Genomic DNA, 70,774 nt, shown 5'->3' on the forward strand with positions numbered 1-70,774 from the left:
TGCAGGCAGATCTGTAGGGCGTTTTCTTAGGTAGTGATCAGTGCGGGAGGGTCCAGATAATTGTGGGTGGTGCCATCCCTGGGCCGGTGGTCCTGGGTTCTCTAAGAAAGCAGGCTGAGCAAGCCATGTGGAACAAGCCAGTAAGCAGCACCCCTTCATGACCTCTACGTCAGCTCCTGCCAGGTTCCTGTCCTGTCGGAGTTCCTGCCCTCAAGGCTTTTGATGATGAGCTGTTTGTTACATGAACTTTGAATGAAACAAACCCTCCTCCCCAACTTGCTTTTGGTCCTGGTGTTTCATCACAGCCATAGTGACCTTATCTAAGACACGTAGGAAGCATGATCAAGTTCAACCCTATACTGTACCTTGTCTGATCTGAGACAGATCACTCCGATATGCTTCCGAAGTACCCAAGGCAGAAAATATACACTCCTGGTGGGGGTTGGGAGCAGCATGGATTACTATGAGGGATATTTATGTGACAGTAAAAAATGTTACCTGGGTCTAAAGTTACCGAGGTTTCAACTTTTACGACTTACAAAACAAAACAAACAAAACCAAGGCAACTGTAACTGATAAAAAGAACGGAAGTGGGGTTGGGGATTTAGCTCAGTGGTAGAGCGCTTGCCTAGCAACCGCAAGGCCCTGGGTTCGGTCCCCAACTCCGGAAAAAAAAAAAAGAACGGAAGTAGCACAGTTCTCAGCTCAGAGAGCAGAGCGCTTGCTTAGCGTGAGCAGGGATGGGGGGGGATGGGGTGTGGGGAGGTGGAGGGATGGGGGAGGGGGTGTCACACCCCTTCGTCGTGGTGATACAACAAACACCCCAAAGTTAAACTGTCTGCTTTCCTGGTCCTTACGCACGATTAGTCTCAAATGTAACCTTGGTAATTAAAACTAAGGCAAAGCTTATACTTAGGACGCGATGAACTGCCCGGTAAAACCGGTAAAACTTAGAGACGTCATCAGTTGGTTCTCAAGATGTAATGAGGTCCTTGAATTACAGAAATTGCCACATCAGATACTGTTATATGGAACGACTTTCAGTATGAGTAACAGCTAAATAATGTTGCAGTAATGATGGGTAACTAAGTTATGCGTTCTGTCGGCTCCCGTTACTGTTTGAGAAATCTAAGCTTACACTGCCATCTAGAGGCCAAGGAAAGAATATGAATGACCGCACTTTTTAAATGCTTTGACAGTTTAATTACCTTTTATTATTATTATTTTATTTAATCTTTTCTTACACTCCTCTTTTCAACACACTGTACTTGCATTACCTGAAGACAGCCTCACCTTGGTCCTTCAGTAGTATCTGTGTTAATGTCCCCTCCATGACTGCTGAACAGGAAGCACAGGATCTTGAATAAACAGTAGAGCCAGGGCTGGTCCCAAGTGGCCATGAGGGGTTGTTTTTATTTTTTTAATATTATTACAGATTTTTTTTTAATTTTTAAAAGATGCTTAAAGAGCTACAAATATAGCTCGGAGGCCGCATTTGCTTAACGCGTGCAATGCCTTGGAACTGAGCTTTCTTAGTGTTAAAATGTGCTTCTCACTGACCCATGGCATCTGTAAACTGTGTCCCTTGCTCCTGTAAAACATCTTCTAATGCTACTAAATGTCCACCGACAACTTTAGTATCCACCACAGATGTGCTAACGATCTGATTTACAGGGTGGACTTTGAACTGACTTCTGATTCGCTCTCTAACAGACAAAGCAGCGGTCCTCAGCCTTCCTAACACTGTGACCCTTCAATACAGTTCCTCGCTCTGTGGTGACCCCAACCATAAAGTCATTCCATTGCTACTTTATAACTGTGATTTTGCTATTGTTATGAATCACAATGTAAATATCTGAAATGCTGGATATCTGATATTTGACCCCCCAAATCATGACCCACAGGTTGAGTTCCACTCATACAGAAGAACATGTGACAAAAAGAAAAAAAAAATCACATTTTGCATTCCATAGAAAACCTTTGCTTCTTTTGGATTTTATTTCCTGGTTCTAATACTCCCTAAATGGGTAGAATTTAGCATAGACGTACAGAAACCTGTTGTTGCTGGTCTGCAATATTCCATGCAGATTCTTTTTTAATTTCCTCACGATATGTTACTGACAATGAAATGATAAATAGAGTTCTTCCCAATAAATAAGTCACCTCTCTCTACCCGAACTTAAATGGTATAACGCTGTTAAAGATGACTTATGGTGCAGGACAATTAAAGCAAACCAACATTATTAAGATTTCCAAATGGACAGGTTTTCTTCTCACAGCACAAAACATAGAGACAATTCCGTGATAACTCAGGTCATCAAGAATGTCTTTATTTTAAAAAAGAATCAATACCATGTCTAGTGTCATTGAAACAGAATGTGGGTACAGACAGGAGTCTAAAATCTGAGTTTCAGATGACAGAAAATATAACAAAGAGTTAGGGGAACAGGTATAAAAAAAACTAGTATAAAATTTTTTAATTAAGATCTTCAGTCTTCCTCAAAAAATGATCTCATAAACAGATTATGAGAGCAGATATCGCCCTTGCATGGTGTTACACCAGCCACTTCGCGTGCAGTGATGGAGAAAAGCCTCTCTGGTCCGGTCACCAGGGTTTCACTGTCACCTGGCTTTACCTTTAAGCAGTGTGGACTGTGTCCTCTCTCTGCCTCTCTCTTAAGTGTGATGTGCAGCAGCCCCGGGGCTCGGAGCAGTGCTCCAAAGATCTGGAGCTTTTGTGACTGGAGCAAAATTCCCTAAAGCATGACCTTAAAGACCACGGCCCTGGAGCTTTAAATGTAGACACCGATGCTTACGTTAATACGCCACGCCCACCCTCTCAGGACACGGTGAAAACTGAGGAGCAGCAACCACGAAGCTCAAGGTCAAGCGAGCCCTAGGAACCACGGCTACCTAATGGCAGCTACCTCAGGGTGTGGGTTTAAATGTCGTCCTTCATCATTTCCCTCAGACAAACGGTGGCGTAGCACGAAGCGTCGAGGTCGAAGGATAAGGCCAGCGATGAGGCAGTGTCGTCGGCGTGGGGGCCTTCCGCACGAAGCTCGGCGGCGTCGGGATGGACCAGTCGGTGTGACACGTTGTGGGGGTGTTTCACGATGTGCCTGTAGCAGCCGGGTACATTCAGCTTCAGGGCGGGCACCCTGAACCTACAGGCCTGCAGTCCGTCCCTGCCGAGGACCCCTTGGTACCACCGCCCTACTTTGTTCTCCGGGTACTGAACGTTGTATCCAAGCACGGGCAGAACGACCTGGGAGGAAGAGCAGGGAGAAAGCACGCCCTGTGGATTATTTGCCTTCGGAAAGATAGGCGACCATATCTCGCCTGGAGGACTGGGGCCCGACTCTGTAAAAACAGTGTGCGGCTATAAACAGGACAGTTGGCCTGAGACATGTTTTGGATAGTACCTAGGCTAGCTATATTATCTGGTAAAGAAGCTAGCTAAGACCAGAGACTCGGGAGAGCCATGGTAATCAGCGTCAAGTGTTCAATGTGGAATGGCTGTTCCTAGTTGTCACCTTGCTGGAGGCCTACATAAGGACACTGGGAGAAGGAAGAGTCACTCTTCTCTGGCTGCACGTCCGTTGGAACCTCTAGACCAGCTGAAACGACTAGCCTCGTGGGACTGAGCAACTACTAGATCAAGTCCACAGCCGCTCATTGTTGTGTTAGTTGGACTGCAGACTGTACGTCATCACAGTAAATTCCCTCAGTATACAGAGACACTCCATAAGCTCTGTGACTCTAGAGAACACGGACTAATACATGGGCCAAACCAGAATTCAAAAATAAAGGTTCGTTTACATATCCAGTGAAGACCAACTCTGAAAGCACTCGACCCTACGAGTGGAGTCTTCGGTGACACGCAGGACAGTCTCTACTGCTAACCCTGCCAGCCTGCGTGACAATCTTAGACTCCTTTTACTGAAAAGCAATCAGGTGACAGCAGTGTTTTTATTTTTGTCAGCTGCATGCCCGTGAGTCAGGCCCAATAAGGTCCGTAAGGGTTGCTCCTTTGTTGACTGCTGGAGAGTATGCTTGAATGATAAAAGATGTTTAGAAAATCGGGTAAAAAGCATCAAATGTATAAAGGAATCTCAAAGAAGCTGGGTGCTGTAGGGTTTAGGTCAGCATGCAGAAGGCTGAAGCGGGGTATGTAGGAGTTGGAATCTTAGCCTGGGCTACCGCCAGGCTTCTGAAACATGATTCACTTGTAACCCTTATTATCCAAGAAATGTATACATTACCCTAGGCATGTAATGCTATAAAACTGGTTTAAAAACCAGAAATTTGTCGATAATCATAAAAGATTTATTTCAGGATGATTCTTTGTTATGCATATAATTCTGTCATTTATTAAAGACACTTTTTATTAAATTATTAAAGCAAGTTCGTGTGCTAATGAGATTATGTGCTGTCTATTTTCATCTGAAGCATTAAATCTTGGCTGAATATTTGGAACTGTAGGACAGAAAGCATCTTCAGTGTTTCCCGGAGTTGACGGACACTTGGATTCTATAATCCCCACTAAGAGTGGTGCGTCACATAGACACATGGCACAGAATGGCAGAAGCATACTTACGGCCATGTCAGAAACTGCTGAAAATGCTGTCCTCATCCCAGGTCAAAACTCATCTAACGGTTGTTCTTAAAAGTCAACAGCCAAAACGGCAATTTTTAAAATCAAGTATTCTAATACAATATGGCACAAGCATACATTAATTTGATATGTACATGCTGATGGATGATGACAGAAAAAATATTAAGTCTGTTTTCCAGAAGTAAGCCATTTGTTTTTTTTTAAAAAAACAGAAAATTTTATATGTGCACTAAAACCTACAACTGCTAATGTGTAATAGTCTGGAATCTGAGCTGAGGTGTTCAGGTGACGTCATCATCACCACCATCACCCTCATCACCCTCATCACCATCACCCTCATCACCCTCACCACCCTCATCACCATCATCATCATCACCACCATCAGCATCAACATCACCATCATCACCCTCATCACCCTCATCACCATCACCACCCTCATCACCATCACCACCCTCATCACCACCATCAGCATCACCATCACCCTCATCACCCTCATCACCATCACCCTCATCACCATCATCATCATCACCACCACCACCACCATCACCATCATCATCACCCTCACCATCTGCACGGCTGAGCATGCAGTGCTCACGGTGCAAAGTTACATGTGTTGCCATGCAGAGCCTGGCCTGCAGTGAGGCCACATGATGCAACACCGGCAAACGCTTCTACAGATAACTTGGGTGTGTTACACACTTGGGTTTCAGCTAGCTTTCTGTCAGTGTGCGCTCAGAAACCTTGTGCTGCTACAGATGTTTACCCCGCTCCCACATTCCGCCGTAGGGTCACAGCCTACAGACTTAGAAACTGGGCTATAGATTCAATGAAGGCCACACAGATACCGTGCGACACTATTCATGTGATATTCTCTCCCCCCGCCCCCAGGGGTAGAGCGCAGTAAAATGAAATAAAAAGAGTAAATCAGTGACTCTCGTGAGGCAGGATTAATGCAACCCTGGAGGTAGGTAATGGTCAGACAGTGGGAAACCCTGGAGGGAGACATGAACACATAGTCAGTGTACGCATGACTATATGTTTATCAGAAGCAAGCTGGAGCTGGAGAGATGGCTCAGCAGTTAAGAGCACTGACTGTTCTTCCAGAGGTCCTGAGTTCAAATCCCAGCAATCACATGGTGGGTGGCTCACAACCATCTGTAATGGGATCCGATGCCCTCTCCTGGTGTGTCTGAAGATAGCTACAGTGTACTCACATACATTAAAAAAAAATAAATAAATAAATCTTTTTTTAAAAAAGAAGCAAGCATAAGTTAAATTATTAGGACGTAAATGGTAGCATAACCAATCTCTTATAAGTATAAATTCATTAAAGAAGCATAAATTATTAGGATATAAAGCATTACTTAATCTAAAAGTTACCTAAGAAGGGAGGGTCAGATTTGTCTCTAGCGGACAATGCTTATTTAAAATCTAAGTGACAGAGACTTCTGATCACGTTTACCTGGTGCAGTGCATATGTGTCAGCTGACTCCTCTTCCTCGGTCACCAGGTGAACCTAGTTTTATAAAAAAGAAAAAAAAAAGATACGACGGAAATGAGTGGTTCCCAAATGCTCAGATTACCTCACTGATCCCTGACTCTGGCCCACACACTGAATATACACACGCTCAAACACCGTCTCCTTATAATCGCTTGTGTCTAGAGAAGCCCACGACACAAAAACAGGCCAATCTGCATCGACCTCACAGTGCAGAAGCGAGCGAGCGAGCTGCAACCGTGGCTGCCTCCCGACAGCACTTTCCTCTGTCACCCACGAATTATGCCGAACTGAACATCTGCTTCTACAAAGCCAGCCCTGCCTTCAACCACCCCGTCCCCAGGAAACACGGCCATGGTTTACCCAGCCGTTTGCCAGTATCTGTTCCAGAGAACGGTTGTAGGCTTCAGAGACGGGAAGGGAAGGAAGGTGGTGTGCCATGTATTATGTTTGAAACGCTCTGCTCAGAGCGTCGCAGAACACACAGTCCTTGGCTGGAGAGATGCTCAGCTGTGAGCAGCCCTGGCCACTCTTGCAGAGACACGGACGGTGCCTGAGTAAATCATGGGTTTCAGACATAGGGCCGATAAATTCATGCTGGGTTCTCTTTTAATTAGCCCGAGGTAGATCTCTATTACCTGAAATTATTCGTATATAGGGAGCCCAGCATTAATCTAGGTGAGGCTTTCTTTAGGCAAAGCTCAGAGTCGACCTTCCCTCAGGTTTTGAAGTGCTGGGCTGTGATGTATCTTTATTAACTGACTCCTAGATCTACATTCTGGTTCCTCCAGAGGAAACCCACCTAGACACACTACCTTGGTGGTCTGAATTTTTCCTACCTGGGCATCAGCTCTCATTCCTATAGAATGAGAGTCAAAGGACCAGATATATGAAATCCTTGTCCCCTAATACCTAACAATTTTACAATGTGTCATATCCTCATAGCATCATCACAGAACTTTCTTTCGGGGAAAGCAGAGAGACACATGCTGGCCGAGGAGGCGAGGGAGAGAGCGCCCTAGTTGGGGTGTGTGGGCGAGCCAGCTCTGGACCGTTCATTCTTGTTTTTAAGAGGGCAGCTCTGTGCATACACGTACGTGGTGTGTGTGTGTGTGTGTGTGTGTGTGTGTGTCTGTGTGTGTGTGTGTGTGTGTGTGTGTGTGTGTGTGTGTGTGTTTGGAAGTGTGCTCTTTAGTGAAAGCCTTGCCACCTTTCACTCTGTGCCACTGTTTCTACACTTAGCAACCCTCAAGCGGGAAACGAGCAAACGGAATTACTGTCTCTGGTGCGGCGAAGTCACCTCCTTGGCGGGTACTCACTTTACTGCTTGGAAGATGCTCGTCCGCATCTTCATCCAAGCAGACCAGGTCCCCCTTCACCACCTTGGGTCCGTAGGCTGCCAGTCTGTACGACGCTGCCTCGTTCCAAACCCTGCTACTGTATGCGTGGATGTAGAATATACGCATGGAATGGGGGAAGGAGAACCAGGCCTGGACGCAGCCTTCCTCCGTCACGCCAAAGCGATGCAAGGACTCCAGCAGCGCCCGCTCTCGAACCCGGAACTCGGGCATCAGTGAAAGCGTGCCTTTAGCGTCCTCTGAAACGAAGAACAAATCAGCTCGTAGCCACTTCCACAGCAGAGCTACCCGCAGGATGCCTTTTCAAGCAGCCTAAATGAAAGGCACTCCTTTGTGGAGACATGGAGTAGTACTGGTTAAACCCGATGATACTTGAAAAGGCTTGCTTTTCTCTTTCTTTTTTTTTTTTTTTTAGATTTTATTTTCCTTGAAAAATAAGAAAGAGCAAACGAACCTCTGGTCAACAGGAGCAGCTGACCGGACCCCTTCCTTTAGGACAGTGTTAATCTAATTCAGAAGACTGGTAAATAAAAACTACCAATCACCAAAGATCAATAAGCCAGCAGGCTGCAGGGGTCTGGGAGTTTCGAAAGGAGAGTATGGACATCCAACAGAACATCAGCGGCATCCGCAGCTGTACAGAAACCTACATACCAGTTTGGAGGAAGTATTTCTTTGCTTTATTGACAGGATCATCCGCGTCTTCTGGCGTAAGAAATAATTTTATGGCCTTTACCTGGAAAAATTAACCAAGTAAAGATGGTTTTTTAAAAAAATGACCAATTACTTTTTTTTTAAAAAAGGAGGCAAATTCTTGGGCATCCTTAAAGGACTGAAAATGTTGCTGCAATTTCCTCCTTCAGCTTCCAACACTGAGTCTGTTCGCATGTAGAGATGATCTTCGATACAAACTAGCATACAAAGTAACAACCAAAATACCCTGGCCAAGCACTTCAACAATTACATTCCTGTCATTCTTTTCTCTTTTACTGTTTTATGTATCTGAGTACAGCGTCCATTCCCATCACTCTTTACTCAGTTGAAGTAAGAATATAAAGGCATAACATAAACACTCGGACTTGGCCCACGTGGGACAAAAACAGGGAAGTGAGAAGGCCAGAGCCTCTGGTTTGGCTTATATCCTCAAAGTCCTTGAAATGTTGGGTCTTACAAAACAAGTTATGGCTGGCAAGGCAACTCAGTATATAAAGGTGCCTGCCACCAAGCATGATGACCAGAGTTCAGTCCCCAGGACACACATGGCGGAAGGGGAGAACTGACTTTGGCAAGCTGTCCTTCACACTGCCAAAATACGATAGAAAGTGTTAATTAGCTGTTTTGTTTAGGCTGGAGAGATGGCTCAGTCGTTAAGAGCACTGGCTGCCCTTTTAGAGGTCCTGAGCTCAATTCCCAGCAACCGCATGGTGGTTCACAACCATCTGTAATGAGATCCGATGCCCTCTTCTGGTGGGTCTGAAGACAGCTACAGGGTAGTCATATACACAAAATAAATCTTAAAAAAAATATATATTTTATTTTGTCTTTCTTTTTTTTTTTTTTCAGAGTTAAGGACCAAACCCAGGGCCTTGCACTTGCTATACAAGCACTCCACCACTGAGCTAAATCCCCGACCCCTATTTAACATTTTAATAGTTTATTTTAAACCACACATATATGTGACGTTTCTTTCTCTCTTTCTTTCATTTAGAAAATGTATCTACTTGGTTCCTGTTACTGTATCGCCGTATTTACACCAGGACTTCTACCTAAGACATAGCTCATGGTATAAAAGAACTTAGAGAGGTTCAACCATTCCACTTCCCATCCCATCCTCTTCTACAGCGCTGATCCGAGCAAATACTCATTAAAAAGCTAAGGCATCTGGTGCCTGCTGACTTTCTGACGACTTGACACATGCCTAGATCGTCTGGGAAGAGGGTGCCTCCATTGAGGAAATGTCCTCATCAGAATGGCCTGTGGCCAAGTGTGTAGAGCATCTCCTTGATTTAATGAGTGATGTGGGAGGGGTCTGTCTCGCTGTAAGCGGTGCCACTCTTGGGCAGGTGGGCCTGGGTTATATAAAGAGCAACAACAGAGCAAGCCATGGGAGCAAGCCATGGGAGCAAGCCAGTAAGCAGCATTCCTCCATGGCCCCTGCTTCAGCTCCTTCTTCCGGAATCCTGCCTTAGTTTCTCCTGGTGATGGATGATGTTTGAAAGCCAAACAAACCCTCTCCTCCCCAAGTTGCTTTTGGTCAGGGTATACGGTTACAACTGTAAGAAGCAAACTAAGGTAACATCCAAGCAAACACTAAGCCTCTGTCACGTGCTGAGGACTGTGTGGGGTGTGATGGGTAGAAAAGACTGAGCAATCTCAACGAGGGAATCAAAACAAAACACAGCAAGATGAGAAGTCCCAGGTCACAAACGCAGTGGCCATTCAAGTTGACTCACAGAATGTAAAGATTGGGGAGGTAGTGCTGTAAGCCAAGAAAGAATACATGCGGTGCCAGCTACAGGACCAGGCCTCCAAGCTGGCTCTCATGATGCCCTGGGTACCTATGCCAGGCACAGCATTGCCCACATGTATCGGGTCTGGTGTATATGAGCAGAACTCGGCAAAGGCCAAGGTTTGTCACTTTGCCCGACCTTCGGAGCTGTGAGCGATTCCACCATGAATCTTTTATTCAGTTATAGATTCAAGCAATCGCTGGTCAAGTCTATCTTCTCGGATAAGAAGCTAAACATGAGGCCACTGTGTGTACTCTGCTTTCCTGTAATGTGAACCCAAGAGCTGCCTCGGATTCTCCCAGGAGACACGGCATGAGGCATAAAGTGTGTGTGAGCACATGTGCGTGCGCGTGCGTGCAGTTGTATGCCACGGTTAGGTATGTAGTGAGCGTGTGTAAGAAATACAAGGAACTAGAGTTAAGATGATATTTTCTTTAAAAAATTCTTACCATTTCATTCTTCAGGAGAGCCAATCCAATTCGGTCTGTTTGGATTTTCTTTCCTTTCCCAAATCTCTGTGGCCCGTAGTAATTCACAAAACCTTTATTCTATGAATACAATAGGATATAATAAATTAGAGCTTCATAAATATAGTATAATCAAGTTCTCTCTCTTCATATTTAATTGAGAAATGCGGCAATCACCAATAATACAGATGGAGACGGGCGGAGTGGTCCGAGAAGTGTTAAACAGTTTCACACCAGAAGGAGAAGGGAGCACATTTAAATTGGCCATAAACCTTCAGGGGCTGAGTGCAAAGGGGGGAGGGGGTGGGGCTGCTGAATGTCGAGGCCTGCCTGGGCTATGTGAGACCCTGTCTTGGATAAAGCTCTAAAATGGCTTCCTATTTACCTTACTGAGGAGGTCCTGGCTTACACCACCTGGCGTGCTAAGCCAAGAGAGAGGAGGTACACTGGGATAAACTTCACACTTAACCAAGCCGGATCTCATCCCCTCTCAAGCTCTTTCTTGCTCTGAGATTCTTCTGCTGTTGGGAGAGAGCCGGAATAAGGTACAGATTTCTTTTCCCGCCCGGCGGGCTGGGTTCCTTTACATTGTTCGCTAATGCGTTTCCTTCCGCCTCAGTTTCTTTCTCTGATATTTCCTGGAGAGGGATGAAGATGTCACCTCTGGACGCCATGCTTCAAAAATGTCATGTTACTCAGAAGAAATAGGAAGAAGTTGGTCTCTTTGAAACATAAGGGGGCGGGGAGAGGGGAGAAAGATGGAAAGAAAGAAAGAGGAAGAGACAGAGACAGAGAGACAGACAGACAGAGAGAGATGATGATGATGATGGTGATGATGGTGATGGTGGTGATGATGGTGATGGTGATGGTGATGGTAGTGATGGTGGTGGTGATGGTGATGATGGTGGTGATAGTGGTGATGATGATGAATGAGCACCATCAAGTTTTTTGAAAATGAAGAGTTCGCCATACACTTTATGAGAGAAGTAAAACAGTCGCTCAATGGATAATCGTGACTGAGTACCAATTCAAGGCTTGTTAATAAAGGACGTTACGATAATTTTTTTTTTATCAGTACAGCACGAAGGAACTGATTTCGCTTGTAAAAATCAACTGCAGATAAGGTAAGTGTTCCCTCTTAGAGGCAAAAGGGGGAGGGGGTGTTCGTGGAGGGGAGACCGGGAAAGGGGATTAGCATTTGAAATGTAAACAAATAAAACGATTAATTAAAAAAAGTAAGAAAAATTGTACACTGGCTGAACAGGTTGGACACATACATTCTACTCAGTCTGTATAAACATATGTAACAACCGTTAAAGAAATAGAGGCCACGAATTTGAGAGAGAGCAAGTTGGGGCTGGTAAAAACAGAAGGGCTGGACAGAGGAAAGGGAAGGAGGAAACCAATGTAATTATTGTAATTTCAAACAATAGAAAAAGTGAGTGAAAAATTGGGTTCGGTCCCCAGCTCCGAAAAAAAGAACCAAAAAAATAAATAAATAAAAAATGAAACGCACATGGTTTATCATTCATACACTGTCTGAAACCATCATGCCAAGCAAGTGGGCTTCCATTTTGCATGGCAGTGATGGGCGCACTCTGAGATGTAAGGCCCTCGGAGATTTCGTCCCAGGATTGCTTCTCGCTGCTGATATATGCTTTTCCTGCCACTGTTACACAGCCTAATGATTCTGCATCTGCCCACCTATTGGGCAGATTTCCTGCAGACCCAATGTGAAGACGTAGTTTCATGTAGTAATGCTGTGTAGACAAACTGATGATTTCGTAATCTCCTGATAATGATTTTGTAGAACTCTTAACTTGATACAAGTAATCTCAAGCTCCCTATAGAACAAAAGCTGCAAAGAGAGTTCTGTAAACCTTCATGTGTCATGGGCCAATTGCACTAGGAAAAGAAAGCAGGCTTAGAACAAATTTACAATCTAAAAAACATCCCTTCTAAGTTAGGGATGAGGCCACTATCTAGCAACTGGGAATGGACAATTGATTGAAGGTGCAAGGACAGAAGATAAATTACTGACTAGTTTACCTATACCAGACTTCAAAAGAATAAGGCACAAGGCAGGCGATTTGTCTCTTGACAAAACTGTGCTAACATAAAAAAATATTGCTTTAAACTTATAATGAACTTATGAAGTTAGTAACAATGAATGTTTAGTTAGGTCTTAATGGAGGCATGTAAGCAATTCTGTGATAACTCCTTAGGTCTTATCTGCTTTTGACATGAACTTACTGTGCCTTAAACTTACTGTGAACTTATAGAATGTAAAAACTCTTAGAAACCCATGTGATCAGTTATCCTGAGAAAGCTAAAAACTAATATGCCATGAGGCCTTCTTCAGCTTCATCCAGTATGTGTGTGGTCTATGTGTACCTCCCCACTTCTTTCTCTCTCTCTCTCTCTCTCTCTCTCTCCCCCTCTCTCTCTCTCTCTCTCTCTCTCTCGATCTCTCTTGATCTCTCTCGCTCTCTCTCCCCTCCCTCCCTCTCTCCTTCCCTCTTGCTCTCTCGCTCTCTCCCTCTCCCCTCCTTCCTTCCTTTTCTTTTCTCTCTGGCTCTTGAAGAGTTGAGAAACTCCCGGCCTCTTGCTTGGCCAGTGAGAGGCAAAAGAACCCAGGTAACTAACTCTCTTTTCCCTTGTTGCTCTCAGCAGGAATTAATTGCCAGAAGCCAGCAGCTTTTGGCCCAGATGTCCTATACCACCCTTACTGCCTGCCTCAGTTTACCCTGTCATGCCAAGCTGGCCCTTGATGATAGCCACTAAAGAAAACCCGACATCAGGTTAGAAAGAAAAAGGCTGTGTAAGATGTCTAAGACTTACCAAAGACTTCTGGGGAGAATAATGAAACAAAACAGCCACAGGGTGAACCTGCCTACACTACCACACATTACTGAGGGAAGACACCAGAGAAAACTTGTTTCAGGGACTGGTCCCCTTCTGCTGGGGCTGGGCACGCACTGTCTCATTTAATATAGAACACATCAAGAAAACAAAACATACCAGCACCTGATTATCATTTTTAAAAATCATTTATATATGCACACAGGTTGCAAAAAAGAAAAAAGAAAAGAAAAACAAAACAAAACCTCAATCTTTTGTCTCAGAGAGGATTATAGAGATTTTCCTTAATACAATTCCAAAATTGAGTTTTCTCACCTTAACATTTTCTATTGCCTCCAAAATTCTCTCTCTCAGGTTGGCAGAATCATTTGGTTGATTTCTTAGGTTTCTGATGATAATTTCAAAGTGGTTTCCTTTGAGCTGACCAAGTCTGAGAGAATCGTCTACAGACCGAACATTAAACACATTCATTCTCTTCTTCTTAATTTCTTCTTCGATTGTTTTCAATCTAGAATCGGTAAGTCGTACAATCACTTAAATCTTAATTTGCAAATCACGTATTTAATACAGGCTTTAAAATGAAACCTGCCAGGCAACTCCTATCAAAACGTTAAGTACCAAAGGGGGCTAGAGAGATGGCTCAGCGGTTAAGAGCACTGACTGCTCTTCCAGGGGTCCTGGGTTCAATTCCCAGCACCCACATGGTAGCTCACAGCCATCTGTAACTCCAGGCTCAGGGGAATTCAACACCCTCTTCTCCCCTCCACAGGCACTGAGCCCCAAGTGCCACAGACATGTGTGTGGGTAAAGCACTCATGCACAATAAATAAGTATGCAGAATGTTTGGGGGGAAAGCCTTCTGCCTTCTCCTTCATTCAAGCTGTAGAGCATCCCCAATGGTTCTGACCCTCCTGTCCCAACTTGTCTGTTTACTTCTCAGGGTCTGTCCAATCAATAAACCGAGCAGCAACAGAGATTCTGTTTTGAACACTTCCTTACTCAAACTTTTTAAAACAACATATTTTAGAATCATATTTAAAAAAAAGAAAAAATATCTAGATTCAATTTTTCTTTAGGATGGGGTTGTCATACCACAGCCAAAAACTCTGACCCAGAATTGTCCTCTCTAAAAGAACTTCAGGGACAAAAATGGAGAAGAGACTGGGGGAAAGGAGGTCCAGTGACAGGCCCAAATTGGGATCCAGCTCAAGGGGAGGCCCCAAGGCCAGATACCATTACGGATGCTATGGTGTGCTTACAGACAGGAGCCTAGCATAGCTGCAGCCCAACAAGCAGCTAAAAAGGGCCTGATGTAGATACTTTTTACACCCAACCAATGCACAGAAACCAGAGACCCCCGTGGTTGAATTAGGGAAAGGCTGGAAGAAGCTGAGGAGGAGGGCGACCCCATAGGAAGACCAGTCGTCTCAACTAACTTGGATCCCGGAGATCTCTCTGACACCCAGTCACCAACTGGGCAGCGTACACCAGCTGATATGAGGCCCCTGACACATGCACAGCAGGGGACTGTCTGCTCTGGCCTCAGTGAGAGAAGATGCACCTAAGCCTTGGGAGATTTGAGGCCCCAGGGAAGGGGAAGGTCTGGTGGGGTGGTTTGGAGGGGGACATCCTCTTGGAGATGCAGGGAGGAGGAATGGGATGAGGAACTGTCAGAGGGTGGACCGGGAGGGGAATAACAAATGGGCTGTAAAAGAAGATTAAAGAATTTTTAAAAACCCCACATATGTGATTTGGTAGAGTCCTTATTGTCCCTCTCAATATATTTCTTGATTTCTAAGTCTGCTGGATGCTATTACTTGAAGAGTCATTGAAATTCCACACCCATGAACCAAATAAAAATAATCTTGCTCTTTCAGTAATATTTACTGCCTTTGGGTGTTGAAACCTAGCCTTTATTTTAACAATATGATATCTAAATTCCTATTCAGACCCCAGACCAAAATTATATACCACTTCTATCCATATACAGGCCTTAAAAGCATCTCTGTGCAAATAGTGCGTGCTTAAATAGCTTATAGCCGAAGGGTAAAATACGGAGAGCAAATCCAATCAGGGTGGATTCCGGTGCAGGACTTGGTTTTGTGAAATTCAGAGGAAGTATCCAAAGCTTGCAGACTCAAGTGCAAGAATATTAATCACAGTATCGTTCACAGAGAAAAACTGGATAGAATCCCTGTGTTTAAAAAAACCGACACAGACCTGGTTAAGTCTTTTACAAAAATTACGCTGAAAGTCTCTCAACATAAATGCTTATATTACTTTACCATAAAAATATAAACCACAGAGGAAGTATGATTTTCACGTCTGATTTTCATGTCATGTGTACACTCTGAAAAGCATCTTGTTAAACAAGAGATTAAGTGGGGGCTGGGGATTTAGCTCAGTGGTAGAGCGCTTACCTAGGAAGCGCAAGGCCCTGGGTTCGGTCCCCAGCTCCGAAAAAAAGAACCAAAAAAAAAGAGATTAAGTGTTCACTGTAGTTACTTTTGAGCAGTGCGGGCGTTTGTGAGCTGTTCCCTCTCTGATCTAAATCTTGATGAAGAACACAAATTTCTTTTAAAATGGCAAGATTACTGATAAAACTTTATTGCACTGAGACGTGAAATGTGAGTCCAATGCATTCTGCTTAATAAGAATATATCTTAAACGTCAGGGTTTATGATTTTAAAAACCCCACTATAATAATGAAGAAAAAAAGATTTATAAACGTTTACGTCTTCAATTGCACGTTTCTGAATGCCCATGTATATTTGAACATAGTGTCAATATTTATAAACAATGTAGACACTTTACAAACAAATCTACCACTTGTCAGTTTCTATCCTAAAATTTCCTAATTTTTGTAAGATTTTTCTCTTTTATTTATGTGTGTCTGTGTGAATGCATGCAGCATGTGAGGGGCCAGGATAGGTCACCGGGTCCCTTGGAGCTGGCCTCATCTGGAAGAATAGGAAGTGTCTGTAACCCTGAGCCATGCATCTTGCCAGCCCCAAACTTCATATATGTGCACACTTATATACATGGAAGACAATTATTTTCTTAATGTAGAATGTGCTTTTTAGTGTATAAAGATAAGGTGGCCCCAATGCTATTTGGAGTGTTAACCCTATACTTTACCAGAAACAATGCCTCATTACCTCTCAGGAGTCACTTTTCTAACTACCATTGATTGATAGGTGATTGCTTTCTTGTCTTTAAGGCCCGCGTAACTAAAATCCGAAGGAATAACGCCAAGTTTGATGGCCAGAAAACCAATTGCTTCGAACATCTCCAGATTTTCCTTTTGTAGGGTGAAAGCTGAAACAAAATAAGTCTTAGGTTACAGGGAAGAAGGCATCGCTCATAATTACATCCCTCACAAACTAACAGGTCAGGATAATAAACCTAATTATTAATGGTAAACGTGAGCTTTAAAGAAAATACACAACTAGTTTCAGCTGCCATTTCAAGCATTTGTTGGCTCATTGAAGGTGTGAATTAAAAATACACATTCTTTGTTGGGCTTGCAGGTCCACCTTCTAGGCTCTACCTCTGGTGCACTGTGTAAAGCATCACCTGTCAATAAAGAGCTGAACAGCCTATAGCAAGGCCGGAGAGAATAGGCGGAACTTCCGGGAAGAGATAGGAATTCTGGGAAGGAGGCAGCTGTGGGAGATCCGCCACCGAAAAACAGAGGAAGTTGTTTGGCATTAATTCATAAGTAAATAATCCTCTGTCACTATTCGGGAACTGAGGTGGACATAGAAAAGCCCTAATGGTTACAGTCCATTTTCATTCATAGATTCTAAATTCCAACACACAAGACTCCTGATTTGTTGAGTTTCTATTCAATCTTCCGAATACTGTAATAGCAGTTCTGCCTCAGGTTCCAAGGTTGAATGCTGCATAGCAAGCTCTGTACTTAGTTTACAAATCATCACATGAGTGCTTATATTAATAGATTAACCATAAGTACAAAGCAAAATGGTGGTCACAGGGAACTGAAAGGAAGGCATGATTATTCGATTGACGCTGATGTCAGAAAAGGAAGGTGGTAAGATTCACGAGAGGAATGGCGGCAGTTGGTGGTCAGACAATGGAGGGATGGATCAGCCATTAAGGCTAGGCTCACAACCAAAACCCTCAGGAATGGATAAAATGACAAATTCTTTTCTTATTTTTGTTTTCTTTTCTTCTTTAAAATTTATTTTTTATTTTGTTTTGGTTTTTGTTTTTTTTAAACTGGATTTTTTATTTACATTTCAAATGCTCTCCCCTTTCCCCCACCCAACCACCCACCCTTTCCCGACTCCCCATGCTGACATTCCCCTAAACTGGGGGTCCAGCCTTGGCAGGGCCAAGGGCCCAACAAGACCATCCTCTGCTATATGCATCCGGAGCCATGGGTCTGTCCATATGCACTCTTTGGCTGGTGGTTTAGTCCCTGGGAGCTCTGGTTGGTTGGCATTGTTGTTCTTATGGGGTTGCAAACCCCTTCAGCTCTTTCAATCCTTTCTCTAACTCCTCTAATGGGGAACCCATTCTCAGTTCAATGGTTGGCTTCGAGCATTCGCCTCTGTATTTGTCAGAGTCTGGCAGAGCCTCTCAGGAGACAGCTATATCAGGCTCCAGCAAATTTTATATAATACACATTTTACCGGATTTTCATAAACATTTAAAGCAGTGCCTCTCAACCTTCCTAATGCTGTGAACCATGAACACGGTTCCTCGTGTTGTGGTGAGCCCTATACCATAAGATTATTTTCATTGCTACTTATAACTGCGATTTTGCTGTAGTTGTGAGTCTACAAATGCGTATAATGTAAATATTTTTGGAGACAGGAGTGGTCCTAAGCTACAGGTTGAGAATCGCTGAGTTAAAGGATGGTAAATTGGGGTTGGGGATTTAGCTCAGTGGTAGAGCGTTAAGGCCCTGAGTTCAGTCCCCAGCTCTGGGGAAAGGAAAAAATAAAAATAAAGGATGGTAAATTTATTACATAAATACATAGATATGTGCATGAACACATGAAGGAGGAGATTTTTTTTTGGTTCTTTTTTTCGAGCTGGGGATTTAACCCAGGGTTATGCGCTCCTAGGTAAGGCCTACCACTGAGCTAAATCCAGCCCCTGGAGATATTTTTTTATATGTGATATTTGCTTTTTTAAAGGTTGCCTAAGCAAAAATTTTTCTTTTTGCTTTTGGACACCAATATTATCATAGTGGCCTCTTGGTGAACTATTTTAACTTCATAAAACTAATACATTAGAAAGACTATCAGATCTGGCCTCATTATCCCAAATCACTGATACTATTTCAGGTAGTATAAAAGGCTAGAAGCTCTAAGAGAGGGACGTAAGGATCTCCCTGGGAAGGGGAAATAGAACAGACTGGGGGGGAGGGGAGCTGGGGACCTGTGGGGGTGGGAACAGGAGGGATCAGGTGTGTGTTGGGGAGGGGGGCATACTGGGACAAATGACTGGAATTAGGGAGGGACTTTGGGGGCAAGGTGGAAACACAGGACAATGGAAAGCCCGTGGAATCTATGAGGGTGACCCCAGCAAAGACTCCTAGTCATGGGAGACACAGAGCCTGAGCCTGCTATCTTCTGTAACTATTCAAGGCCTCAAATGGAAGGACTTGGACACCAACCCAGCCACGAAACCTTTGACCTACAGTTTGTCCTGCCTGCAGAGTGTGCTGCAAGCAGAATCATCATCCAAGTGACCATAGTGACTTCATCACAGTGATGGGAGCAGATGCAGAGTCCACAGCCAGACGCTAGGGGGGAGCTCGGGAGCCGTGTGGAGGAGGGGGAGGAAGGATTGGAGGAACCAGAGGGGTCAGGGACACTGACTGGGACTCATAGGGGCTCGCAGAGATCCGGGAGACTGTGGGGGTCTGACCTGGATCCGCTGCATATGTGCTATGAAAGAGTAGCTTGGTGTTCTTGTAGGAATCCTAACAGTGGGAGCGGGGCCTGTCCCTGACCCTTTTGCCTACCGGTGGACACTTTTCCCTCCTTCTTGTCCAGCCTTGATGCTCCTGGTCTTATTGTAGCTTATTAGGCCTGTTTGGTAGATGTCCCAGGGAGGCCTGCTCTTTTCTGAGGGAGGTGGGGGTGGACCTGGGAAAGAAAGGAGGTAAGGGGAAGAGACTAGGGGGAGAGGAAGGAGGGGAAACCAGTCATCTGTAATATGACAGATAAGTAAACAAACAAACAAGAAAACCTTAGAGCTACTTAAATCATGTAATTCCTTCCTATAAACCAGCAAATCACCTTAAATCAGTAATTCCCTTCCAACTTGTAAACCTATTTTTACTTTTCCTTCAAAACAGATTAACTCGTTTGTAGTATTGTTTTTCCCACGCCCGCATCTGCAAATGCTAAGATTTGAGACTTCCCAAGCCCAAAGCCCAATGCCTGCAGCCCCAGCACTTTAGGCACTGGGGTTTGAGAGCAGCCTCAGCTAAGTGAGGTCATGTCTCAAGAGAAGCAAAAGCTAGGGGTGCGGCCCAGCAGTAGAAGACTTGCCTTGCAGGCACAAGGTCTTTGATCCTGCCCTGACATCTCACCTACGTCTACTGCTGCCGTATAAAATCAAACCCGTATCACTCCAAATTCAAAGGTCTCGCTCACACCAGCATCCTGTGAGGCGGTCCTTTCCCTGTGCCACACGTATGATGGATGATCACCGGAAACACTTTCTATCCTTCAAGTAAGACAGACAGACCAATAACCCTGGACTTGTCCTCTGACATTTCATTGGATCCATTCAGCCCCAGAAGACCTCAGAGCCCCTAAGGCAGGAATTCTCAAAAATACATTCCCCATGCCAAGTCAGCAGGAAATGATTCCTGGGGAACTGAGTCGATTCCACTCTAACCCTTCTGGGTCTCAAACTGAAACAGGACTCAGAAAACAGGTTACAATGTTTTCTGTGGTTTCAATGCTTGCGGAAGGGTGAGCTCCCCTTCCTGATGAGCCAAGGCTCTCTCTTGCACTGAGGAGTATCTCTTTCCTTCCCAAGCATAACAATAGATCATCTCACCTCCAAACACTTAACTGTGGTTGGCATTATTCTGAAAACAGAAAAAATCATTACTCTCAAAACAGAGCAAGCACAAAACAATTCCTTCTACTTCGCACATCCGTGACTGTTCGGTATGAAAGTCTTTTTATGCACACTTAACTAGTTCATTTTCACACTGAGCATCCTATGCAAAACTTTCCCCAAACACTCAGTCCATATGGTCTTTACAATAGCTCTATGACCAGGTCCGGTTATTCAAATTATCCACCTTTCGCAAACTTTACACAAGGAAGATGATGAGTAATTACATTACCTGTATACACCGCTCTTCTTCTCTCGCCTTCCGGGTGAGATCTCTTTCCGTGTGCTTTTTCCCGGAATCTCACAGTTATGGCTGTGTTTGGGTTCCCAGCACTGTGGCTCTGCCCAGGAAAAGACTTGGTTTCCACCAGGTTTCCGAACTTCTTGTTGAGAAAATGGTGCACAGCCTTCCTGTGATCTTTGTTTGGATCCGGTTGAAAGGTAAACTTGGAGTTTTCTTTCTTTGCGTCCAAATATCTGAAAAAGCCAAGTGCTTCCTCTTCAGACACCAAGTGGCTGAGTTCCTTATACTCAAGACTCGGTTTTACAACCACTTCGCTGTTGTTTCCTACGGTTATCAAGAAGGGAAATGTCTGCCTCACAGCACTGTGCAGGGCAGCCCTTTGGCGTTTGTCAAGGATCCTGCCTAGGGACAATTCAGGAGACGGTTCGGTTAGTTCAGTTCTTGAATTCCACATCTCTTTGACATCACGGGCAAAGTGATCCAGCGATGTGTGAGTGCTTTCATCTAAAAGTGAACTTAATAAACCAACGCTTTCTACTTCACATTTAGAAGTCGCACAGCGGACGCTGTTTTCTTTTTCTGAGTCACGATCCGAGCCCGCAGGCTGGACCCGGTCGCCCTCCGAGTGCCCCGCGGGTGAGCGCCCGGGCGAGTTAGCGGCTTCTTCATTATTTTCACATTCTAAGTCTACAGTCTGAGTATTTAGCTTTGGCTTCTTGACGCAATTACTCGGATCAGGTTGTGTTTTACTAATTTCACAAAGAGGTTCGTCGGTGGCCTTGCTGACTAACCGTCCCAGTTCGTCGATCTCAGTAACGATGAAGTCACCGGGTGAGGTTTTTATACTGCCCTGAAATCCGACGTGGTCGTTGATGAAACACAAGGAGTCAGACCTGATTCCGTCGTCCGCATCCTCTTCCATTCTTAACGGTGCCTGTAAGAGAGACAGAGCGCTCAGCTGGCAGAAGCACCTACAGATAAAGCAGGATCGAAGGGGTCCCACTCAGTCGTCTCCCTCTCAGGTCTGGGTTGCCTAAAAATCACTAATGACTTCCTTCAGGGATCTATGTGGGTGCTCTGCCTGCCTATAGCAAGCAATGGTCTAGGCAGCCATTTGCATCTTGATTTCCCATTCATTCCAAGATCCTATTATCCAGAATTAAAATGGGTCAATTTGGGGTTGGAGAAATGTTGCTTTGGCAGAGGACACTAGTTCAGTCCCCCAGCACCCACAGGGCAGCTCATAACCATCCCTAACTCCAGTTCCTGGTCATCTTGGGCCACTTTCTTACCTCTACCACCCGGCGACACCCAGGCACACCTGCAGTGTGCATGCACACATAGACACAAAACGCATATGGTAAATGATCCTATTTAAAACGTGTAAATCTGCAGGGCTGTGGTGGTGGCGCTGATCTTTAGTCCCAGCCCTTGGGAGGCAGAAGGAGGTGGATCTTTGTGAGTTCAAGGCCGGCCTGGTCTACAGAGCAAGTTCCAAGACAGCCAAGGGCTACAGGAGAAATCCAGTCTCAAAAACCTGTTTTGAAAACAAACAAACAAAATGTTTAAATTTGCCAGGTGGTGTTAGACACACCTTTAATCCCAGCACTCAGGAGGCAGAGGCAGGAGGATCTATGAGAGTTCAAGGGGAGCCTGGTCTACAGGATCAAGTTCTGGGACAGCCAGAAGTCAGGGCTATACAGAGAAACCCTGTCCTGGAGGTGGGGATTAAAAAAAAAAAAACACACAAAATGGGTCAATTTCAAGTTTACCTGAAAAGTAGTATCGTTAGGCCCACGAAGAAGAGAGAAGAAAATAGGACCGTTTTTACAATGATTGTCATCCCGGAGCTGACTTCAGAGACTGTAGTAGTGCTTTGATACTTTGGTAGTTAGATCACAGAGAATAATAAGAAAGGAAAGTCTACAGTAAATAGGTACGTGAACTTCTCTGTACACTTCAAGGTAGGATAAGACAGCCCTGGTCCTTCATCTTTTTTCTAAATTCCTACAGGAAAGATATAAAATTCTCGAGCTGATGAGAAGGAATTTCTTCACTGGCGTCAGAGAAGAGAAAGCCTCATGGAGTTTTCTTGGAGCAGTGACCCTGGGGCAATTCTATAGGGAACCAACCCCACAGTCCTCACACGGCCAACTATCCCCACGACACACGGAGCCCTGGGAGAGCAGATCCCCTGGGAGAGCACCTTCCCTACCCAGCTCTTGTATTTCCCAGACTTTACAAGTAATTGATCATCTTCTCGATCTAAACGGTTTAGCATACGCCTGCCCTTCGCGGTCCTTTCCACTTGCCCACGTACAAGTACAGCAAACTCTGTAACCAGTTTTACATTTATTTTCCTTAATTTTATTCATCCCCTGCCTCTATCCCCTCCATCCCCACCCCCACCCCCATTGAAAACTCTGTGCTTCTTTCCTGTCAACCTCTCAAGGGAAGGATGCTGTTTCCTTTCAACCCCTGGATCTTAGGTCAGAAGCATTGCCTGTTTGTCTGCCACTGACCTCTCCTGCTGGCTCCTCCCCTTCCACTTCCTTTGCAGATCTTGCCCTGGTCTTCATCTTCTCCCCTCATCCTCCCTCACAACTCTTCCTTCACTGAGACTCCTGGTTTCCTGTCTTGAGCAGAGGTCATCCATGTGGGTCCAATTCCACCCACATTCCCTCTGTCTCGTCTGCGCCCTGGCTGTTTGCTCTCCATGTTAGCCATCTACCGCCATGCTCATCTCTACTTTTTCATCATTAAAAACCTCACCATCTTCGGGAACCTTTGGTCACACCTATGCTGCCACCGTCCCTTTATCAGTTCCAGCTCCCAAGTTCTTAGGCATCATGGCTTCAAACCATTTCTGTCCAGAAAAATACTGTATTTAAGTGGTGAGCTGTAGCACAGCGTCTAAAACCTGTCCAAGCTGTCTACCTGAGATTTTGTACCTGTCGACTCTGCAGTCTGATGTACAGAGTCCCATTACCCTCTAAACCACGGCGACACCAGCTCTCCTCGGTACCTTTGTGCTAACCTCCTGCTCAATCTTTTACAATCCACATCCTCAGGGGTTCTCACCAACCAATAACCTAATCTATAGGATTCATCTATAAGATATAAGAACCTGTTTTCTTTTCTTTTCTCTCTCTCTCTCTCTCTCTCTCTCTCTCTCTCTCTCTCTCACACACACACACACACACACACACACACACACACACACAAAAGGAGAAAAAAGGTGATTTAATTTTCTGTATAGCATGTCTAGCTATGTATAGCTGTGTTCACTGTTTACTGTCCGTCAGTTCCACTCGAACGGGAAATCTGCCTTACGCAATACTGACTAACCCACAATCAGAACAGCAACAAGTGCATAGTAAGTAATAGTGATGAAAAAAAAAAGGAAGCGTTAACTTTTTGTCTACGATAATCAGGAATGGTATTAATCAACTGCTATTTGTCTTTGGGAATAATTCAAGAGACAGAAGAGGGACAGAAATACCACGTGCAAGAACAATCAAAACGGGCACTGTGTGTGTGTGGAGGTGGGGGTGGGGAGCCCCAACACAGAGCAGTGGGGATAGGGAGAATACAGCTGAAGTAATGCTGACCAGGAAAGGTAGAGAACACCCTGTCAAAGACTGGCATCTGTCCCGTGGAGGTGTTTCTAATGGCAGCTCTGATCAAGTCCACAGGGGTCTTCGGAACCCTAGGGATTGTAGGAAAACAAAGTCCACAGGAAGACTTTCCGGGCTAGACATGGAGACAGTGCAGCTCGAAGGCCTGGCAGCCAAGCAGCTCGTAAAGAGGCAGACGCCAAAGGCGGGCAGACGGGGCACGTGGGACGAGGGTGGCAGGAGCTCCTCCTCCGCTCCGCAGGGCGAGCCGAGGATGCGGAGGGACCCCCAGTCCCACCCCACCCCGCTTCCTCGGCGCCCACCACCACGCCTTCCTCCCTGGTCCGCCAGTCTTGGACCCACGGGTAACCCGACATCCCACAAGACTAAGCCAGCTCTACCTCGCTTCCGAGAGAAAGTGGCCTCCGTGCGACACAGTGCGCATGCCCAGAAGCCTTTCCGCTGCCTAGCCTCTTACAGGGACGTTTAAAGGGACAGGCTCCGGTTGGTGTAGTTCCTCCCTGGGTGGAGCTCCGGAGGAAGGGCGTGGCCTTCCGGGTTGGCTCCGCCCCTACATTCTCACCCCCTAGCTGACCAGCCTTCCTTGTCCCACAGAAGGATTTGGTACCCGGTAGCCCGCATCATCCGGATCGCAGGCAGTCTGAAGTCCCCTCGTGGCCCTGTGTCCTCCACTCCCGAATCCTCGCGGGACCGTGGCGGGGCGCCGATCGCCTTGTGCAAGAAGCGAGGAACGTCAGAGAGGAAGTAGGTTGTGTGAGGAAGGCTGATCTCAAGCCACGATCTCTCCGCTGTCCTCTGTCCCGGGCCGGGTTGGCGATCGGTCGCTTGGCCCCAGAACCAGGAAATGGGCGCACTCCCGGCAGAGGAAGCTTGGGGAGCCCCACAGCCTCTGCGCGCTGGTCTGCCGCCCGGGTGTCTCGCTTGCTCGCAGTGGGGAGCATAGGAAGCTGACAGTCCATCAACAGGTAGAGGGAGAGGTAAGCGCAGGACAGATTGGAAGCAAGAGGGGACAGAAAAAGCAAAGCCCAAGAGAGCAAGAAAGCACCATTAGCTTTCGGAATGGACACAGTGGCCCCTAAGCAGGAGATTTTTAAAAAATCTGTTTTCCATTCCTGGGAGTAATCCTTCAAGATATAGGATATGTCAGAGAGCTCAGGTTTCCTTTACTCTCCTATTTTCATGCTATTTTGCTTCCTACATGTTCCAGACTGACCGAAGGCCAAACTTGGGCCTTCCAGTCTTGTCTTAGTCTTGTTTCCGGTTTAAACAGAAGAAAATAAATAAATAAACAAACAAACAAACTAGGAGACATCTTCGCACTCTATATCAGCATAGACTTCTATTGATTGCACTGCAGAATACGTCCAGCTCCGGGACACTAGAACCTCTACATACATCCATCTATATTTTTGGAGTCGTCTTCTAGCTGTACCTTCCTGCTTCTTTGTCTTTCCTCCCACATCCTATGGTCCAGGCAGCCCCTCTTAAGGTATGACTGTAGAGCTGTCTTCATTGCTCTCTGAACGTTCACTGTGAGAAGACAATCAAGTCTGAAGCATGTAAGACCCCGGGACTCCAATCCCTCATCTCTAACCTCACCTGCTTCTTGCTGTTAGGTCTCAAACCCAGGACAAACAGCTGAGATGCCTATCAGTATTGCCTAAGCAGATGCTGGCTACCAGGTTCTCCTAGCACCCCCTAGCCTCTGCTTGCTACAGGGTCCTCCTGGCTGACACCTCTGCCTTCTATGCTGAACTTCCCAGCTTCCCTTCCCTCAGTTCCTCTGGTCCCTCTATAACAGCCAATTTGGCTATGACAGTCCTTTGGTCAGTCTCACGGGGGCCACCACTCTCTCTCCCCCTCCCCGCCCCTTCCCCCCTCCCCCGCCCCCTCACATGGCGAGGCTCAGTCTGTGAATGTCTACTCTGGACTCTTCCAGATAGCTCTGTCTTTGCCTGTGGCTATGCTCTCCCGCACATACCTATAATAAACCTCCTCATCCCCTTCAGGAGCAACCAACCCCCCCTAATTTCTTTTCTCCAATCAAGCACTTCCAAGTTCTGTGCCTTCTACTCATTTTTCCTGGAAACTTTCCCAGCAGGCACCTCACCTGTGCCTTTCCTTAAGATCTCACGAGGCCCAGAATGACAACCCCTTTTAACCCCTTTCTCCCTCCACCTGACACTGCCTTATTTACCTTTCTATGATGGCGATAAACCACTAAGACCACCGCCACCTTGAGCTTAGGGGTCTTAGAAGGATAAGAGCCTATCTCGAGCACAGTGGGAGAAGGTGAATGGAAGCCCACAGGCTGACAAAATGGTTGGCGTGGAACAGCAGCTGAGCTCACATATTGAATGACAAGCAGGAAGCAGAGAGAGCACACTGGAAATGGCTCACACCTTGAAACCTCGAGCCCACCTCCAGTACCTTCCTCATCCTCCCTAACAGTCACATGGTGGTTTGAATACGATTGGCCCAGGGAGTGGCACTATTAGGAGATGTGGCCTTGTTGGAATAGATGTGGCCTCGTTGGTGTGTCACTTTGGGTATATGGGCTTTAAGACCCTTCTCCTAGACACATGGGAGGCAGTCTTCTCCTGTTTGCCTTTGGAATAAGATGTAGAACTCAGCTCCTCCTGCACCATGCCTGCCTGGATGCTGCCATGTTCCTGTCTTGATAATGGACTGAGCCTCTGAACCTGTAAACCAGGCCCAATGAAATGTCCTTTATAAGAGTTGAATTGGTCATGGCATCTGTTCACAGCAATGGAACCCTAACTAAGACAAGTCACCAACTGGGACCCAAGTACTCAAATGAGGGACACCTATGGAGTCCATCCCACTCAAATCACCCCAGGTGCTGTACAACAGACGGCTAAGTGTGCTCTTAGCTTGCTATCTTCTTCCTTCACTAGAATAAAACTTCGCTGTGTCCTGGCCTCCTTTTTTCTCTCTATTCTCCTTAACGCTCTATTTTCAGGCACCTGGATTAATATCTGTCACAAACAGGACACGTTTTGGTGAACGGACGACAGTATACACGTTAGTGGCCACTGAAGTCAGCGTTTAGGAATCATGGATGTCTCCTCGGCATCTGGAAGGTCTTTCGGTGGACGTATCAGGAACAAACGGAGTTGTCGTAGGATGAGAGTCATAGGGAGAGCTTATGTGGAACATTTTTGTTTGGGTATAGGGGGAAGTTCAGTAAGGAAAACATTTAAGATTGGGTGAAAGCATAAGGAAGAAGGAAACAAGGAGAGAAGCCAGAGTGGGAAGGAGTCAAACATTCTTATATAGGAGGAAGCTTTCTGGGCTTTGTTTGTTTGTTTTGGTTTTATTTTGTTGTTGTTGTTTTAGGTTTTTTGTCTTTATTTTTGTTGTTGTTTTGTTTTTCTTGTTTTTTTGGTCTGGTCCCTGTGTCTTTGGGCCCCATCTCAGTCTGGTTTGGGTTTGTTTGTGCCGAACCGGCGTTGTTCACAGACGACGGCACAAAGGCCAACCCCCTAGCAGTCAGAGCTGGTCTCCTTCAGTTCCTGAGCTCTGCAGCAGCCTAGGAACTGGGGCTGGTCCTGACGGATGCTAAGCTGCTTTGACGTGCAAGTTCTTCTGAGCTCTGAAGGGACAGAGAGGTTCACGGACGCAGAGCAGGCTCCAGTCTAGCTGCTTTAGTTCTGAGTCCCGGAAACACTCAGAACGGTAAGAGAGGGGCGAGCAGGATGGCCCATTGGTCTCCCCCTGAGGTCAGAGGTCATCCAAGCTGATTTGGTCTCCCCCAAAGGTCATAGGTCATCCAAGCTGATTGGTCTCCCCAAAGGTCAGTGATGGCCATTGGTCTTCCCCGGAGGTCATCCAAGCTGCTCTCCGGGGCCTAAGGGAACTGACTTCGACTGCCTCAAGGTGACAAAATGAGCAATGTAGAAGGAACCATAGGGTGCCTCAGAGGATGATCTATCCCAGGAGCCACAATAAAACATAGCGGATAGGAAAGATCCAAAACGTTAAGTCGGGAGGTAATAACTGTACAACCTCGTGGGGAACATTAAGAGGCAAAGTTAATGAGGGATTATTTTTAGATGGAGATTAAAATGAGTTGCGTTTATTAGTAAGGTTAAACGATGAGTTGTTTCTGCGTGGTGAAGAGTAGCATCACGGCAGAGTGCACGCGGGAGCCAATCTGCTTACCTCGTGGTGTGGGGAGCGGCAGAGTAAAAGGGGAGGGATGGAGAGATAAGACGGGGAACAGGGTCCACGTCCTTCGAGGCACACCCTTAATGAGCCTGTTCATCTAGTCAGGCCTCGCCTCCTAACGTTACCACCAGTTCCTGCATCCCATTAAGTTAGGACTCCATCCGTGGGTGGACACACTGATAGCTAGCTAGCAGGAGGGTCTTCATGACCCAAACATGCCATCCTCCCAACAATAGTGACAAACCCTCTCCAACAAGACCTTTAGGGAGATATTCCAATCCAAACCATACCGTACAACACCAGTATCTGTAATGGATAAGTCACATTTTGAACAGAATGAGTTTGGTCCCTAACTTGTGGAGCTTAAAGTCTAATGGCAGAGACATGTGGTAGGCGAGTAACTAATTATTTGATTATAAATGCATTGTGCAGTGAGGGGTGATTATTAGGTGTGATGGAGAGTGACGGCCAGAGAGACACGAGTCCTACATAGAAGCCTATACGCAGACAAACGTTCCCTTTTACGGTCTCAGAGCTTTTATGCGCTGCACCATTTGGATCTATGATGTGTCCAAGATTATAGAAAACAAATAGAAAGGAATCATTGAGAGAATAACACGAGTCTATTCCTCTTGGTTAATTGGAAGGAAAAGATCGTTGTCCGCTGAGAATAAGGGACAGAGAAAGCGGGGAGAGAGCTAAAATGGTCTCCAAAGACAAGGAGAGAAAAGTCAAAGGTTGAGAGTCCCGGAGGCCCGGTGGGAGGGCATGTTCCCATCAGTCTGTGCGGTAACCCAGAGCTGTGCTCAGCGTCTCCAAATGTTCCCATCAGTCTGTGCGGTAACCCAGAGCTGTGTTCAGCGTCTCCAAATGTTCCCATCAGTCTGTGCGGTAACCCAGAGCTGTGCTCAGCGTCTCCATATGCAAGAAACATCCGGAGATGTCTCTTAGCTGCCGCCCTCCAAGGTGGAATACTAGGAACCAGGAGGATGGAACAAATAAAGGTGCTATCAAGGGAGTAGCCACAGTGTCGGGCTACGGATTCCGCCTTACAGAAAGCAGTAAACCGTGCAGGTCTCACAGGCTCAAACCAGTTCTTCTCATGTGCTTCATAAATAGTAGGTGGGCGGGACATGACTTTTAATGCTATAAGAATTAGCTTCTTTTTTTTACTTTTACCACAGATTGTTGGGTAAAAATCTTTAACAGTAGGTGCTGCAGAGATGCCTCAGTGGTAAGCAATCTCGGCACTGTGCAGAGGACACAGGTTCAGGTCCCAGCACCCACATGGTGGCTCAAAATCGTGAACTCTAGTTCCAGAAGATCTGGCGCTCTCCTCTGACCTCTGCAAGCACCAGAAGGGCACATGGTGCACAGACATACACGCATGTAAAATACTCATAGACATGAAATGAAATAAATACGCCATTGAAAGCACTTTAATAATGAGTGAGTACTAATTGAAAAAAAATAAATTCAAAGCTAAGGCTCTTGTTAATTTAATAGATTTGACTCCTGAACACGGTCCCAGGTCTCTCTCCAATAAGCACGCTGCTTTTTATAAATTTCACCTGAAAAATCCCAGCCTCAGAATGAAGTTTTCCAGTGTTTGTGGAGAAGAAAAGGAGATCCTGGAAGGTGATTAGATGCCCTTCAATGGGAGATGGGTCAGAGTGAGAGCTCTGTGCTCTGATGGTCAGATGCCAGCATCTCATGCAGTACAGCAATCAAGGTATGGTGGGTAGCTTCTAGATGTCGTCTCTGAAACGGTTGTAAAGTTTTGTTGTTGTTTGTTTGTTTAAGACAGGATTTCTCTATGTAGCCCTGCCTGTCCTGGAACTCACTCTGTAGCTGAGACTGGCCTCGCACTCAGAACTCAAAGATCCACCTGCCTCCCCGAGTGCTGGCATTAAATGCATGCGCCACAACCACCGGGCTGACTTGTTGTAAAGTTGTGATAGGAATTTTTCATATTCCAGGTAGAAGATGAGCAAGCCTTTGACCCCGTCAACGTACGTACGCAGCCTCAATGTTGGAATCCTCAGGAAGCTGTCGGATTTTATCGATCCCCAGGAAGGATGGAAGAAATTAGCGGTAGCTATTAAAAAGCCATCGGGTGATGACAGATACAATCAGTTTCATATAAGGTAACGTGGTGTTTATTTTTCCTTTTTAAATCTTTTCCATCTCAGCGGGCATGACTGCTGTCTAACGTGACAGTTTAGAAGGCGAACCTACCTTTCTATCATGGCGGTGGTATTGGTAATATATAATGTTTTTGCATATAGAATTTTTGCTGGAATTGGCAGCGTGTCAGAGCTAAAGTTGCGAGCCCACAGTGTGTTTTTGAGCTAGAATCAAGCTCCCCACCTTTGCTCTAGTTCAGTTTGTTGAGCCAAGAACAGTTTACCCTGCTTCGGGCTCTGCGTGTCCAAACTTAAGAGACAAAAGGCTATCATAAGAATCGAAGCAAAAGGCCTGGATTGGGGTCCCCAGCTCGAAAAAAAAACAGAACCAAAAAAAAAAAAAAAAAAAAAAAGAATCGAATGTGATTTTAGAGTCTAAACTTTGCAGTATGTGAGCGAGGATGAGTGCCCAGACATCCTTACTCACCCAGGATTGTTGGATCTAGGATTTTCTAACTGCTTCCTGTCATCCCCGCTCTTAAGTTTCTCCTCGATTCAGTGAAACACCAGTTCCGATTTTAATTTTGGGCTTTGTTTCTTCAGTAAAACTCAGTATAGAATTTTGCCTTGCATATCATGAAAAGATAATTTCCTCCTAATTTTTTAATCAGTCTGGTGGGGACTCTAAAGCCTGGGATCCCATGTTGTCCTTCCAACAGATGTCTGCTCCCGTGAAGGCAAGCATCGAAAAGTACAAGGGGAAAGCTCGCCTTCAAACTTGAGAACTAGGTTTCCAAGGATAGTTTGTTGTTGGTTACATTAAGAATGAAAGGGGGGGGGATGTTGGGGATTTAGCTCAGTGGTAAAGCACTTGCCTAGCAAGCACAAGGCCCTGGGTTCGGTCCCCAGCTCCGAAAAAAAAAAAAAAAAGAATGAAAGGGGGCCTTCTGCAGCAGTTATTCCAGAGAGAAGGGGCTCTTCTGAACTGAACAGTGCCAAAATACTGTGAGGATGCCAGAGATTATGCAGTTAGGAGCCTGCAGCCACCAGTGAAGACTGGTTCCCACAAGGCTCATCAGGGCCCAAAAGTTAAAAGTTTCGTATACAAATACTATACACATCTAGGAGGAGAACGTTAACTGTTGCCAGTGACAGAGTCTGCTGTAGCCAAGGCTGGCCTCAAACTTGCGAGGCTAGCCTGGGACAGTGGATCCCTGGGCATCTATCCTGTAAGTGCTAGGATGGTAGGTGTGTACCAGCTTGAGAGGGGTACTTGTCTCGTGAAGAAAGGTGAAAGCTGAAGCACATCCCGTTATCCAAGTGGTCAAACTCTGTGCCACCATTTTGTGCCTCTGGGTGTGGTGTAGCAGGAAGAACGCATTACCTATCCTGTGTAGTTCCTACCCACCCCCCAAAAAAATTATGATCGAAATTACTAATTAAAAGTAGTCAGGTAAACTGGAGATGGTGAGACACAGACAAGATAACTGGCCTGCACTGTAGGGTGAAAGACAGACAGACAGACGGACAGACAGACGAGGGGGGTGGCGGTGAAAGAGCATTTGGAAGAGCACAGATGTGGCCAGATGTTACCATTTGACCAACTGGTAAACCTAGATGGAGAGTAAGCTGTTCGCTGTGCTATTCTCTCAAAAATTGTATTAAGTTTGAAAGTTTTCCAAATAAAAGCCTTGGAAGAAAAACAAAGTGGGCTGTCATGGTTAAGTTTTCAGTGTTACTTTCTAAAGCTAACTTTAAACTTTAAAGAACCAAAATGCAAAAAAGATGATTGCCCTTCTACTTAATTAAATATGGTTAAGACCTAGGCGTAGGCACATTCTGCTTCATCAAAGAGGCTCCTGCATTTGAAACTATGTAGCTGGAAGACTGAACGTGTAGTGTGAAGTGCATGTAAGACATTGCAATATAGCTAGGTGGTCTGAAAGTACACGCTTTGGCCAGAAGAGCTCTGAATTCAGATCTGAACTTGAGTACATTTGAGTGCCCTCTGTGGCCGACAGCTAAGCACTCCACCCTTCCCATCCTAGCAGTCTCACAGTAAACTAGTAACATTCGCAGACTGTCTCTACAGCTGGTTGTGTCGTGTAGATCCCTGAGTAAATATTCAGGAAACATTTGGTAAATAATATTAACTGGTTGGTTTCAGTGGCATGAGTGTGTGTGTGTGTGTGTGTGTGTGTGTGTGTGTGTGTGTGTGTGTGTGTTAAGTGTACATGCTTGTGGAGGCCAGAAGTCAGTATCAGGTGCTTTCCTTATCTCGCTCCATATTATTCTTTGAAACAGGATATTTCAAAGAGCTTGGAGTTTACCAATTCGTCTAGACCAGTGTGTGTAAAAGTAACTTTTATTTTCCAGATGTAATTGTCCTCTCAGAGGCTTAGTGCTGAAATGGCTCACCCTTTCTAGTTCTTTCTGAACTCTGGCTGGGTGGTTCAACTCAGCTGTTCTAGGTCCAAATTCCGCTCCAAGCTGACTGATTCAAACTGGCTTCTCTTGACTTCTGACCGAATTGCTCTGCATGGTCTCAAACTAACTCTGGCAATCTGTTCTAATCTCCTTGCTCCTTACCATGCTCTGGCTTTTCCTTCACCTATAACTTGTCTCTGTAAAACTGGGACAAGTTATAGGTGAAGGAAACCTTGCCTTGCTTCTCTTTCCTGTCTGTTCTCTGGAGAATTGGACGTATCCTATCTCTGACTCATTCTATCAGATCTTTCTCTGATTTGTCACTTTGTCTGCAACTCAAACATGAGTGCTTCCTTCTACAAACTAACTTTACTTTTATTGTCTTGGATTAAAGGTGTATATTAAGGGCATGTCAATATTCCAGCCAGAGGAATTAAAGGTGTGTACTCTTGCAGGAGGGATTAATGGCGTGGTGTACTAAGGGCATGGCTGTACTCCAGGCAGATCACACGGGTGTGTAGGTCTTTGGATGTGATCTCTTTCCAGAGCAGCCGCTGCCATCATCATCATCATCATCATCACCACCACCACCACCACCACCACCATCATCATCATCATCATCATCATCATCATCATCATCATCATCATCGGCAGCTCCTTTTCTGCTGTCTTTGCTCCTTGTTGGTGTCTTTCCTGGCTCTTACAGTCCCTTTCCTTCCCTGTCCTTAGGAGGCCCCGTGGCATAGTCAGAAGCAGATATGAGGTGCAGAGATGATCACCGATTTTCATATGAGCTCTCCTCGTGTATTAGCCTTTTTTCTTGCTTTTCAGGAGATTCGAAGCCCTACTTCAGACCGGAAAGAGCCCCACTTGTGAACTGCTGTTTGACTGGGGCACCACGAACTGCACAGTGGGCGACCTTGTGGATCTTCTGATCCAGATTGAGCTGTTTGCCCCTGCCACTCTCCTGCTGCCAGGTAAATGGGTGTGTCCAGAGCGTGAACAGCTGCCTGGAGTGCCGAATGGCAGACACAGAATCGGTTTATTGTTTCGTGTCATGCACAAACCAGACATTTGAGTCCGTTCCTCCTGCCAGCTCCCCCTAGCTTTTAACATTCCGGATACCTCATGCTGTGGACCATGCTGCTCAGGTGATGGACGCTCAAGGATTAGCCTGACCCCATCAACGTCAGGTGGGAGGGTATTTAAAGGGATGCAGAACACAGCCTGTAAGGATTTATTCTTTGGAGAGGTGTCTCTCTCTCCACTCCATTCAGCTTCACCTTGACAAGACTCTCTTCATGGCTTCCTTACACTGCGTCCCAGTGTGTTAGGATGGTTCTTCCCTCCTCATTACCTCACTGCTTTCTCCCTCTGACACACCAGGGGATCTCAACCATTACTGTGTGAAGAGTCTCCTAAAGTTCTTGTGGAGATTCCTGGACTCGGTGCCACACATCCTTAATGGGAGTCACAGCACTGAGTTTGATATCTAAGATGTTCTTTGTTCTCCCCCCACCTCTTTGTGTGTGTTTGTGTGTCAGTGTTTGTGTGTGTGTGTGTGTGTGTGTGTGTGTGCGTGTGTGTGCGCGCGCCAGTGTGTGTGTCTGGGTGTAGCCTGTGTGTGTCAGTGTGTCAGTATGTGTGTCAGTGTGTGTGTGTGTGTCAGTGTGTGTGTGTGTATGTGTGCTTGTGTGTATGTCACTGTGTGTCAGTGTGTGCCAGTGTATGTGTGTATATGTCAGTGTGTGTCAGTGTGTGTCAGTGTGTGTGTGTGTCAGTGTTTGTGTGTGTGTGTGTCAGTGTATGTGCATTTGTGTGTGTGCCTGTGTGTGTCAGTGTATTTATGTGTGTGTCTGTGTGTGTAAGTTTTGGTGTGTATCACTATGTGTGTGTTAATATGTGTGTCCGTGTGTGTCAGTGTATGTGTGTGTCAGTGTGTGTGTTTGTGTGTATGTCAGTGTGTGTGTTTGTGTGTGTGTGTCAGTATGTGTGTGTCAGTGGGGGTGTGTGTGTCAGTGTGTGTCAGCACGTGTGTCAGTGTCTGTGTTTGTGTGTTTGTCAGTGTGTGTTTGTGTGTGTCTGTGTCAGAATGTGTGTCAGTATGTGTGTGTCAGTATGTCAGTGTGTGTGTGTTTGTGTGTTTGTCAGTGTGTCAGTGTGTGTTTGTATGTGTCTGTGTCAGAATGTGTGTGTCAGTGTGTGTGTTCGTGAGACATTATCTCATGTAGCCCAGACCGACCTTGAACTTACTATGTAGTCAAGACCAAAGTTGAACTTGCTCCTCTTGCCTCCTCCAGAGTGCTGGGGTTTCAGGTGGGCACCGCCATGCCTGCTGGTTCTCTACTCTTAAATGAGCAGTATCTCCTAATTCCCTAATGGCCCTGAACCACTCTCGTAAACAATGTCACTCTGCCTATTCATTTTTATCACAGCCCCACAGCGTCTTACTGAGGTATCTTCCTGTGTTTCATGAGGATGTAGGAACAACGTCTGGAAGCTGAATATGAGTTCTTCTTTGTCATAGTTATGACAACATGACCACGGCGACTCATATAAGGGAAAAACGTTTAATTGGTGCCAGCTTGCAGTTTCAGGAATTTAGCCCATTATCATCATGGCTGGAAGCACGGTGACACACAGGCAGATGAGATCCTGGAGAGGTAGCTGAGCGTTCTACATCCAGACCAGCTGGCAGAGAGAGAGAAACTGGGCCTGGCTTGAGCATCTGAGACCTCAAAGCCCGCCCCCAGTGACATGATTCCTCCAGGAAGGCCACACCTACCCATAGCGCCACTCCCTCTGAGCCTATGGAGGCCATTTCTCATTCAAACCACGGCACTGTCTTTTCACACAACTTCTTCTTCTCTTCTTCTTCTTCTTCTTCTTCTTCTTCTTCTTCTTCTTCTTCTTCTTCTTCTTCTTCTTCTTCTTCTTCTTCTCCTCTTCCTCCTCTTCCTCCTCCTCCTCCTCCTCCTCCTCCTCCTCCTCCTCCTCCTCCTCCTCCTCCTCCTCCTCCTCCTCCTCCTCCTCCTCTTCTTCTTCTTCTTCTTCTTCTTCTTCTTCTTCTTTTTTTAACATCCAAAGCTTTTTTATTAACAGTAAGAGCCAGGATTAGTTTTTGTAGCCTCGGCTGGTCCTTTGGCCTCTGGCACGCTCGAACTTCCGGCCCTCGGAAGGAACATGGCTTTGGTGTGGCTGTGTGGAGTTCCTGGGGCCTTGCCAAAGTGCTGGTACACCTCTCAGTCCTTCGGAGGACCAGACAGGAGCACAGTGCCTCGGCCCTTGGGAGACTCCAGGGCCAGCTGGTCGAAGGTCAGGATCTTACTCCCGGCCTTGAGGATCCGACTTCGGGTCTGGTTGCTCCCCCTCAGTGCACACACCTTCAGCTTGGGCACTTCCAGAATCCGCACAACTTGTGACCGTCCCCACAACCACCGCAGTTTTGTTCTCCCTACCAGGAAGCTTCATCTTCCAGATCATTCAGGACAGGGACAGAGGTGGGCGGTTAGCGTGGCTCATAAATAACCTTTTCAGCACAACCCTATTGAAGGTGGAATTGGTCCGTCTGTCCAGAAACCTGTACAGCTTGACCAGCAGCCGCAGGTAGATGTCCTGGCTCTTGGGCTCCTTGCACCAAACCTTTCGGTCCTCATGGCAGCGAATGTCAACACCCATGACGGTGTCTCCCGCTCGGCCAGGTCCAGCTTCACACAACTTACTCACGCAGAAACTAATCCTGTCTTCTTGTTCGACAGATGCTGTTCCCCAAGCCGTCCACAGCCTACCTCCTAGAGAAGCAGCAACAGTGGCGCAGGCACACAGGCCCTGCCAGGAAAAGAACAGGGCAACCGTAACGCCTGCGCCTGCGCAGAAGCAAGAACCCAGCTGCGAGCCGCCCGACTCCTCCAGTCCAGGCCATCAAAGTGTAGAATTCAGCGACACTCGTACGTAACACTGCCTGTTCCTTTCCACTGGTGGGTCTGCCTTTGCGGTGATTTAAAGTTAGCCTCTCTCTGTCTGCGCAGCGGGCGGTGGCGCACTGGCAGCATCCTTCGATGTTTGCTCTCACTTAAGTTTATCACGTACCGTCTTCCTTGCATCCGTTGCTGTTCCTCCAGTAACTTGAGGCAACGGGACATGCGTGCAGGCACAACTGAGAAAGGAGACAAGTAGTTGTGGTGCTGTGCACCTGTGCTCCCCACACTTGGAAGGCAGAGGCTGGGAGGTCAGAAGTGTGAGGACAGCTTTGTCTGGACAGCAAATTCAAGGCCAACCTGGTCTATATGATACCGTGTCTCAAAACTAAATACATAAGACAATTTTTAGGTGTCACTAGTGCTTTGGGGGAATAGAGTGGACTTAGTCAAATAAGCATTTTAGGTAGGGGTAGAGTGTTTGATACAGAATCACCAAGGATAATTGCCATAATGACGGTTACAGTCCGTATTTCATGTGAGCATGAGTGTGTGTGTCTGTGTATGCGTGTGTATGTGTGCGTGTGTGTGAAGTCGTCACATTGAGAAAATGTCAGCTATTAAAGCCACGTTTCCTCACGCAAGCATCCTTTCCCTGTTGTGTCAATGCCGCAGGATTTTACAGTTTCTCATTTTATGAACTGAAGAGCATCACGAATGACTTCGATGAGCGACCTGTGTCTATCGGGGGCAACCGAATGGGAGAGGGGGGATTTGGAGTGGTGTACAAAGGCTGTGTGAACAACACAACCGTAGCGGTGAAGAAGCTTGGAGCAGTAAGTTGTCTCCCCTCCCCCCCTCAGAACGAGCTGCCGGCCACCCTCACGGGACTCGTTGTCCCGGTGATGACTCTCTCCAAGTAGACCCATCCTAGGCTGGCGCCTCTCTCATGTAGGAATCTATGGAGGCTTCTGAAGCCTACCCCTAGAGAAGGGAATAATCTCATCTGTGATGGGGACAGAGTCACAGGGTGAGGTTAAGAAACCTTCCACTACAATGGCTCATACATAGATTAAAAGAAAGATAGTGAGGAAATTGTATTGAATACTTTCGTATGACCTGTCCCATTTAGAAATAATGTTAGGTGCCACTGAGGTAGCTCAGTAGGTAAAGGCACTTGCCAGTGAGCTTTATAATCTGAGTTTGCTCCCTGGGACCCACAGGGTAGAAGAGGAGAATTGACTCCTATGCATTGTTGTTCAAGTGTGTGTGTGCACATGCATACACACTAAATAAATAAATGTAATTCAAATATATATATGCATATACAGTTACACACACACTAAATAAATGTAATTCAAAAATATATATGCATATACAGTTATACACACACACTAAATAAATGTAATTCAAAAATATATATGCATATACAGTTATACACTAAATAAATGTAATTAAAAAATATATATGCATATACAGTTATACACACACACTAAATAAATGTAATTCAAAAATATATATGCATATACAGTTACATACACACACACACACATATATATATATATGTGTGTGTGTGTGTGTGTGTGTGTGTGTGTGTGTGTGTGTGTGTGTGTGTGTGTTTTTCTGGGTAATCTTGTCTGTCCTGGAACTCGTTCTGAAGACCAGACTGGCCTCAAACTCACAGAGATTCTCCTGCCTCTGACTCCAGAGTGCTGGGATTAAAGGTGTGCGCACCATGCCTGGCAAAAATAATATATTTTTAAAATACATATTATGGGAAAAAGGAGCTTCCTTGTCTGTCCTTGGTTCCCGTTTCTGTAAGGGTTTTTACTTGTAATTTCTGATTAACTATATTATCAGTCTGTGGTTATATCTTTAATATGTCAATAGTGCACCTGCATGGACAGCATAGGCGCCCCTTGTCAGTTCTGTTGCGGTGGCTTTCATAGGATTTGATCCTCTTTTTCCGCCCGCATCTGCTTTCATCTGGTTACACAGAATTCTTTTAAAGATTCCTCTGTGGTGAAGTTTTCTATTTTGTGGGAAGGGCAAGGCCCTCCTGGTCTGAGTCTGGATGTTGGCAAATGGTTGGCCTTTAGCTAAAACCAGTTTGTGTAAAAGGCCCAACCTCTGTTTCCTCATCCCCGGTGACTGCAGCTGGAGTCCCCTGCTCCCCTAGAGAGACCCTTTACCAAGATTAACTCACTGTCACCCGAGGTCTTGCTATGCATAATAAACACCCTGAGTATCTGGGTTGCCCATGTGGCTCCATTTTACCTGACCCCACCTTCACGTTACTTATGTCTGTCTGTCCTTCTCAATCTCCTGTAGCTCCCTATCAGATTGGCCCAAGCATCCTGACCATGGCAGGACACTATTTCCATTTCATTTACTGTACTCTTATTGAACCCCGGGCCTTGTATAGGTTGGGACAGCACTGACCACTGAGCTACACCCCAGCCCTCTTAATGTCTCGCTCGGAGCAAAGATCAAGTTGCAGAGGGCACCCTTGAACACACTCTGTGAGCCAGGCAGGCCACGAACTTAACGTTCTCGGGCCTCAGCCTCCCACGTATGTGGGACTACACTTCTACACTACAAGACCCGGTTCGCCATGTGGTTTTTGAAGTAAGCAAGTCAGCCGAGGACTCCTGCTCTCTCTCTCCCCCTTCCAGTCACGAGGCTGTCATGCCGTGTTACAATATATACTTTTATCTTCACAGATGGTGGAAATCAGTACTGAAGAACTAAAGCAACAGTTTGACCAAGAAATTAAAGTAATGGCCAAGTAAGTGTTGATTTTCCAGTGCGGCCTGGGGCGAGGTGACGGCATAGGGCAAGGGACCTGGCTTCTCCACAAAGGGCAGACTGAAGTGTTTAAAGGATTGAGACAAACACTGTCGATTCTCCATGACCACACATTCTCACACGCCTGCACATTGAGGGCAGTCAGGGTTTTAAAATCACAGCAGAGTTACACAGGATTCCAAGCGTTTCCCATTCTCAGGGTTCCCGTCCCAAGAGTTCCTGACAGATCCGTGGTAGTGATTTAAGAAAAAGGAAAACCTATTTATAAATCCAAGACTGATGGCACACTCCCGTAATCCCGGTACTTGGGAGGTTGCGGTGGGAGGATGGTGAGTTCAAGGATACCCTGTGCTTGCGTTGCAAATTCCAAGACAGCCTGAACTATGCAGGAAGACCCTGTCTCAATAATAAATAAATAAATAATAAATAAATAAATAAAAAATATTTATAAAATGGCAGCCCCTCAGAGAAGCTAGAACCCACAGAAACCTAGGGAAATGCCATATGTGGAAATGTTGAGAGTATATTGATGCAGAGTGACCGAATCCAGTTTTTTCCGACTCTCCACAGTAGGGATACAGGTGAAGGTTAATGAAATGAAACAGGTGGGCCTCCACCTACTTTATAGGTAATAGAAACTCAACAACTATTAACTGTTTCTACTTTTAAAAATGCAAATTCGGGCAGGAGAGGTGGCTCAGTGGTTAAGAGCACTGCTCTCCCAGAGGTCCTGAGTTCAATTCCTAGCAACCACATGGTGGCTCACAACCATCTGTAATGGGATCTGATGCCCTCTTCTGATGTGTCTGAAGACAGCTACAGTGTGCTTATATATAATAAATAAATATATCCTTTTTTTAAAAAAAAATGCAAATTCAGTGGAAACAATTTATCGATTTATTTACACCTCTGAGGGTATTCCTTTTATACAAGGGTATACAGAATTATAGATGGCTTGGAATGAGGAAAATGAGTAATGGGACATCTCTCGTGTGCCATATGTGCTTCAGGTATTCATTAATTCTCGCAGCATCTATGTTGCGTGATCCTGTTACACGGTACCATGTTCTGTATGCAGGGAAGCCTGAAGCTGAGGTTGTCATCATGCCGTGCACCACATGTCCAGAAGGTGGCAGCACTGTGCTTTCGGATGAGGCCTGCGGCTTTGTTAACTCCGTGGCTTTTGTACTCACTTCTCTCAAGTGTACAAAAAATAAAAAATAAAAAGCAACCTAGATTGGGGACAAGTATGTGATTAAAGATCATAAATAATGAAGTTAAATATGGGTGAAGGTCGTTCCTACAAAGCAGTGCCTCTGGTCTGTTAGAGTTCTGTTACGTTACAAAGTTTCCAGATCTTGCAAATGCCCTGGGCAAAGATGGGCATCAGCCTCCCTCGTCCTGAACTAACCCGTCTCAGGTTCCACTGATCTGATCAAGCCCTGTCTACAGAACTGGGAACCGTTTGTTTCTGTCGTGGGCCGGTGTCACAGAAACCAGACCATTTTACAGGAAAGAACCAACAATTCCAAGGAGCATGTTAGCAGGTTGCGAGCATGCACCATATTGTTATACGATGTATCTGTGAATAGATACATAGATGCAGACAGGCGTCTCCTAGGTCTTCCCACTAAAACTCTTACTTATTATGACAGTTGCGCCACGGTGTCTCTTGTCACAGGTGTCAGCACGAAAACCTGGTGGAACTGCTGGGCTTCTCCAGCGACAGTGACAACCTGTGCTTAGTGTATGCTTACATGCCCAATGGTTCCTTGCTGGACAGACTGTCCTGCCTGGTAAGTCCCTTGTGACCCACTGTCTCGCTCTCTGTTCCTGTATCGGATTGCTAATGATCACATCCGGTCGGGACTTAAACCACATTAAATTAGCATTTCCACCTCTCTGTAAAACGCCGTAGTCCGCGTGTTGACCGGTATTGCCCGCTTAAGATGCAGAAGCGCGGGTCAAGGCTGGATGTGGAGGACATTCTGGCGTGTTTTTATATTCAAGCAAGGTGTGCAGAGTCCGTTTGATCTTAATTTGGGGTTCTTTCCTTTAGCAAACTTTTAAAAATTGTAACCCTAAATGCTTAGTCATGCAGCCCTTTCATCGGTTGCCCCCCCAGATAATTTTGTAATGTGTTTCCTCTGGACTTTTTTATTCCCAAGGATGGAACGCCACCGCTTTCCTGGCACATGAGATGCAAGATTGCTCAGGGTGCAGCAAACGGCATCCGTTTTTTGCATGAAAATCATCATATTCACAGAGATATTAAAAGGTAAGTCTACCGCCAGCAATGCCGGGAGGCCATCTTTAAAGAATAATCTTCTCTTTCTTTCGTTTGCTCTTTGCCTGTGTGTCTGGATTTGCAGTGGCTGGAGGGTCCCCCATCACTGGAAAACCCTCAGCACAGCAGACACCTATGATCCCCAGTGTTGTGAGAGCATCATGACCTGCCTTTCCTGAATCACCTTCAGCCTCCGTGGATACTTTTAGTCCTCCCCACTCTTGTTATTTACCTATGTATAGGTGCTGTGCATGATAAGGTTAGCAGCTGTAGCTCAGAACAGAGTTCAGCGTCAGTCAGATGATCACGAAAACAACCAGAGTTTCAAGTGTTATGTAGCGCTCGCTCAGTGTTGGTATGAAGAAGGGTTTTTGGAAGGAGCGATGTTTAAGCTGAGACCTGAACCATAAGAAAGCAGTTGGAGGGTTGCTGTGTCGAAAGTAAGAACATTCTGGAAAGAATAAGTGTATAGGATGGACTACTGTTCATATAAGAAGGAATATGAAGGGCTGGAGAGACGGCTCAGTGGTTAAGAGCACTGACTGCTCTTCTAGAGGTCCTGAGTTCAAATCCCAGCAACCACATGGTGGCTCACAACCATCTGTAATGGGATCCAATGCCCTCTTCTGGTGTGTTTGAATATAGCTACAGTGTACTCACATATGAGAGAGAGAGAGAGAGAGAGAGAGAGTGAGAGAGAGAGAGAGAGAGAATATGAATATGAAGGCATGATGAGTCACCGTCACCGAAAGTGAAATGATTACAGTGTGACTGGTGTGTAGGAAGTGTCAGGTAGGAGGCATGAGAGGAACTTAAAAAGATGACTGGGGACCCTGGTCCTATAGTGCCTAGCCAACCAAGGCAAGGGTAGGATCGTAAATGTAACTGGTTGCTGTTGAAAGCTGTATGACAGCAGCCCAGTATTCAAGTTTGGTGAGTCCCTTCTAGAGCGGAGCAGTTTAAAATGACTGATTTAAAAGTGATTGGTTAGATTGCTATAGACATCTTGGTAGACAGAGTTCACATGAGTAGAAGCAGGCAAAGAGGAACAATGAAGATATCTTAGCTGTAGAGGGCCCAGGAAAGGGCTTTTTGGTAAGGACCGTTGAACTTACAGCATCCACAGTTGCGTTCTGGGAATGACTGTGGAATGACTCACCTGAATAGAAAGGACTGGAAGGGGTCTAGCCTGGGGTGTGCCTAGGAGAGGTGCACATGCTGAGTTTGAAATTCTTTTGAGGCACGGAAGTATAGAGGCTTAGCAGACAGCATGATATATATGGTCTGAGCTGAACATATCAATGTGTATTTATACACTTGTATAAATGTATATAGCACTCGTACGGTCCTGATGCTTGAAGGGCTATCGTGCAGTCAAGGAAAGATTCAGCCTAAGGGCCCAGGATTAAATCCCAAGGGCTCCTAAGACATAATCCCCAAACAAAGGGGAGCAACAGTCTCCAAAAGACACCTAATAGGTTATACAAACCCAGAGGTAGATGAAAGCCTGCATGTGGAGTGTTGGGAGTGTACTGTCTCCAAAATAAAGTAAAAGTTTGCCAAGACGGGTGCAGAAGAAAGTTAACCCATTGGGTCAGTGGTGACTTTCCAGTTAGGAATGGAGTTGGAAGTGGGCTGTATGGAGGAGAGAGTGGAAGGAAGAAACCTAGGAGGGAAACATAAACAGGCATTTGGTGCTATTATCTGATGTTGTGACACCTGAAGCAGATATGTTTAGGAAACCTTTAGGATGGCCAAGGCCAGTGAGTTCTTACAGAGCCATAAGAAAGATCTAAAGATAAGAGGAAAAGGTTACAATGGAGAAGAACTAGACAATCCATAAACTAAGGTGTTGGAGAAGAGAGGGCTGGATCGGAGGCTACCCCGTCTCTGTGTCTTACGTAGTGGGAAAATGCCCAAGGTCTCTTCCGCTCTTCCTGTGTATTCTATGTCGTGCCATTGCAAGGTTTGCTGGGTGTGCCTAAAAATTCTGCACTTCCCATCTATTCCCAAGATTCTAGACTTCTGTTAACTTGATCAACTTTACTCCAAGCCCCGCTTCTCGATAGAATGAGTTTGTACTAGGCCTCAGCCATTCACGACCACACGGCCAGGTTAACGTCCTAAGAGGCATATTTGATAACATCAGTCACCTGTTGAGATAAATATTGTGACATCCCGGCCGCAGGTTCAATGCCCACCTCTGTGCTTATGTTCCTGAATGAAAGACACACACACTGCCTTTATACGTTAATACGCCTTAGACAGCTCAATAGCTGGGCCACTGCCTAACCTCCACATGGTTAATCCCAAGTTATTACTCACTAATTCTATGTTCTACCTTGGCTGATCTAGACCCAGAGGGCTGTCCCACTGGGTCACACTCTGGACTGCGCTCTCCCAGCTCCTTCACAAGGTGGCCAGGCCTCTCTGTCCTGCAGTCTTCTCAGGCATGGCAACTCTCCTCTCCTCCACACTCCTTCTCTCCCTCCTCCTGGTCCCAAGCATAGGAATCCTAAAATCCCGCCTCTGTCTGCCCTGCCCAGCTATTAGCTGTTGGCATCTTTGTTTACCAATCAGAACCCACTGGGGGGCAGGTTCCCAGAAGCTACTGCAGACACTCTCATACAAACAGTTTTGGGGGGACATTTTAGCATTCGTAATACAAGCAGCTACAGTCGCCCAGTGTAAACCTGAAGCGTGTCCCAGCGCTCTGTATAAAGTCCAGATTCTCTCTGTGTGGTCCATGGTTTCTTGAGTGACCATGGACACCGCATAGTCTGTGCTTCAACCACCTGCTGAATGCCTTTCTTCCCTCCTAGAGCCATCCACTTCAGTCTAATAACTCTTTCAGGGTAAGCATGCTTCTCACCTGCTCTTCACAACCCTTCTTGAGTCACCTGATCAGAAGCATCCTCTCAGCCTTCAGCACTGAACATTACTATCATGTGATCTTCGTTGGTTTTTTTTTATAAATTGTTCCTATGCCCCTGTCACAAACTGGTCTGTGGCTCCCCCTCTCTCTCCCCTGTTAAGTATTCAAGTTAAATACTAAAAACTACAGGAACCCTCAGGAAGAAAATACATATAAATGAATGCATGCGGTAAATGGATGAAGATCTTTTAGCTCTGTATAGTCTTTAAGATTCCAGGGAGTACAGCGTGGCGTGAAGGCACGTTTCTTTTATCCTAGCATTCCCGGGGCAGATGCAGGCAGACCTCTGTGAGTTCAAGGTCAGCCTGGTCTACATAGTGAGTTCCAGAGCTGTCTCAAAAATGTGTGTGTGTGTGTGTGTGTGTGTGTGTGTGCGTGCGCGCGCGCGCGTGCATGTGCACGCCCATCTCAGAAGGTACAAAGGAAGGACAGGTGAAAGATAAAAAAATGGCAGTGGTTTGGTTAAAAATTTGTTCCTAAACGTACTGAGAATCATTAGGAAAGGAGTCAAGAAGTTACCTTTGACTCATCTCAAACCCTGACACAGAAAGACAAATATCACATGTTCTCACTCATTTCTAGAAACTTATCTCAGAGGACTTTGGAACGCAGGAATGTTTGACAGGGAGGTCAGGAGGGGCGATAGAAACGTCATTAGACAAGGTTGAGCCATGGCTTCTGAGTCCTCCTCAGCTCAGTAGAACTATAGGCTAAGACAGCCTGTGAGAGCTCTGTGTGTGGCCGTGAGAGAGAACACAGAATCCCAGCACATCAAAATGGCTATGACTGTAGGGACTGATGTGCTTCCAAGCCCCATGTGACTCTTGGATGCTGTGGACAAGACTGAGCTGTCATGATGTACTACGTAAGGCATGCAAATATACCCCATTGGAAAGTTAATTCCCAAAAATGGTGCCTTTGACTTAGGAATATAGCTCGGTAGTAAAGCCACTGCCCAGCTTCAGTGAAGTTGTGGGGTACTTAGCCACCAGAACCACTTAAAGAAAGTTTTAAAGAGAAAAGCGCCATTTGGAAGGCTTTGTGTGCTATTACTAGTAAAGAGCTGTCTGTGACGTACTGAAAATACACCTCCCTTAAGAGGAAATTTTATTATGTTTTTATTCCCTCAAACATCTCTCTCCAAGATACAAAAAGGAAAGCAATTATTTTTCTCTTGCTGTCATCTGAATAATTGACTGATTTAAATATATTTCAGTCTGCTCTACTACACATATATGATGACACACAATGTGACTGCGTGTGTGTGTGTGTGTGTGTGTGTGTGTGTGTGTGTGTGTGTGTATGTGTTACATATACCTCTTCCTAAGAACCTGTTGGACATCCTAGGTAAGAAGAATGTTTTCTACCTTCAAATTTAATTTCTTTTCCAGTGCAAATATCTTACTAGACCAAGACTTTACTGCTAAAATATCTGACTTTGGGCTTGCACGGGCTTCCGCGAAGCTTGCACAAACGGTCATGACCAGCCGAATTGTGGGCACAACGGCTTATATGGCGCCCGAAGCTTTGCGAGGAGAAATAACACCCAAATCTGACATCTACAGCTTCGGTGTGGTACGTGATCACCGTCTTTGTTGTTTTGCGCGTATTTCTACAGTGTGTGTAGGTGTACATGCCACAGCATACGCACAACAAGGGCCTGAGGGTAGCTTTCGGGAGCCAGTTCTCTCCTTCCACCCCGTTGGTTCCAGAGATCAAATGCAGGTCGCCAGGCTCGGTGGCAAGTGCCTTTACTTTGCTAAGCCATCTTTCCAAACAATGATCGTTCTTTTTAAGTCGTGAATTAAGTTAGAATATTTTAGTGCGTGTCTCTTTTTTCCCTCTCTTATATAAATTGTATAAACTATTCACGTTAGCCTCTAGTTACACCAGAAAGTTTACGAGCGACTCCCAATATGTAAAAAGTTTGAGTTGATTTCTTTTGAACAACTGCAAGAAAACACTGTCTCACCCGTGAATCCAAATGAAACTTAAACTGAGCCAGTGCACAAAGTTAATCGTGTCACATAAGGCAGGCTTCTTTTCTCTTCCCCTTTCTGTCATTTTATAATCTAAGAGCCGGAGGCAGAGAATTCGGGGTAAGATCACTGAAGCTATGTCTTCGTCGTCTTAGTTCTCCACATGGGTCTCATTTATGGGACCTTCACTCCACCACAATGCTAAGGCACAGTGTTGCGAAAGTGTGGCTACTGGTTAGAGAACAAGAATCTCCTGAGGGCCCTGTAAGACACTGGAACCCTGGAAACTCCCAGAACAGATGTTGAGTAGAACTTCCGTGACCCTGTGACCCGCCACTATCTGTGCTCCAGGCCGCTGGTTAGCACAAGAAAGCCTCGCTTGGGAGGTTCAAGTCCCTGCGCTCAGTCCCTGCTCCTTTTCATTTTGACTTGGTGTCCCCAGTGTTCTGCTAATGGATCCCTTTGCCCTCCTAGGTTTTATTGGAGCTGATAACCGGACTTGTGGCTGTGGATGAAAACCGTGAACCTCAACTACTAGTTAGTAGCTCACTCCTTTTCGTCAGTCTGCTCTCTTGCCTTCATGGTCTTTGATGTGGGTAAATCTGGCACATAGGAACGGCATTTCCTGACATAATACTGCCTGTGTGTACTCACACTGACAGAGCACAATGTATTCCCAATCTTGGGTTTGCCTAAAATTGTGTGTGTGTGTGTACAATTTATTTATTATATATAAATACACTGTAGCTGTCTTCAGACACACCAGAAGAGGGCATCAGATTCCATTACAGATGGTTGTGAGACACCATGAGGTTGCTGGGAATTGAACTCAGGACCTCTGGAAGAGCAGTCAGTGCTCTTAACCGCTGAGCCATCTCTCCAGCCCAGCCAGACTGTATTTGTGAATCCTGAAAAGGTCATCCATATATTCTTTGTCCTTGTGTCTTTGTGGGCAAAATGAGAAGAAAGTTTATTTACCCATAGTTTATGACTTTCCAGTATATTACAGTCTGTGGTGTAGAAGCCCTGAGTGGTGAGACCGCCTTCAGGTCATGGGGGCGGGGGGGGGGGAATCATAGCTTCTGTTTGCTTCTGCATATGAATATAAATGCCAGTAAAAGCTCTTTATTTCATCATGGGGAGTTTATTTGCAAAGTTAAAACGCTTCCCTCCTGTCCCCCCTTTCCTAGCCTTCCAACTTTTATATTGAACATTCGATTGATAATTTATAAGTAGATGAGCTAAATGGTAAGTAAACTATGAATAAATTATGCTATGTCACATATATATATTTAAAAATATCTAAAGATACATATCATATATAAATGTTTCTCAAAATTAACAACTGTATTCCTCTTATTCTAATTTACTCCTAGGCACTAATAGAGCAGAACAGTATGAACAGTTCAGACAGTAGATATACACTAGATTGTGCCCCAGAATTAGGGTAGACCATCAGGAGGCTTGACTGCCTTGTTCAGTCTTGGCACCAGGGCTGGAGAGATGGCTCAGCAGCCAGGAGCTCACAGGGCTTTACCAGAGTTCAGAGTTTAGTTCCCAGCATACACGTTAGGTGCCTCGTAACTGCCCATCACCCCAGCTCCAGGGGCTGATGCCTCTGACCTCCACAGGCACCCACACACACAGACAATTAAAACAGAACTTAGAAATGACAGCGAAAATCTTCATGCCAGCACTAATCCCAGTAAACCGTAGTGTGTGAGACTGTTACAAATGTCCACCATAAAACGGAGACATCCACGGTCTGCTGGGAATGTAATGTTAAAACAGCATATGTAGGGCTGGAGAGATGGCTCAGTGGTTAAGAGCACTGACTGCTCTTCCAGAGGTCCTGAGTTCAATTCCCAGCAACCACATGGTGGCTACGACCATCTGTAACGGGATCCGATGCCCTCTTCTGGTGTGTCTGAAGACAGTAACAGTGTGCCTATATAATAATAAATAAATCTTTAAAAAATATCATATGTAATATAATTACTTTGGAAGATGTTTATGAGGATATTCTAACGGCATTCAAATTTATCAAATGGCTCTTGCCCAGTTTGCACAAGTCCCTCCACTGCATCCCTAGTACCAAAAAAGCAAAACAAACAAAGCTCTGCAGGACAAGGAGAGAGAGACGGGGTTGGGGTGATAACCCTTGCCTCACCAAGCCCGGCTTCTGTTTCAGGCAAGCTTGCCTATGGAAAGGCGTGCCTACATATACCTAGATCTTTCTCCCCTTCAGAATGTGCAAAAGCCACCACTTTGGCTTGGTGAGAATGAAATACAGGGTCTCTATGACTCATAAGTTTGCACAGCATCCTTTAGTAGCGAAAGTGTAAAACTCAGGAAGCATTAAACCTTTGAGTGCAGTATGGCTAGAAAGCCCTAAGATTGTAACCTGAATACAGCTAAGAGTGGTCTGTCAGGGAACCTTTTCACCATTGCCTGTGAGGTTCCACAATCCATCCCTTTTAGAAGACTTTTGGAATGTTAAGCACCACCCCTTACCCATAATCCTTTCTTTCAATATAAGTTTCTTTGAGCTACTACAAAATATACCATGAACTGGGTCTCTTAAAAAAAGAAATACAGTCTCTTGGTAGGAGCTGGAAGTCTGAAGTCAAAGTTTGGTAAGACCATGAGCGCCTTGAGAGTCCAGGAGAGACTACTCCCTGCCTCTTCAGGTTCTAGTGGCTTCTTGTAGCTTTGGCTTATAGACCTGTCACTGTGGTCTCTGGTGGTCAAATTTTCTCCTGGGTCTTTTTTCTTTCTCTCATGTGTGTGTGTGTGTGTGTGTGTGTGTGTGTGTGTGTGTGTGTGTGTGTGTGTGTGTGTGTGTGTACATATATATGTATGTGTATATACATACACTTGACATTGAAGTTAGAGCACGCATACTTGATTAACCCAGTTAATGTTTTATGGCACTGATAAAACACCATGATCCAGGCAACATACAGAAACAAAAAAGAAAAAAACGGTGTATTGGGACTTACAGTTCCAGAATCTTTTATGGCAGGGGGCTGTGGTAGCAAGTGGCGGGCATGGCTGCAGGAACAGGAAGTCAATGTCTTGCATCTTAAACCACACACACAAAACAGAGTGAACTGGGAACGGAGTAAAGGATTGAGCTCCCAAAGCCCGCCCCCTAGTGACGTACTTCCTCCATCAAGGCCACACCTCCCAAGCCTCTCAGAAAGCACCACGAATTGAAAACCAAAAGAGCTTAAGGGAACATTCCGTTCAAAGAGCTGCACTCAAGATGACCTCCCATTTCAGAGGTCTACAGAGATCATTTTCTTTCCACACGAGGTCATATTTATGGACTCCAGGAACCAGGACACAGACATGCACAGATCCATGTTTCTCCCATCTCCTCCTCATTCATCTCCCAATCTCCCGGTCCTTCTTTTCGATTCATCAGTCTGAGTCCCTGATGATAAGGACAGGGTGCCTGGAACCAGAAGGCGGAATTCTATTCTCAGACATACATCAAGAAACTGATGACTCTGAGCTGGCAAACACTGCCAACAAGAATAGGATTAGTTAGCTCATCCCAGAAAGACAAGAATTATAAAGCACATGCGAATAAAGCTAGTAAACCCGTAATGGGTGACTATGTATACGTTTCCTTACGTAACATCTGACCCGTACGGCTCCAATTCCTAATGGGGTTACAAAAAATACTGAGGTGAGTCGAAATAATTTAAATGTATATTCCAATTTCTTTAACTTTGAAGCATTTAACCGAGTTTTTATATCGTTTTCAAGCTGGATATTAAAGAAGAGATTGAAGACGAGGAGAAGACGATCGAAGATTACACAGACGAGAAGATGAGCGATGCGGACCCTGCGTCCGTCGAGGCGATGTACTCTGTTGCTAGCCAGTGTCTGCACGAGAAGAAAAACAGACGGCCAGACATTGCAAAGGTATTCCTTCCGCAGCCACGTACACAGTGAGGGGTGTGGCGCGCTATCCTTTACTAAGTATCCATTTCAAGGCATCTGAGTAACCTGGTTCTTTTGTTCTCTTTCTCTTTGAAAGGTTCAACAGCTGCTACAAGAGACGTCTGCATAAAACTAATGAAGTAAACATAGACGTTTTTACTTCCCGCCGTCCTGGGGACCGGAAAAGCACTTTGACACTGAGCTGCATCACCTGCCTGTTGTTTGCGTTTGTTTTTGTTTTTTCCTGAGCGCGCTTTGTCTTTAACGAGGCAGCATATTGCGCTGTACTGGTTAGTTGATGAATGTGTTGGCGTGGTAGCACTTGTCCCCGCCCACTTAGTACGGCGCTCATTTCAACCTTACCAGTGTACAATGAACTAAAGATTCAGGAAATCAGCCCAGTGCTTTACAGAGATGCTAGGGTTATTGGGGAGTGGAGGAGGTGAGGTAAGACAGGGTTTCTCTGTGTACCCCTGGATGTCCTGGAACTTGCTCTGTAGACCAGGCTGGCCTTGAACTCAGCAATCTGCCTGCCTCTGCCTACTTCATGTTGGGATTGAAGGTGTGTGCCTTCCAGCTGGGGATCGAGGTTTGAAGCTCAGCAAACCCCACTAGTAATTTCCTGCAAAGCTTTGGACCAGCTCTTAGCTACTATAAGCGTTAGTTTTGGCTTTTGTTTTTTGTTATGAACTTCGTGCTCCTGTAAATAGCTCCTCACCTATGTCCCTGTAAGGAACCTCTCCCCACAGTCCCTATAACCCCAACTAAACTCGTTGGTTCAACCATGTAGACGTGGGTGGAATCTACTCTTCAGTCTGTTACCGGGGTCCTATTTTGAATGAATAGATGTTTGCTTGTCTCCCCCAGAAACATTCACATACTTGGTACTCTATGTGGGGCATGACAGAACCAACGGTGAGTTGGGAAGGGGTATTCGCGTTGTCTCTGCAACGGACGATAAGACATGAAACTGAGGCCGAGCTGTCTGAGGGTAGAGCATTTAAGGGGGCATTTCAGACATCACTCTTCCCATGTGGCAGGAACAGTAGACCCCTCCCCCCCCCCGCTGTTATGTACCTCTCTAATGAAGGGAATCCGATGTTCTATACCCCAGTCCTGGAAGGCAGCACATATGGGATGGGGTCCTAAGCACCCTGTGGCATCAGTAAGACATGCCACTAAAGCTGAGCTGTCTGTCCAGCTTGCCTGTCTAAGAAGGGAATTACAATGAGAAAAAGGTGGAGATGGCTGTGTGTCCTCTGCACCCTCCCCTGAATTGGCAGGAAAGAGAGGAAAAATATAAGAATGAGTTTGGTGACACATGCCTTTCATCCCCAACACTTGGGAGGCAGATCCAGACAGATCTCTGTGAATTTGAGGCCAGCTAGGGCAACATAATCTCTCTCTCTCTCTCTCTCTCTCTCTCTCTCTCTCTCTCTCTCTCTCTCTCTCTCTCTCTCTCCCCCTCCTTCCCTCCCTCCCCTCCCTCCCCTCCCCTCTCCCCTCTCCCTCTCTCTAACTCTTGTTTTCTCACTCCTTCTCTCCCTCCCCCCTCTCTCTAACTTTCACTAACTCTTTCTCTCTCACTCTCTCTCCTCACTCTCTCAAAAAAGTGGTATAGTGATACAGTATGATAAAAACAAAAACAGAAAACCTCTTACATTCAAGAGAGATCGGAGCTTTTGCTAGACTTCATAGCCAATTAATAATGTACATTGAGGTCACTAAGACTGATATCCTACTGTGTGCTCAGCCTGTTTGTCTAACCAGCCTTTCAAAGAACAGTGTAGTAACCAACCTTACGTGCCTCGGATTCCCAGCCAAAGCTAAGGAGCAGCTCGAATCTCCTCTCTGTCCTACCACGCCCTGACCCTAGAGTGATTCGTGTGCTTTCTGTGTTAGGATAATCGTTTGCTGAAAACAGCGAATACAGGTTAAAAGCAACCTTACAAAATGAACACCCACAGCCACTGAAGACGACACATGGGTATTGCTCAACAAACAGTGGTGTATGTAAAACCGTTTGTATTGACTCTGCTGGGATCCGCTGGAGTCCGTGACTTAATCCCTTGTAAAACTCTGTTAACGATTTCTGCAAAGTCCTCATTCCTTCCCCCCATGTGATGTTTTCCATGCTTTCCAGCGTTGGTTAGGGACACACAGACACAGAGACCACACAAACAGATATACAGACATAGGACAGGACAACAGCATTTAGGCAGACACTGAGTCAGACTCATACAACAGGCAGACCGGGATGATGGAAGAGACAAGACAGCAAAGTAGAGAGCTCACATCTGGGCTCACCGTGGTTAAAGGACACCAAAGGGGAGTGCTGTGTTGATTTCTGTCCTTCATGCAATACCAACACGTTATTGGAAACTGAGTTTATCATTAGTCCATTCTACCCGACACAAGATGGACACGCTAGCTGGCTGTGACTGGAAGTAGAAGACTTAAAGAAAGTAAATTTTATGTGCATGCTAAGTAGTCCTCCTTGGGATCCCCAATCTTGGAATTGACAGGAAGAACTTGACATGGAGGAGGAGGAGGAGGAGGAGGAGGGAGGAATGGAAGAAATCCCTCAGGCACAATCTTTGATACAGAGGAAGGAAAAACATCCACAGTGCATGGGGACCTTGAGAATGACCCAGTAGTCTGCAATATTGTGCAACTAAACTCCATGAATCGGGAGATACTTTTAAATGAGGAATTAACCACATCCTTGCTCACAAAACTGTAGGACAAGGGTGCAAGTGGAACCGGCCTGGTGTTGTGGAAGGGCAGAAACTAACATAGCCCATCCAGCCCTGCTTATGACAAAAGTTACATACTCTGAGACAATGTGAGGGAGATCGCGCTCTGATTGGTGGCTCACAGGAGCTATCACAGATGCATAGTTTTCTCCAGCTGAGGGTCCCCTGACTATTAGAGGACAGTAGAGGAAAGATAGATGTTCTGGAAATAATCAGGCATGAGAGGGGCAGTGTCGTACACACAGTTCATTGTATCAGATAGGACCAGGACAGTTAAGAAAGGTTGATTCAACAGTTACCTTGGGATTGGTGTCAGCTCTCATGAGTCCACTGAGCTCGTTACGGAGGATGGGCTTTATTAGAAAAAAAAGAGCTCCTGAAGGAGTTTGCAACCCCATAGGAAGAATGACAATATCAACCAATCAGAGTTCCCAGGGACTAAACCACCAACCCAAGAGTACACAGGGATGGACCTATGGCTCCAGCTGCATAGGTAGCAGAAGATGGGTCTTGTCAGGCATCGATGGGAGGAGAGGCCCTTGGTCCTGTCAAGGCTCGATGCCCCAGTGTAGGGGAATGTCAGGGCAGGGAGTTGGGAGGGAGTGGGTAGGTGGATGGGGGAGCACCCTCACAGAAGCAGAGGGGAGATGAGTAGGGGTTTCTGGAGGGGAAACCAGGAAAGGGGATAACATTTGAAATGTAAATAAAAAAAAATCCAAAAATATAAAGTCAACTCGATTTACAAAAAAAAAAAAAAAAAAAAAAAAAAGGAAGAAAGAAAAGAGAGAAAAGAAAAAAAGAGCTCCTGGCAGGTCTGGACAGTGTAGACTGATATAAACAATTTCATAAAGAACTAAAGCAATCAAGATGAGTGGGGTTTTTTTAAGTGGGATGAAGGAACCTGCGTGGGGATATAGGAAGCAAATGAAGTAATGTTAGTGTCAAGCCAGAGTTCCTAAGGAAGAAATTATAGCAAAAGTCAATGCTGTCGAACCTCTGGAAGGCTTTAAGGCCTGAAGCCAAAGTTTAATCTATGTCAGCAGCCCCGACATAAAATACTATTTGTCGCAAGATGGTATTCTCACACCCATCTCCAACCAGAATAAGCCACATATACTCCTCTCCTGAGAGTGGGAAGCGTTTGCCCAACCTAGAGACCTCTCAGTAGCAAGCTGGAGCCAATGGAGAGATGGTAAGCAGTCACAGCTTGGCCCAGAGACAGTCGGCTCTGTGGAGAGCAGCGGCCTCAGCAGGTTCAATATGGTCTCGTTTCCTCTAGGCCCTAGGCCAGTCCCAGCAATGAGAACCAGCCTCCATGGAGCCTGGGACAAGTGGGAAAATGCAAGTCACCTCTGCTGCGGCACACTCCAGCATGAAGAAGTGATTGGGGATAGAGGCGGGCAAGAAAGGAAATAGCTTCTACTTGCACAGCTGTACTCACCATCGGACTTTTGAAAAAATAACTGGTAGAGGAAATGGAATTTTTTTCCCATGGTATATTGGACCACACTATCATTTTTCGTTAACATCCCCATAGTGCTGAGTGGATAATGAAAATGTGGCACTTTATTCAGACATAAAGAAAAACACAATCTGCAGAAGAAGGGATAGAGATAAAAAGTATATTGAGATAGCTCTAGCTCAAAAGGATAGATGGTCAATGTTTTCTCTCCTAGGTGGATTCTAATTTCTACTGTTCCTCTGTTTGCATTTCTTTGGGAGTGTGGAAAGAGCTGGGGGAAACTAGAAAGGGGGTCCACAAGAGGATATGGAATGTGGATTTCAGGTTGGGGGGGTTAGTAAATACATGTGATTCATAAGTTGAGGGGGCAGGTCTGGAGAGATGAGTCGGCGGTAAGGAGTGTGCACTACTCCTTCAGAGGACCCATGCTGGGCAGCTCACAACTCCAGCTCTCAGGGATCTGACACTCTCCTCTAGCCTGCACAGGCACTGCATTTACACACACACACACACACACACACACACACACACACACACACACACACCATTAAAATAAAAAGTAATATCTTTAAAAAGCAAGGAGAAAGGAAGTACTGGGAGAGGAAGGGTTAAGCAGAATGGGGGTGGGGAGATGGGGTAGGAGAAGAACAGAAGGGTTGATCAAAATGAGGTCCTAAGAGAACACCCTAAGGCAATCTGATACTTGGTAATCCGATTGAAAAATAAAAGTAAATGAACAGTGGTAGCCCGCATGGATGTATAAAAACTACTTTCCAGAATCATAAGGTCAAATGAAAATCCCAGTGCCAGAGTCCAGCTACCTTCCAATAAATTTTTGGTCTACAGTCTCTGAGGCCCCTAAACAATTCAGAAATTGCCACTCCTGTTAACTGTTCACCAGAACTAGAAGGTCTGATGACACCATACATGCTGGTCACAGGACACAAAGCAATGGAGCTGGAACTCACTGTGTGTCTCTTCCCTGCTGAGAGAGAATTGACATGAATCTTCTTATTCAGATGTGGCTCCTGAGTGTTATGTATGCTACAGAGCCACTTGACAGGCTCCTGAGTGTTATGTATGCTACAGAGCCACTTGACAGGAGGCGTATGTCCTTTACAAAGTAATGTTGTGTGACATACTCTTTTCCTGGGGAGATAGACACTGTACACACCCTAAATAGGGAGGCCCTGACAGACCAAAGCATGAATACCACCAAGGTCAAGTTGGTGAACAAATGAGTTTCATTGCAGTTACATGCAGGACTATGGGGGAGGGGTTACTCACAGGGGAAGAAATGATTCAAAGACAGCTGCATCACAAAAGCCCTCCCCAGCATGGAGGACAGCTCACAAAAGTTGGGAACCTGGAGCACACTGCATAACCCTGCAGGTAGCTCAACGGGTTGAAGGGTGTCTTTTCCAAGTGACTCAGTTGGTCTTGGCCTCTTCCCAGCAGCTGAGCTGGTTTTGGCTTCTTCCCACAGCCTGTCTGGTCTCAGAGTCTTCTTTGCTGCATTGCTTCTCTGAAGGTGACTCCTATCAGTCGTTCTTGTTTACTCTTGGGAGGGGGTGGGGCGAGTGAATCTGGTCAGTTTCAGGAACTTCCTGAAGTTATTTTGAGTCGTATACTGTGGAGCATATGTCGAAGTCAATGGATATTTCCGGAGTGGGTTCTTGCCTTCAACCTTATTGAGGCTACTGTTTCTGTCTCCCATCTTGCCATAGGAGAGACAAAACTACAAGTGGGTGCTACCACATCTGTCTTTTTAATGGGTTCTAGCAATCAAACTCAGGGTGTCTGACTTGTGTGACCAGCTCCTTTGCCTGCTGAGCCATCTCCCCGGCCCATGAGCTCTCTTGAACTCACAGCAGCTTTAACTACCTGCAGACCTTCATAAGATCAGGTCTGTCAACATTGTCATGGACTCTCAGGACCCTACTCTCCCTTAATCAGTTAATGGTAACTGGAGGGGGTGGGATTACAAGGGTCCACCCTTCCTATCTACAGGAAATTTAATGATTTCTAGAAGAAGGAGAAACATCTTTAGTGATGTTGCCAATGGTAAGGTGCCACTCACGAATGGGTTAATATTAGTTTGGCTTATATGAGACTTTGTTACAAAACCAAACTCCCTTTGTTGGGGTGGGAAAAAACAAAACAACCCAAGGAGGAACAAGTCCAGCAAAGCAGGGTCTTTATTTGAATTAGGCAGCAAAAATTGACCAGTCAGGGACAACAGCACAGACTTGGGAAGCTGACCGCATCCCTGAAGGGAAGTTGCACAGCATATTTAAAGAGTGAACCCATAAGCGAGGGGGAAGGGAGTCTGGGGTGAGCTTCAGAGTAATCCAAAAGTATTTTAACATTAAGGGTTAGGCAGGGGTTATCCGTTGGAGACCTGCTCGTATCCAGGACACCTGGCTTCAAAGCCTTTAACTCATTCTCCCAGTTATCTGGTTCCAGAGCTCAGAGTGACAAAGGAACAGAAGAGTTAATTCCTGGGCCTGGGACCATGAACTCAGATTGACCCTGAAGCGAGTTGTCCCTGAGATGGCTGAATTCTGACAACTCTCTCCTTACATCTTTACTTTGCTTCCCAGTCACAGTAAGGTCATAAAGGTTATGGTGTCTGACACAGTGAAGCCTAGTGACCACGGACCCAACACTCTGAAACCCTGAGCCGAAATAAATCGTTTATAAGGTAACAGGCTAGTGGGAATTACCCTGCCCCCATCCTACCCCAGCTCTGACACGGAAATCCCCACCCCTGTGACTCAGCTTTGGGGGCCAAACAATGTTTCAGAGCTAATTGACAAGGAATACTTCTGGCTGCATTGTACTTTCCCACTAGCTCACTCACTGCACATGCTCCAAAGATCCTACAAAAGCCCACCCCTCCCCTCAGCCCTCTGTTCTCTCCCCATTCAAAGGCAGCCACCATTTTGTTCTCAAGAAATCTGTGAAGTTTGTTGCACAGTGTGACTTTGTGGTATTTCTTGGCTCTTAACTGCCAGGGTGCCCTTGTGCCAGAAAAAAAAAAAACCTTCTTTCCCAACTAAGTTCATTTCTCTCAGACAGTTCGTTATACTGACACAACCCAGACACACTGCCTACGTGCTATGGAGAGAGAGAGAGAGAGAGAGAGAGAGAGAGAGAGACACAGACAGAGAGAGACACAGACAGAGAGAGACAGAGAGACAGAGAGAGAGGCAGCAAGTAGTAGCCAAAGTGCAGAAACTAGAAATCCGGGAAACTGAACATGAGACCTGCTTTGGACAGGATAAAGGACATGCATCTTACTGGTTAGAATGATCCAGGATGAAGATGTTTCTGAGGTCACAGTTTGGGGACAACTGGGAGTAGCCAATGAGCCAAGTGACAAAAGTACGAAGTCTTGAGCCCCATCATGCAGAGGCTAGTAAACAGCAGAGCCGTATTTTTCGAGATCACACCATTATCATAACCACCACTACACACCACCACACAGCTTTTTAGCCCCAATGCCATTTAAGGCAGTGTTCCCATCTGTCAATCACCCGTGGAGCTATTCCATTGCTACCCATTCACTACAGCAGAACCGCTGAGTAGGAACCCAGGACAGAAAATGAACCCCCCTCACCCTCACACTGTATATGCAAAGGAATTGCTACAGCCACAGTCATGCTGTGGGCCAAGTATTAGTTCTGCAAACAAAGACGCTTCGCGGGACTTTATTACCCTTAGTGTGTGGGCGTGCATACACAGTGCACAGGCCCGAGGACCACTTGCAGTGAATTCTCCGTGGTAGGTCCTGAGGATCAGTGGGATTGGTGAAAAGTGCCTTTATCTGCTGTACAATCCCACTGCCCTCAGCCAGCTCTTTAAAATGTTTTTCCCAAAACTGCTACCAAGAACATCTACTGTGTAACACGTCCCCCATGAGAAGGACATTACTGTGTAACACGCCCCCGAGGACTTCACACGGAAATGCTGAGTGAGTTGAGAAGGCTCGAGTCGTTCACAGGGAGAGCTCAGCTGCACCTTCATCTGGAGCTTCCTGGCCTCCACACTGGGAAACAAGCAGTTCCTCAGAGCCTGCGCCAAGCACACTGGACACCTATTGTCCTGGGGGTGGGGTGGGGACAGGTTCTGTGTACCCAAGGCTGTTCTGGAACGTGCTGGAAGGTACTCAGCAACTAAATGTATTTTCACTATTACTTCATTTCTACGGGGCAATTTTAATCTACATTAAGCACTCTGGGCTCGTAACTGTTCTTGCCTACGTTTCCAACCACCTAAAGTTTTTGAATTTAAGCAGTCTAATGAAATCAATTATCCAAACATTTAAAATGTACTAGAAAGCCAGCATACACAACTCAAAGAGAAAAATTTTATTGATATAAAATGCACTTATAAAATGTCCACAGAAGACATGTCATTTTTCACTGCTATATAAATTTATTGGGAATGTTATTCACATCTATTGTCACCTAAAACATACTGTAAACAATGGGTTATTCCCTAAAACAAATGCATACGTGATTCTCAGCAATCATTGGTCTGATTATTAGTAGGTTACAAGGTCACATCTCTGTGGAATGTCAGTGACCGCTGTAGTGTGACAGGCTTCAGCGCATCATTGCACGCACTGCTTCAGAACAGTCCCCACTGGGTCTGGACCCAGGACGCAAAGCACTCCCTCTGCTTGAAACGGCAGCTCTGGGAGGTCCGCATCACGGCTCCAGGTCTCTCGCTGCAGCACTCTATGGGCACGTGTGATGACGTGTACACACGCGCGACTAAAAAGTTTACCTCTCGTAAACAAGAGCAACATTACCGTCAACTCTCCTGCATATTTAAGTAGTAAAGTCTACGTATTTGTAAACAAACAAAACACACAAATCTATTTTTAAAAACTTCCGTCAGCTCGTAATTCCTCTGTGATCTAGGTGAGTCCACACTGAATTTCTGAAAGGCGCATGTATTACCTTAGGTAATAAGGCTCTGCAATGGGTGCTTCATAGTTCATTCCATGAAATGTACATTACTGACATAATCTCAGGCAGCATGAGGTTCAGGTCAAGGTCTTCCAAATTCCGGACACGTCAGTCCGCTTCCAAACTTCTGAGTTATGGCTCTGCAGCAGGTTTAGCAGATTAAATACCAAGTGTTCTAACTCCCTCTATTTCAAGTAACAATGAACTCTGGAGGCTCAAACTCTTTAGGTTTTAACTGAAAGTAACCAAGCTTCAGAAAGCCCGTGTTCCGAGACATTATTAATTGACAAAAGAGCCTTAGGCTACATATTCTCTGTGCTAGCCTACTAAGTACTAGAAATCAATAATTTTAGGTCTGAAAACTTGCTCCCAAGCAATATGACAATCTCCTTTAAGACACATGGTTTCAAAGAAAAAAAAAAAAAAAAAAAAAAAAAAAAAAAAAACCAAAAAACCTTGAAAGGTCAGACACTTCCTTTAGTTGTTTCTCTTTTTTTTTTTTTTTTTTTTTTTTTTTTTTTTTTCGGAGCTGAGACGAACCAGGCCTTGCGCTTACAGGCAAGCGCTCTACCACTGAGCTAAATCCCCAACCCCTAGTTGTTTCTCTTAAATGACACTTGAATCTCCATCTGAAGATGAACATCTGGCTTCACAGTCCTTTCACAATCCCTTTGGAAATCGTCAACTGAGAGCTCTGCAAAGGCCTTACAAGACTGCAGTCTTCCAGCGCCATGAGAAAGCCTGAGGCATCTGGTACCTTTGAAGCTGGGTTCGAGCTGCGTTTCTGAGATCTGGACACTACTACAATGGAGAGGTGGGGCAGGAAGCCCTGCTGCAGGGTGCCTCCCCATGGCAGCGGACATCCCACCTGAGTATGCTCAAAGCAAGCGGCTGCCTGCTCCTCCTAGGCTCCTTAACACTCGCGAGTGTCTCAGGGTTGTTCCACTTCCCTTATAGGCAAACAGAACTCACTACAGAGTTCTAAAAAGCAAGTCCTTATGCTTTCATTGAAGATTATGTGAAAGTGTGGAATCAACACGCTATGAAAACAGTGTGACAAAACCAAACATTACTATGTTGAAACCTTGTCTAGCTTTAACTAAAAAATAAAAACCATGAGTCTTCTATAGCATTAATTTAAAAAATACATAGAAGTGAAAAGTGCTATTTTTCAAAAAGTACAATTTTCCTCCCAACTATATCAACATGGAATGATTTCAGTTCTCCTTGTACTAAAAGCTGGAAATCTTACAAAACTATATTGCAACATTTAATAAGACAATTTTAATCAGTAGTGGCTTCTGCTTCCGCTGGACCCCTAATCAATCTTCTAATCCCTCTCTTTCCCGCAGGACCCTTTGGTTTAGCAAAACTCTGCTTATGTGCATGCTGCTTGGGATGGACTTCATCGTACAGGAAATCTGCAGTCAGTTCATCCCCATTGTCTATCTCAATCTGCAAAAGAGGAAGTTACCAGAGAGAACACTGTAAACCATGTAAACTGGAACCATTCAGAACTGACGCACTGTAAGCTGGCTCCCAGGTACAGATGCCTGCATAAGTAGTCCACTGCCTCTCACCGCTCCGTGTAGCTAATGGTTACCAGCAGCGGTGAGCTCTGCATCCCCCAGCTGCTCTGCCTTATAAATTCAAACACTGCACTACTCCTTCATCCCCTGTGCTACTTGGAATCACACTAAAATGGGTAGACGATGGCCCAACTTTAGAGCAATTCACACTTGAAGGGGCTTCAAAAACAGCAAAAACATGTGAAAGAAACCCATGTCGGCTGGCAAAGCCTAAGACATTTACTGTCTGGTCTTATGCAGTCTGACCCTTTGTGAAAGGTACTAGCATACACTGAGGGACAGACAAAATCCAGAACTGCTCCAGGCTCAGCACTCCAACACCAGCATTTTATAAGGAAGTATCTTTCCTTATACCCTACCTGCATTTAAGAATATGTATGGTAGCAACAGCCCACTTGGTAAACTGACAGAAATGTCCTATATATGTTGTAATCCTAATACCACAGATGGCCAATGGACACTTGGCGATTGTCAGTGCTATTGAGAAACTAAAGTTTACATTTCATTCAGTTTACACCATGGCTTGTAGTCACCATACTACTTAGCATATACTAAAGGATGGGGCTCATGGTAGGCCATCCCTAGGTTCTCAGCAGGTTCTAAGGACTTAGGACGACAACAGTAAAATTAGTAATTTCATTTATAAGCCACAGCACCTGGAAAGGCACCACGTTGGACCAGATGGAAAGGACAAACAGACGAGCAAACCCTTAGTATTGAAACGGCAAGGCCCACCTTTCTGATCACATCCATCTGCAGTTGTCTTTCTACAATATCTAACAGAGGGCTCTTGCAGCTGGAATACAGCATCCGCTCTCTTATGCTGCACGTGTATCCGGGCATTGAATAAATAAAAACTGTAAGTTAAAATAACAACAATTAGAAATACCAACTAAAGCAAGTCTATAAACCTCCTAAAAGTGCACCTGAGCTCCCGGCAAGAAACACACAGGGTGACAGTGCTGCGACTGAAGGTGCCTCAGGGAGATAAGGTGTCCCATACCTACGGACTCTAAGTAGTCTCCTTCGTGGGAATGCTTATACAGAAAGAAATGGTAGCGTGCTGAATCCTTGGGAATCCTCTTTGGCAAATCTTTTAGTTCTGTATTTTCTGTGTTGGCCAAAATTATTGTTTCATTTTTTATATCTATCTCCTATCAAAAAGAAACAACATTTATGAAACAGGTAAAACATAAATTAACTTAAACAAGAGTCAAAGATGATACACACAGTCGTGGACTGTCATGAGCCATCTAGGAAACGCTGAGGCCTCCCTGGAGGTGGCCCACCTTTTTGCATGGACTAAAATGGTTGAGCGCTGAGAAGCAAGATCCCAAAGAGACTTCATCTCAGGATTGCTTCTTGCAGCTGAATGTCTTTCCTGTCATCATTAAATTAATATAATAACCCCTGGGTATCGGACCACCCTATTCACCAACATAGAGATGAACTTTCATGAATTAACGCTGTCTAGATGAATTTAACGTTTTATAAACTTCTTGACTTGATTCAAATAATCTTAGGATTAAAGTTTTAAGAGATGGCTGTTTTGCTAGAAAGATGTAATAAAGTTAGAATTAAGAATAAAATGTGCCCATTCCTCATAATGTTAAGTAAAGGCTGCATAATAACAAATACAACGAGCTTTCATAATTACACTAAGAATAAGCTTGGGACATACTTGTGTTCAAGGAAAAACATTTAGGTCCAAGGATGAAGCCACAGATGTGCACTAAGACAAGGTCATGTAAAAACTGTTGCTGTGAACTTATAATGAGGTTACAGAATGAAGCACTGTTTGAACTTGTTATTGATATCCTGTTACTCCCTTTTATGTAACACTTTATCTACCAGCTAATTCTTTCTTACACAGAGAACTTCTTGTGTTAAGGAGAGGAAAGGCTGAAAGCAATAATGGAAGGCATGCTGCCATTTCTCGCGTTATCGAGTGTGTATGTCTGTGGCATCTTTCCTTTCCCGTTTCTCTCTGGTTTAAGAGGAGTTACCAGGCTCCCTGGTCAGCGAGAGGCTTCTGGCTGACTCACCAGAAGGACACTAGCAATAAATATTCTACTGAATTCCCAGCTACTACACAGTAGGGTAATTGCCAGAGAACCGTATATTAAGTTTATAAAGTAAATAAGAGTTAAGTTTCCTAATGCTTACTAAAGCACAGAATGGAGGATTAAAAGGCCAGAGATCATCAATCATTTGCCCTGGATGCTGTGCCCCCTTTAACCTTTCTTAACTGCTGGCAGGCCCGGGCAGAGGATTATTCGATTTTTTCATATGTATATAGTATTCTGCAATTTAAAAAAGTAATTAAACAGCAAGACCCTGCCTTGAAAGAAAAAAATTATTAAGAGAACAAGAAAAGCAAAAGTAAAAAGTTAGTTAAAAACAAGAATTATACAAGCCGTAATAACCGAAGAGAAGGGCCACTGTATAGAATTATACAGCCATAAGTAACCGAAAAGAAGGGCCACTGTATAGGGCATCATATTTCCCTTACCAACTGCACATAGTTGAGCTGTCTCTTACTCAGTTTTTCCAAAGCCTGGAAGGCATCTCGAGAAATAGGAAATGCTACTCCTTGTAGTGTCTGATGCTTTGTGTCCACACTCACGTCAGTTTGTACCTAAGTATGACAGATATAATTGACTGGTGACATTTCAGCATTCAGCAATGTCCAGTGGCAAAAAGAAGAAAACTCGACTTTAAGAAATACATTAAGTCTCATTTACCCTTTCCCAATATATGGTTTAAATTCTTAAAGCATTTTTAACTTAGAAGGCAAATCATTCCTCGCGCTGGTTCACTGTCCTGCTAGCATACCGCGGACATGCAGAGCGCATGACACGGTTATGAACTGTTGGGAGGGAGGCCTGAATGGCAGTATTGGGCTCTGGAGGTGTGTCCTTCCTTAGCTCAGGCTGGCAGAGGTTCAGGTAGCTGCAGATACTCTCCCACAGTGTCATCCCATTACCTCTTAAAGCATGAACTCTTCCTGCTAGAGGTTTTGAACAGTAAAATGGGTACAGTATGCACAGACCTTTCCTCTGTTCTACTGCACACAAAATGCAGCACAAACATCATGCACTGAACTGAGGAGAACACAGGACAGACAAACACACAGCTCAACAAGCGACATCTGTGCACAGTCCAGATGTGGGGCTTTCTTTACTAAACAACGCTCTGGATGAGGAGGGCACCTCAAGAAAGCTTTTCAGTGAGCATGATCATTTTTCTACTTGATAAATGACGGCTAGTACAGGGCCTCATTTGCAATATTGCAACAGAATGTTGGATACAAACTTTACTTAAGAAATGAATGGAGATTCTACAGCATGATATTGAATGAGAACATCACAGAACATACGCGAGTGCATACCCCAATGTGATCCTCTGGGTTCTGATTGCAAGGAATAAAACAAACTATCAAACTTGTAAAAACAAAAAAAGTCACATAGAAGCCCTATTCAAATTTAGTTTAAAATATACGCTAGATTCTTACTTCTAATGTAGTATTAAAGGCACTGAGCCATTTCCAGCCTAGCCCAGCCTAGTAAGAAGAATGAACAGTGGTTTGGGGCACTTTGTTCTTCTCTGTAAAGTGTCAGTAAAAAGAGAGCAATTATAAAAGTCAACTAAGGTGGCTGAGGCAAGACGTTAGAGTTGGTTCCAAGTCCCCTGGCTGCAACACACATTACAAGTCCTCCCCCTCAGACACGGCTCCATCCACGTCCACAGAAATGAAACCATTTAGAAAGCTAAGCAATCTCTGGCAGTTTAGTGAACCCCAGCCCCTGAAGAATTTTCTTTGTGCAGTTGTGTTACACATAAAGCGCTTTGCAATCCTTGGTAACACACTTTTCTCTTTAAAAGTTCTCACAGCACAGAGCTTCTAGCAGGAAGCACACTGTTTTAATGTGTATCGAAGGGACAGCCCTTTATGAACTGCTACTGCTCTAATATGAATGTTGTACTTTCTTTCTGAAAACATATAAAGCACGAAGCTCTGTCTTTAACCCAAACAGACTAAACCTAACAGACCTGTCTTCTGATTTCCCGTCCTCTAGCCCTATCCCGTAAACACAGGATTGTGACACGATGGAAACCCTGAAGCATGTTCAGGTTGTGGCCTACCTCACTGATTTTAATCTGCCTTAATTCTTCCTCCGCTGCAGTCAGAGGGGCAGGAGAAGACTGGGAGAGAAGATACTTTCTATATCCATGTAGTGATACGTCCTCCTGTAAGCAAACAAAGACATTAGTATTTTCCAAATACGACCATGGTGAGGTTATATTAAAAACAATAAATTTCATAGAAAAGAAGAGTGAGTGAGAGCACACAGCGGTGAGAGCACACGGCGGTGAGAGCACACGGCGGGAGGCTTCATAACAAGTGTATCCTCCACAGTCACTGAGTCTTTCATCTGAGGTGGGTCGGCCAGGTAACAAACTATCAAGCTTCAAGCCTACAGGACACCTGAAATTCACCATGCGCAGAAAACTGTCCTCTGGCTGTTGAGAGTAATTTACTCAGTCTAAATCCTATCAAAGTCCCTTCTACAGTATCTGCAGAAGTAGCCATCGCACGTCAAAGCAGCCCACTCACGAGCACGCCGCTCTGGGCAAGCTCTAAGTGAGAAAGCCGAGAGGCCAGCCCTCCTCCAGGTTCACGGAGAGAAAACCCAGCCCCTCCACTGGCTGGAGTGTCACCTTCTGACACTGAAGGTGAACCAGCTGCCCAACAGTACACTCTAACCCTCCTGACTCACAAATGTCATCATGAAGGCATAATGTGCCACACAAGCCAACGGGTACGTGCATTTCAACAGTGCTTATTCTCAACCTCAAATAGATACAAGCAAGCTCGTTAGGACAAACTTGCAAATCTCGAGCGAGAACCAACTCATCCCAATCATCTTCCTTTACCCTGCTGTTTGTTCTTCTGAGACAGGTGCTCGCTATGCAGCCCAGACTGTCCTGGAACTCAGGGCGCAGACTAGGCTGCTGTCACCCCCAGAGATCATGCTGCCTCCCTCCCACGTGCTGTGATTACAGGATCAGCCCACTACGCCTGGCTTCTCCAGCTTTGGTTTATTTATTTTTTGTTTTTGAAACATAAAAGATCTAAATGTAAGATTTGTATAAATGTAAGTCTTGCACCTTTACTGTTCCAAACACTTCATCTTTAATGTGGCCACCTCCAAATTCTTTTTTCAGAGTTGCTCTTGTTGCCGCATACAGCATTTTTTGACGAACCTATAAAATTGTGAAGGTTTTCAGGTTAATAGTATTAACTTTATAAAATATACCAGTATAAAAGAAAGCTCTGATATACTAAAATCTTCAGTCTATAAACAGATCAGGCTGACACTGACAACTATAAAATGGGTATCTAAACCATTAATGACCATTGAGGTAGGCTTTAAATTATGTAGTATGCCTTTTTTTTTTAAAGATTTATTTATTCTATATGAGTACACTGTTGCTGTCTTCAGACACACCAGAAGTGGGCATCGGATTCCATTACAGATGGTTATGAGCCACCATGTGGTTGCTGGGATTTGAACTCATGACCTCTGGAAGAGCAGTCAGTGCTCTTAACCACTGAGCCATCTCTCCAGCCCAGTATGCTTTATTAAAATACAAAATAAACTCTTAACTTTACAAAGTGCAAAATTAGTTGCAAGAATGAAAAAATAACCTAAGGTAGTATTTTAAACTATGAGGGAGGAGATCATACAGAGTAACCTTTGTGGTGACACTTTACTCAGCTCTAGATCAGACATTCCTCACCACGAGTCAGGTATACCTGAAAGGTCTCCTGACGGCAGATGCCATTAGATGGGCAACACTGGGACAGGGCCATGCACTCTATTAAGAAAGAGCTTTAGTAGCTCTCCTGGGTCACTATGAATTAACGGAGACAAGTTCACATTTCCAAATAGTGAAATCTGCTATTTCTTCCAGACAGAGGAATTAAAAATGGGTAATCTTTTGAGAATATCTAAATAGCTTCAAAAATTAGCTTTTTATAAGAAACCCAAGACTCTTTAAAATACTGGGCAATATTCACCTCCAATTCCACCCTGTTCTCTATTTTAGTCTACCATCAGCTCTTTTGTTTCTTTGTTTGTGGGGAGGATTATCTCTCTGGGAAAAGATCGTTGCTTCTTACCCTTCCTTTAGCCTGAAAATACTTCAAAAAAAAAAAAAATTCTTCCTAGCATTTAATGCTAAACAAACAAACAAAACAAAAACTACAAAAAATTACTCACATGAGAATGATCTGGAGACCATGCAATGAATATCCACTCATATCCCTGGGCATTCTGAGAATCTAACCTGAATAACACATAGCACGGTTGCTTGTCCTCCAGCAGGGGCAAGACAAAGGGATCGTAATCCTGTTCCCAGGAATCTGAAGGCGGACTACAGGACCCGACCACCAGTTGCTCTATGAAAGGAGAATTTGAACCGGTTAAGTGCTGTGTAGTATCAAGTGCTAATGTGATGAAGACAAGAAGAATGACTTACATCTCAATTACTACAGTTAATAGCTGAGCTAAATATTCACGTAAAGGTCAATTAGAGTCCTATTTGTTAATTGATATATATTATAGCATATATATAACTTCATTTATGACTCAAAACTATTAATTCTTGAAATTAATATTTAATCATAAAGAATTATGAAACAAGCTTCAGCTCCTACTTGACAACAACACTGTTGGTTTAAAACGTTGCCCAAACACATAAACCAGAGCTGGAGCCATCCCACGTTTTAAATGCTACCTTGTAGAGCTAAGGAAGAGTATGGAGGGAGCACAGGGTCACCTGCACCCACAGACAGGTGCTGGCAGCACTGTATGGCAACAGGGCAAACCGACAGCTTCCATTCCCCGGAAGAGAACAAGCCGTGGACGGTCAGATAAAAACACGGCCCATGTTTTAAAACAACCACAAGCTAGCAAACAAATTCCCGGCCATCCCAGAAATAAAGATCAAGAATAGAATAATATGCAGTTCATATGAACTTAGAAACAGCATTATGTGCTTAAAGAGGATGGATCATATACATATATACACACACACACACACACACACACACACACACACACACACACACACACACACACACACCTTTCCAACTGCAGCTGCTCCAGAGCAAAGAAGAAAAGTACAGCTGTCAACCGCTATCCTTCATTAGAAAACCAGTAAGAGTTTAGAAGGTCTGGAGCAAACTATACAGTACTAGGTCATTAATTTAAGAGGTGGGCATTTATTTTTTTCATTTTCTGAAACTTCCTAGTTTAACATTTTTCTCCAGATTAAAAAAAACTGGAAAATATTTAAGAAGTAGAAATTTTCTTCCTAAAGTATGAATTAGATACATTTTATCTTCCCATTTTGTTTACACAATTTTAGCTGCTTTGAACGACGTACATTTGTTCCAACAAAATTTAAGATTTTCTAAACTAGTTTCACATTTAAATATATGAACAGAAAATGGAAAACAAACTTGGTTTATTTCAGTTTATGAAAAAAAAAACCAAGTTATTTTTCCAAAACAAAATGGCTTAGGGTGTTTGAGGCCAACAGAATACTTTTGGCAGATTCATTTCAACATGAAATTACTAACAGCTTCTTAAAGTCCATCTGTTTCTGATGCAGCCACTCAGCCAGTTCCCCTGCTCACAGTCATCGTTACACAGTCAGTTTATAAACTGCCATGTCCTTAGAATGTTTCCAAACCAGAAAGGATCTCTCAGGTAAAAAAAAAAAAAAAAAAACAAAAACAAAAAAAACCAAATGTTTCTACTTCAAAACACAGTTCATTGAATAACTCACAAAATAATTAGTTTTGTTCTCATTGACTGCCTGGTTAATAATTTGCATTCTAGAAAAGGAAGCACTGACATCAGACATGGACTGTTCTGGCAGAAAGACAACAGGTGAACTGCCACACCAGAAAACATCTGCGGTTTCCCCAATAGCCACCCCCAATTTAAAAGGAAAACTGGCTGAAAGGCAAACTCTGAACTTGCTTCAAGCTGATTAACAGTTCAAATTACTAATAACTCTTGGAAACCTGAAACTCTAACAGCTTACACACCACGGGCGCAGGGCATCTTAACAATGTTAACTAACCATTTTCAATCGATATTTTTAGAAGTCGGTATTTCCCATTTCTGGCTCTGGCAAAGATCTCTTTGACGTCTTCACTTGCTGTGGAAAATGATAAAGGGGAGAAAAATGTTTACACTTCGAAGTAGTTGTGTTGGTGTTTATATAAGAAAAACGTAAAATTAAAGAGACATATACAGCCCCTTATTCTTATTATAAACAGAAGCATAAAATACGGGCCTTGGCTAGGAGTAAGAACTGAATACTAACATGATGAATACAGAAACTTTAATGTTTTAGGCACAGAACTCTGTGGCAGAAATAACACCAGGGTGAATGCTTTAGATCAAACCCAGTAATGGACAGATTGCTTCATGTTTGAAAATGTTGAAACGATGTGTCTATAGTCCAATTTTAAGTTTGTGATAGCTCCTTCATAAATCATTTCCTGTATCTGTCCACCAAAAAACAACAGGGTCACATCTCATATGCTGATTAAAGAAAAAGCTTGTAAAATCCACTAGATCTTACAATGTTTATATTTTTCTTGTATCTCCTTGTCAAAAAGCTATAGTAGCCATCGAGCAAATAAACATTTAATAACCTACCCCTTGTGTTGTCATTACTGCTTCAAATTCGGTCTTGTGTTGTTGATTCCCAAGCAAGATCACTATTTATGTCTTGCTATATAAAAGGTTCAAACATTAAACAATAATTTTGACATACTTAAATGTCAAAAGTAACACGGGGGAAAAATTCAATGTTTTTAGATCTGAGACTATCTTTGCCCCAGTGCGTAAGGAATTAAGTGGTGGTATCAAAAACCCTTAAACACAAAACAAGTTATTAATTAGATGGTCACCTGAAGGAAAGGCTCAGGTAACTATTACAGGAAGTGCTCTATATTAGAACTCGTTAAA

The 70,774-nt window shown here is 44.9% G+C and overlaps 3 protein-coding genes and 1 pseudogene across 3 annotated transcripts in view; 1 reads left to right on the top strand and 3 right to left on the bottom strand.

Annotated features, from left to right (window-relative positions):
* Window positions 1-2,309: 2,309 nt before the first annotated feature.
* Pus7l (pseudouridine synthase 7 like) lies at window positions 2,310-21,600 on the bottom strand. Its single transcript, XM_032885429.1, has 8 exons — window positions 20,659-21,600; window positions 16,472-16,631; window positions 13,629-13,821; window positions 10,434-10,532; window positions 8,129-8,210; window positions 7,436-7,713; window positions 6,081-6,134; window positions 2,310-3,268 (listed from the first exon to the last, which is right to left on the bottom strand). Exons 1-8 carry the CDS (start codon window positions 21,590-21,592, stop codon window positions 2,942-2,944), a joined length of 2,127 nt encoding a protein of 708 aa, XP_032741320.1. The 5' UTR covers window positions 21,593-21,600; the 3' UTR covers window positions 2,310-2,941.
* A 3,243-nt stretch (window positions 21,601-24,843) lies between these two features.
* Irak4 (interleukin 1 receptor associated kinase 4) lies at window positions 24,844-51,721 on the top strand. Its single transcript, XM_032885458.1, has 12 exons — window positions 24,844-25,052; window positions 30,479-30,646; window positions 33,884-34,029; window positions 36,811-36,999; window positions 37,645-37,805; window positions 39,693-39,757; window positions 41,459-41,573; window positions 41,946-42,055; window positions 46,391-46,574; window positions 47,453-47,515; window positions 50,756-50,914; window positions 51,030-51,721. Exons 2-12 carry the CDS (start codon window positions 30,486-30,488, stop codon window positions 51,060-51,062), a joined length of 1,386 nt encoding a protein of 461 aa, XP_032741349.1. The 5' UTR covers window positions 24,844-25,052; window positions 30,479-30,485; the 3' UTR covers window positions 51,063-51,721.
* On the bottom strand, window positions 36,130-36,730 carry LOC116884317 (annotated as a pseudogene).
* A 9,587-nt stretch (window positions 51,722-61,308) lies between the features above and the next one.
* Twf1 (twinfilin actin binding protein 1) overlaps window positions 61,309-70,774 on the bottom strand; it is a 10,209-nt gene continuing 743 nt past the window's right edge. Inside the window, exons 2-9 of the mRNA XM_032885467.1 lie at window positions 69,879-69,956; window positions 68,006-68,184; window positions 66,891-66,986; window positions 65,865-65,969; window positions 64,231-64,356; window positions 62,722-62,872; window positions 62,454-62,575; window positions 61,309-61,584 (exon numbers count right to left, since the gene is read on the bottom strand). Of these exons, the coding sequence (XP_032741358.1) occupies window positions 61,414-61,584; window positions 62,454-62,575; window positions 62,722-62,872; window positions 64,231-64,356; window positions 65,865-65,969; window positions 66,891-66,986; window positions 68,006-68,184; window positions 69,879-69,956 (1,028 nt within the window). The 3' untranslated portion in view covers window positions 61,309-61,413. The remainder of the gene's footprint in view (window positions 61,585-62,453; window positions 62,576-62,721; window positions 62,873-64,230; window positions 64,357-65,864; window positions 65,970-66,890; window positions 66,987-68,005; window positions 68,185-69,878; window positions 69,957-70,774) is intronic.

This window comes from Rattus rattus, chromosome 1 (genome assembly GCF_011064425.1).
Source record: "Rattus rattus isolate New Zealand chromosome 1, Rrattus_CSIRO_v1, whole genome shotgun sequence".
NCBI classification, from domain to species: domain Eukaryota; kingdom Metazoa; phylum Chordata; class Mammalia; order Rodentia; family Muridae; genus Rattus; species Rattus rattus.

Excerpts from the sequence above, each read along its gene's own strand:
- Pus7l (XM_032885429.1), bottom strand. The coding sequence starts at position 21,592 with ATGGAAGAGGATGCGGACGACGGAATCAGGTCTGACTCCTTGTGTTTC. Across the intron at positions 16,632-20,658 it reads AAGAAGAGCGGTGTATACAG|CTTTCACCCTACAAAAGGAA; the intron begins GTAATGTAATTA and ends ATTTTGTTTCAG. Across the intron at positions 8,211-10,433 it reads CTCTCCTGAAGAATGAAATG|GTAAAGGCCATAAAATTATT; the intron begins GTAAGAATTTTT and ends TAATTTTTCCAG.
- Irak4 (XM_032885458.1), top strand. The coding sequence starts at position 30,486 with ATGAGCAAGCCTTTGACCCCGTCAACGTACGTACGCAGCCTCAATGTT. Across the intron at positions 30,647-33,883 it reads TACAATCAGTTTCATATAAG|GAGATTCGAAGCCCTACTTC; the intron begins GTAACGTGGTGT and ends CTTGCTTTTCAG. Across the intron at positions 34,030-36,810 it reads TGCCACTCTCCTGCTGCCAG|ATGCTGTTCCCCAAGCCGTC; the intron begins GTAAATGGGTGT and ends CTTGTTCGACAG.